At 38.7% G+C, this 72,089-nt stretch overlaps 1 non-coding gene across 1 annotated transcript; it reads right to left on the reverse strand.

Annotated features, from left to right (window-relative positions):
- Window positions 1-29,208: 29,208 nt before the first annotated feature.
- On the reverse strand, window positions 29,209-29,315 carry LOC133827657 (small nucleolar RNA R71). Its single transcript, XR_009890308.1, has one exon. It is a non-coding gene; the product is annotated as a small nucleolar RNA R71 (small nucleolar RNA).
- Between the last annotated feature and the right edge of the window lie 42,774 nt (window positions 29,316-72,089).

A 72,089-nucleotide genomic window follows, 5' to 3' on the forward strand; every position in this document is an offset into this window, starting at 1 on the left:
GGAATTAAACACCGAAACGCAAAGCCTTCGAAGAAAGATTATCACTGCACCAGGGGGGCACAAATATGACGAAGAATTTGACCGTGAGTTGCCTTTCACAAGGAGATTCAAGTTGAGCAACTCCCCACCAGCTTCAAAGAGCCTCGCATGACTCCATACGAGGGAACTACAGACCCAAAATATCACTTAGACACCTTCAATAACCTGATGAAGTTAAGGGGGTCAACAACAAAGAAAGGTGCCATTGATTTGTCGTTACACTCAAAGGAGCGACATACAAGTGGTTTCAGAGGTTAAGGCCATGAACAATCAAGTCATGGCAGCAGTTCTCTAGTGAATTTCTTCAGCAACACCACGCGGTCTGAGACTATGTTATGTCGAGTACCAACCTCGCTAACATAAAACAAGGCAAGAGTGAAAGTTTGATGAGCTATATCCACAGATTCAATATGGAAGCAACTAAGATGGGAAGTACGACTAAAGTAGAGCTCAAGAAGGCAATCACAACTGGAGTTCTTCCTTGAAGTCAGTTATGGGATAAAATGCTCAAGAGGGAGGTTACAAACTTAGATGACTTCTTCGAAAAAGCCCAAAAGTATATACGTGTGGAAGAGGGCCATAAGAACTTACATGTTGAGGGAAGCAAGCCTTCCTCCAATCACCCTTCTACCAATACATATGAAGATTCTGCGTGAAAGAGATCCTTATGATAGATGAGTCGCTGATCAAGTTGAAGATTGGAAGTGGTTTACAATAAGGCTTCAAGGAAAAACCTAGTGGGATTCATCAAGGATAACCTTTGATAAGAATCCCTTTATCTAAGTCACTTAGGAACCAAAGAAGTCATCGCAATTTCCCCCCATAAAGATCCAAAGAGGTCGCCAAGCTGACTCCAAAGATCTGGAATTATCAAAGCATATCAGAGAGAACAAAAAACAAAGTGCTTGGCAAGACAAATCCCACAAACCACTTAGGAGATATTAGACCTGACCTCAAGAGGAACCAAACCATGTGAAAAATAGGTGCTTAGCCTCGCGAGCCTCAATAGGCACCTAGCCATGTGTAAAATAGGTGCTTAGCCTCGCGAGCCTCAACAGGCACCTAGCCATGTGGAAAATAGATGCCTAGCCTCACGAGCCTCAACAGGCACCTAGCCATGTGAAAAATAGGTGCCTAGCCTCGTGAGCCTTAACAGGCACCTAGCCATGTGCAAAATAGGTGCCTAGCCTTGCGAGCCTAAACAAGAACCTAGCCTTGTGCAAAAAAGGTGTCCAACCATGCAAGCCTCAATAGACACCTAGGCATGTGCAAAATAGGTGCCTAGCCTCGCGATCCTTAACAAGCACCAAGCCTTGGGCAAAATAGGTGTCCAACCATTCGAGCTTCAACATGCACCTAGCCATGTGCAAAATAGGTGCCTAGCCTCGCGAGCCTCAATAGGTGTCTAGCCAAGTGCAAAACAAGTGTCTGGCCTTGTGAGATATGTATAAAAGTACTTATAATATATATGTGTGAGTGGTGAACCTTATAAGACAACATTTGAATCTATAAGGACTAGCTACCATTATAGAATCTAAGAAAGTAAAAAAGGTCCCTCAAAAGTAACCTCTTCACAAACACACCCACCCTACAAAGGGACCACGTTGCAGAAGACAAAAAGGGAGCCCAAAGAGATCCTTAAGTCTAGATCAACTGAGTCGCCTTACCAAGGGAAAAAGGGCCTTGAACATAGGTGCTTGCGAGGTTTCACAAGTACCATCTCCCCATAAGGGTCCCAACCCAAGGGGAGATCACCTCAAAGACCAAAAAGGGTCTTCATAACAATCCTAGGTCGGCCAAGGTCACCTAGCCAAAAAAGGTCTCAAAGAAGACGCTTGTGAAAAAGGTCTCAAAGAAGAAGATTGCAAAAAGGGTCTCGAAGAAGACGCTTGCAAAAATAGTACTATGCATAATTACGAGAAGGGCGCTTCTTGTACAAAATAAAACGCATGCAAAAATATATAAAAGGATAGTGAGAACCCAAAGGGTCAACATATCCTTACAAGTAGTCAAGGTGCACCAACAGACACAAATCACACGCAGTAGAGAGGTCCCAAAGGGAACCCTTTCAAAATAAAGCTATTGACACTATGACCATGAGGACTTGCAGAAGTTCCTCACAAAAAAAGAGAGAAAAAAGAGCGGCTTCTCAGAGTCCTGGACTAAGGAAAATAAGGCTTCTCAAAGTCCCATACTCAAGAAAAAAGTGGGCTTATCAAAGTCTCACAACAATGAGAGAAAGATAAAGGGATTTACACATCCCTTATACTTATGTGAACATATAAAATTATCTTGTGAATTGGTACATCTGAAAGAGTTGCGAGATAAGAAGTCCTTGTGTTGTAGGCTCTTGGAAAAATGCCCCCGTAATACGAGGCCGCAATTTAGTAGCCTTCCAATGGAATGCGCTCGCAATGCGAGGTTGCAATTCAGTAGCCTTCAATTGGAATGTGCCCGCAATGCGAGATGTCCTCGCTATGCGAGGCCACAATTCAGTAGACTTCAAATGGAATGCGCCCGAAATGCGAGATGCCCTCGCTATGCAAGATGCTCCCGCAATGCGAGGCCGCAATGCAACGCCCTTGTGTATTCACCTCATAGCTTAGATGCGCCTGCATCATGAGGATGCAATGCAAGTCAACTTATGGATATCTCGATGCTCCCGCAATGCGAGGCCACAATACGATGCCCTTGTGTATTCTCCTCCTAACTTAGATGCGTCCGCATTGCGAGGTCGCAATGCAAGTCCACTTATGGATATCTCTAGTAATATCCATCTCAGAAAACGAGAGGCGTCTTAACTCATACTTTACCAAGTGTGAACGATGGAAATCCTCCCTCGACCTTGGCTCCCAATTGAGTTCCCTTCCTACCTTAGACATTCCTTATAGCATCATCAAATAAAGATGTCCAAACTGAATAACTCAAGTCGACAAAGGGACGAGACAACTCAACACCTTGCGAGAGGGTCTCGCATAGCAAAGGCACCCTCCCTCGGCAAGGTCGCCTTCGACCTTCTAACTCAATTGGGCTCAACTCCTTCATTGGACATTTATCTAAATGCCACCTTGCAGACATAAATGAAGAATGGAGTCAGGGAGACACAAAACGAGGCCTAATGCTTCCAAACATTCTTGTCTAAGTGTTTAATGTGCCCCTAAGCCTCATATAAGCCTTATCCTTGAAAGGAAGGTCGATGAAGGTCCCGGGATGTCAACACATGAAGCACAAAGAGAAGGAGGAAAGCCTCACCATATGAGAGCATCTCGCTATGTGAGAACATCTCGCATAGTGAGGTCTTCATCACCTAATTGTGTTGAATGACATCCTTCATTGCCTTATATGCTTCCAAGCATAATGCAAGAATCACATTCATGAAAAAAGTGACAAGCAAAGGCCTTCACGTGTTGACGGATGGAGGTTGAAGACTCGAAGGCACGAAGAAAGGTCACCGTAGACCCGATGCTCCCAAATGACTTTTTTTGTGGCCCCGCATGTCCATGCTTAGTTCTTTTCACCCAACACTCGATCATACCCTCCAGAGCATGTTCTCGAGTGCCATATGCTTCATCTACGCCTAGTAATCCCGTGAGGTCTCATGAGACAATAACACCATGCCATGATGCTCGACAACTCCCCCATGGAGGTAGTGCATGTCTGAATATCGATTAGCTGTCTTTCCACTCATGTGACCATGATAGCACAGCGTATGCTACCATTGTCACTAGCATCAAGAACTTCGTTGACGAGTTCTCACCGTCTACAACTTGGTTTACAAGAAGGTACACAACACTACCACTGGAGCATAGTAAGTGTAGCATCATAATAAGTATACAAGGACGCTTAAAGACCTCCTCATAGACTGGGGGAAAGTGTGGATGCATGAAATCTGCCAAGGAAAAGAGGTCCGGTCCTTTATTAAAATAAATTGCTAAGGATCACTGAAGGCATCAAGTACATGTAGGAGGCAGAAGGCTTCTATGTGCCACCAAGAGGCCATACACTCGTGAGGCCCCCATGCCTTATGAGGTCATTCCACGCCCACGAGAGTCCCATGTGAGATGCCTCTGCCTCAGGTGCATGCCTCCAAACTGCGCCCCTTGCCTCGCGCCTCCGCGAGGACATCTTGCCCCGTGCCTCTGCAAGGCCATCTCGTCCCATGTCTCCACGGGGTCATTCCACGCCCTTGCGAGATGCCCATACGAGTCCCATGCGAGATTCCCCTGCCTCACGTGCATGCCTCCAAGCTGTGCCCCTTTGCCTCGCGCCTCCGCGGGGCCATCTCGCCTTGTGCCTCCGCGAGGCCATCTCGCCCCATGCCTCCACGAGGCCACCTCACCTTCCACCTCTGCGAGGATTGTTTACCTTACACGACTCCCTCGCACCTAAGGTCTCACGAGGCGCCCCTCGTGCCTGATATCACACCTCGGACGGAGGTTCCAACCACCTGGATCTGCGTGGCACACGCCTGACCAACGCCTCGTGTACCACACGCCCCTCACGCCCAAGATCTTGCGAGGCGCCTCTTGTGCCTCCCATATATATATCCACGAAGGCCACAAGTAGTCTGATACTTAGTAGAATATAAAATGGCTTGTGGCATATACACATCTTGGAAAGGTGAAAACATCTACGGGGCACGTGGAACACGTAAGGGTACAGAACATATTTGTTAACACAAAGAAGACAAAGCACGGATATAGTTTTCATGCTAGACAAGTAGTGGCAATACTAGAATGGTACATAGTAAGGACTCCCCAAGCACGCCTATGACGTTCGTACTCGAAAAGTAGTGGAGGTACGACATGGTACCAATGCAGGAGTACTTTTGTAGACCCTTGACACATACTAGAGTCAACCACCACTTCTCCAACACCACTACCACCTGCAGCCTGGATTTTCAACTCCTTGTCTCTTCGGGACTACAATGTACCAAGAACCATTAGAGCTCTCCTAAAAATAGATCCTCACCCCTCAGGCTAAGGGGTTGGAAAATTCATTGTATACTCAGGATATTAAGAAATAAATGATTTTTTACTCCATTGTTGATATGCACTTATCTTTCCTCAAGTCTATTCTAAGTTCTTACTTAGTAATTCTCTTACTAAGCTTTGAGTTTTCTGACCTAACATAGTTGACGAGTTCTCACCATCAACACTAAGATTCCAGGAACGAGAAGCTTGCTTAATTCTATAAATGGACCTATTCAACTTGCAAACTTTTTCCTTCTTCTCCGGCTACTTAAAATCCTTCCGCTAATCCATATAAATGACTTCGTCAAGCTTCCCATTAAGAAAAGTTGTCTTGACGTCCATTTTCTAGATCTCGTAGTTGAGAGTGGCTGCTATGGATAGGAGGATGCGAATGGACTTAAGCATGGCTACCGAACTAAAAGTTTCCTCATAGTCCATGCCTTCTCTTTGGGTATAACCCCTTGCCACTAATCGAGCTTTATAAGTTTCGATATTTCCATCAACACCTCGTTTCTTCTTGTAGATCCACTTGCACCCAATGGCCCCAAACTCACTAGGTGCTTCCACAAGATACATGGACTCCATTTCCTGTTTCATGGCTTCGAGCCATAGTTCCTTTTTGTTGGGAATTGTGCCCTGAAAGCATATGTAGTAGACATTGTTTTAAAAAATAAATAAATAAATTGACTTTGTTATGCATATATTTTATGGACTATATTATTCTGTGATAATATTATGTAATTATCAGAAAAATTCCTAAGTTCATATATGGATCTAAAACACGTATTGGTACGAGAGGATTGTGTTTGAGATAAATGAACTTGAATAGTTCGTAGTAAAATAAAGTTATGGAATCTTTAGATTAATTACTGCAAGTACGGTCGACTAGTATTATGAATACTTATGATCTAGATTCGGATCACTAGTGTATTAGGACACTTTAGTGGATGTACTTTATATATTAGAAAATATATAAAACTGGACCAGATATGTTTATTAATACTTAGTTAAATACCGTTTCAAAGTATTAATTAAATATATCAATTGATGATCATATACAAATAGATCTTAATCTTGAAGTTACTATGAACTCCTATTTATGTTATATGAGTTCTTTGATTCACTCGTTAGGGTCTGTCAGAATGATCAGGTTAAAACTTTTGTTTTGGGAACTCACTAATGTAAATGGCTGGGGACATAGTATACAGATATGGAATCTATGCCTTCTCGCAAGAGATTGAATAATGGTTCTCTTAAGGTTTGACTTTTAGGACTAAAAGGTTATTGAGCTCAAATTCATAATTTAGTTATGAATTAACTTTCACTAGTAAAGTCAATAGTACTTAAGGAAACAAGGGATAATTAAAAGGGTAAAATAATAATTTTATTCCCGATTAATTATGAACCATTATTAGAGGGTTAATTTGTATGCAATGATTATATCAATGGACGCTTTATCATTATAAAGTACTCAAAAAATGAAATATCTATAATTACAAGAGTGCAGTCTCATATTTATAGTGGAGTAATCATGAGATTAATAAATGAAGATTATTTAATTAAAGAGTTTATTTAATAATCTCAAATTTATTGGAGCTTGGAATTATAGGTCCATAGGTCTCCACAGTGGTTCTATCAACACTATTCAAGGCAAGAGTTGATATAAAGGGAAAAATGGTTAAAAGACATATTTAAGAAGAAATTTGTTTTTCGAGCAAAATATGCAATTATATGATAATAATGATTAATTAATTAATTACAAATTAGTTGTAATTAGAAAAATTAATTAATATTTAATTACAATATAATTTTTGAAATTATATTAAATAATTAAATTAATTTTGAAATTAATTAATTATAATTTTCAAAATTATAATAAATTAAATATCTATTTTTGAAATTATATTGGATTTAACTAATTAGTATAATTAATTAAATATATTTATTTGAGTGGGAGATAATAATCTAATAACTTCAAATTGGATTTGAATTTAAAAGATTGATATTTATTCAAATAATTAATTATATTTGATAATTAGTTAAAAATATATTTAATTTATATTTGAATTAGTTATCAGGTTGTTAGATTTTTATCTGACAAAGTAGTTTGAATAAATGATTAAATAAAAATAGAAAAATAAAATATCTCTAAAAATTAGGGTGGTACACGACCACACACAGTCAATGTACTGTGTGTGGCGTGTACTGCATATTTTCAGGGACATTTTTTTCAATTTTATTTAATTAATTAATTAATGGATAATTCAAAAAATTAGTTTTTGGATATTTTCATTAATAAGATAATTAATTAATTAAAAGATAAATTGTAAGTTGGTTACAATTTTTTTTAAAATTAAATATTTTCTATATTAAGTAAGACTTATCTATAAATAGAAGACAGTCATTCGCACTTTGAAAAATAGAACGATACTTTTCAATCTCTCCCTAAAAAGATAAAGAACCAATTCTCAAGCCTATTATCTTGATCTCATGTGTTGAGTACATAAAGTAGAATCACAAATTAACTATCCTTTATTCTCTAAGTGCCCACACACTTCTTGGGTGTAGAGAATGCTGTGGAAGATCTTGGTGGGAGTACTTGGGAGCAGCTTGGATAGGAAGATCGTTTTTATTATGAAAAGATAGCAAGGACACTTGATAGGCTTCAAGAAGTATGATTTCTATTCCTATCTTGCTTATGTTTAATGTATGCATATTAATTGATCCGCATATTTAAAGGTAGTTTAAATGTGATACAAAATTTTTGTTGTACACTGGGCCAACCCACCACCATTCCGCTACGTATTAGGAAACTCGTTCCTAACACTTTTTAGGGCTAGCCATTGCCTGTTTGAAAGACAACATATCATCGTCAATAGTGTCACCAACAACAATATTGGTTTCATCATCCAAACCATAGCGAACTGGGTTCCTACAAACCCTCCCACTATGTCGAGGCTCCATGACTATTTGATCAGGAACAATGGTACTTTCTTTCTTTATATCGACTTGGGTCGGTTGGACATGAAGAGTGAGAATTTCATCATAAACTTGCGTTGATGAATATGGAACATTAGTTGGAGTAAATTATTCAACCATCTCCTCTAAAACTATTTTGTTGCGCGGTTTGAAGTTTTGGACATAGTCATTTTCCATAAATATAGCAATCTTAGAAGTAAACACTTTCTTTTCTGAATGACTATAGAAAAGTCCACCTCAATTGCCTTTAGGATTGCCAACAAACATGCAAACTCCAGTTTGCGATTCTAGCTTTCCTTCCTTTTCCCCAGGACGTGGGCGGGGCACCCCCAGATTCTAAAATGACGTAAGTTAGGTTCACGACCATTCCATCCTTCTAAAGGTGTTTTGGGGATTGATTTCGATGATATGATATTTGGAATGTCATTTGCAGTTTCAATTGCATGTCCCCAAAACGAATTTGGCAGAGTTGAGTAACTAAGTATGCATCTAACCATTTCCAATAAATTTCTGTTCCGGCGTTCCGCTACATCATTTTGTTGCGGAGTACCCGGGGCAGTAAGTTGTGATAAAATCCCAAGTTCAATTAAATGATCTTGGAACTGTATATCCAAATATTCTCCACCCTTATCAGATCGCAAGATTTGTAACATTTTACCTAATTGGTTCAGAGCCAAAGCTAGGAATTCTTAAAACATTTAAAATGTTTCTGATTTCCTATGCATTAGGTAAAGACACCAGTATCTAGAGTAATCGTTAATGAAAGTGACTAAATACTCAAAACCAACCCTGGCTTGTACATTCAAAGGTCCACAAACATCTGAATGAACAAGTCCAAGTGGTTCTTTAGCCCTATCACCCTTTGCAGAGAATGGACGCTTGGTCAGTTTGTCTTCTAGACAAGATTCATAGACAGGTAATTCACCTAAGGTGAGTTCCCTCAAAGGCCCATCCTTTGTAAGTCTTTGAATTCTATCATAGCCAATGTGACCTAATCTCAAGTGACATAAATACATCATGTTATCGTTATCGGTATTGTGACGTTTATTGGTTCTAGGTTAAGCTACTTCAAATAAATCATTATTAAGTGCAAGGGGTTTGTCAGGTCACAGAATATAAAGCCCATTTTCCAAACATGCAATACACAATTGTGATCTATTGAAAGAAATAGATATATTATAACTTGTGAAATTCATAACAAATCGTTATAATTGCAACATGGAAACTGAAATTAAATTTCTACTAAAACTCAGAATATATAATACATCTTTCAAAATTAAATATTTATTTTCGGACTTCAGATGAGCTCTTCCTCTAGCTTGGACCGTAACGAACATTCTGTTCCCAACTCTAAGCTTTAAGTCGCCTTCGTCCACTTCCTCCCACGATTCAAGAAGCTGTAAAGACTTACAAACATGGTTGGTTGATCCAGAATCAATAATCCAAACAGATTTATTATTCTCTAAAACACATGTTTCTAAGATAAATGAACTATAACCATTACCTTTGTTTTTCACTGCTAGAAACTTCTCATTGCAGTGAAAGAACTTACCTCTACCTTTCTCATTTTTCTTTTCTTCCTCTTAGGCATCTGTGCACTAGGCAGTGCACACATCTTTGCAGCCTTTCAAGGCCTGGGGTTGTTTTTTTGTCCATCTTTCCTCTTATTTCTAGCCTTCGAAGACGAAGCTTGGTAGGCTTCTGCCTTAGCTGGATCAGCAGCAGCAATAGTCTTCTTTTCTCATCCCTTACTTGGTACACGCATGATAGAATCAAAACTCTAAAGCTCATTCATGAGCTTCGTCAGACCATAGTTGAGTTTATTCATCACATAGTTGGGGGCGAACGACAGGAAAGCTAGAGAGAGACTTTTGAGGATTAAGCCGACTTGAGTCTCCTCATCTATAATTGCTCCATGCATTTCAACTTCCTGAAAGTAGTTGGTCATCTTGATTAGGTGATCACGAACATGCTGAGATGATGCCATCCGGGCATTGACATATTGCTTGGTGGCCTCAAAATGAGTCTGCATAGGCTTTGCACTGAACATGTCTTGGAGCTAATCCATGATTTCGTAGGCCGTCTCGACATTCTCCATCTATGTCTTGAGAGTGTCGACCATACTAGTCAACATGTAGTACCGTGCCTTGTTATTATCTGTCTACCAATGCTCATATTTGTCTCTTACAGACTTGGTAGCTCCTTCAGTTGGAACTTCTGAGGATTCCTTAGTCATGACGAACATGGAGTTGTCACCAATCAACACCATGTTGATGTTCTGCTTCGAGTTAATGAAGTTTTCTCCAGTTAGTTTCTCCATCGAAAGTTTAGAAAGGATGGGAGTAGACACAACCATACTTAAAACTACATATTATCAATAAAATAGAAATCAATCACATTTGCTCAATAAAATTTCTATTCACTCTAATTTAAGAAATAACATAACATATACCATAAAATATGTAAGATATGGAAAAAAATAACAAAATAATCATATCTCTATTTCTTTAGGTTTTTAACTATTCTATGATATCGTTGTCCCGGTCAAAATAATCATATCTCTATTTCTTTAGGTTTTTAACTATTCCATGATATCGTTGTCTCGGTAGGCGAGAGTAAAAAAATATCATTAATTAAATAGAGTTGCAAACTCATTTAATAATGGACACCATTATTAACAACCTACAATTCGATCAAAATAAGAAAACAAAATCTCTTATTTTATGAGCCAGACCCACGATTTTGATAATCAATAGATTTAATCCTAGTAGTAATCGTAGGAGTGAGTTTAGTAGAATTTGATCTATAATTATCTATCTTTTGAAATCTAACCTTGTCAAAATAACTAATGAACACCTTCCATAGGGAGACGAATCAAATCGTCTCAAGTCCCCATTAAGCTATTGACCTTGTTAAACCAACGGTGGAGATCGAATATAATTTTAAAAACAAGCTCATTATAAAAATAGTATTTTTATTATTAATTTTCGAAAATTAATGACTAAGGTCCTATAATTTTCTATTAATTCTAAAGTGTCACATTGAAAAAAATTCAATTAAATTATAATTAATTTGTTGCTAATCAATACTTAGGTTTAACTATTATAATGAACCTATACAATTAAGTCCAACTCAGGTAAATGAGCCTTAACAATTGGGCTTGTATGGAAGAGGACTGGGTCCGGTATGTCATTCCCACTACTAAGGCCCCCATACTTCCATACAAGGTCCAAAGACAAGAATTTAAGCCATCATTTTATTAATTGTTATTAACTGATTATGGCCACTATAATCATGTAAAGCAAATGAGTCTTCACAAGTGGAACTACCCACAAGAGAGAAACTTAAACTTTACATTCTCTAATGGGCCCAAATAAAGCCTATCATTTTATGAATATTTTATTTAGCAAAATCCATATATTTAGCAAACATATGGGCCACTATATGCATCTAAGCCCAATTGCAAAAATACCACATATAGTGAAAATAGACATGTTATAATTGGATGGGCCTAATCATGTTACTATATGAGCAAGTTTATGAATTTATGCAAAAATACCACAATTAATTTTCTAGAATTTATCCGAAATTCGAATTAATTAAATTTTTGCAAAAAATAAATAAGTCAATTTAAATGAAATTTCTCAACAATTAACCAAAGTTAATTTATATTTCATTTATCAATAATCAACTTAATTTAGGTCATTTTGAAAAATATTAATTTAATTTAAATAGGATTTATCAACAATTAATCAAAGTTAATTTAAATCCATTTATTAAAAAAATATTTTATTAATTGGTTTGAAAAACTTGATATTTTTTTTTTAAATTTAACCAGTTATAAATTTTTAAAACAAATATAATTCGCTGTTTTTGAAAAAAATAATCTTAAAGAGTTAAACAAATTCAAATATCTATAAATATATCTAGTCAACAAATTTTCAAATTTTAAATTATTTAAATATTAAAATCCATAGAATAATCAGATATTATTATTTTCAAATAAAATATTTCAAAAATATCTTTAATATCTGATAACTTGATTATAATAGTTTAATATATTAAAATATTTAAAATTAATTAGTATTTAAAATATTTAAAATTAATTAATATATTAAAATATTTAAAATATTTAATATCTATTTTTATAAAAGATAAATCAACAAAAATATCGTATTTCAAAAAAGATATTTTTAAATAATAGAAAAAATATGATATTTTTGTATTAACCCATTAAAAAATACATTCAAAATTCTAATTTAAGAAAAAATTTATCACAGGCCGGGCTAGAGCCCAAAAAGTTGAGAAAAAGTTTATTGCAGGCTGCAGCCAAATCCCGAAAAAAAATTCAATAAAATTTTGTGTAATTTTTCAATCCAAAGACGTTTTCTAAATAATTTTTACCATATTTTATATCAAATAAAGAATTTATAAAAATTAATTGCATATAAAACACAACAAAATAACCCAAATATGCTAATAATCACATATGAATCAATATGATTCATAAAAAACATGAATACATCCAATAATTCAACACATCAAATAATTCAATTATCATGTTCATGCATGAAAATAAAGATTACCAAAGGCTCTGATATCAGTTGTTGGGAAAACTTATTCACGATCGTAATTATTTTCATGTAAATTATATATGAAACACATTAATATAAGACAACCTAAAACATGTTTCTACAATTGAATTTAAACATAGAAAATGATAAGAACACTTACATTATATGCAGCGAAATGTCTTAGTCCTTCCTTCAGTTTCTCTAACCCTTGAATCCTTTCTATCGCAGGGTATCACCAAGAAACTGAACTGATCTTTAAATTTCTTCACAGTCTTCCAAAGTGTCCTTAGAATCACCTAGAATAGAGTGGACAATTCTCAACGCATGAGATAGATACAAAGAGAATAAGAATAGAAGAGAATATTGAGGCTTAGGAAATGACGTATGCTATAGAGAGAATCTAAAACCTAGGGTATAAAGAATAAATCTTCTGATTTTTTGTCAAATAGTCTAATCATTTGTTTTCAACTCTCACTTTTCATTCCATTTATAGGCTCAATTAGGTCATTTATTTTAATTAAAAAATCAATAAAATACTAGATAATATCATCCATTAGGTCGAAATTATCATGGGCTTTAGGCCTGTGAAAATTCTCATTTAATTATAAGCCCATTGGACGTAAAATCAAGATCTATATTATTTTCTATTGATTTACTTAATTAAATAATTATTTAAATCCTTTATAAAATTAATTATTTATAAGTTGATCACTGATTTAAACTTATTTATTAATTGAGACACCAATTTGTCTTAATTAATAAATCAGGCCTAAAATCTCTTTTCTTCTCTAAATTGTATAACTCTGTGAAACTATCCAAAATTGACCTGGTTAACTTTGATAATTCTCATTGATAATTAAATCAATTAATTGAGACCATCCAAATGATTTTATCCAAGGTACAGTGAGACCATGGGCCTATGAAATCAAGATCCAATAAGTTATCATAAATCTAACAAACAAATTTACTAACTTATTAATTCCTTGTGACTCCACTATAGACTCGGAATTGCACTCTTGAATTCATAGAACGTTCTATAAGCAATATAGATATGTTATTAATTATCCATTGTTACAACCATAAAATTCACTCAATCCTCTATAGACGATCTACAATGGGATGGGACTAAAATACTGTTTTACCCCTCATTGTATTTTATCCTTAAAATACTTAGTTCCTTATAAATGATATTTCAGTAAACTAATATTAGTTACTGAAATGAGATCTCTATCATTTAGCACCTTGAACCAAACTAAAAGGAAACCATCGTTTTACTTCTTCATTAGAAGCTATAGATGTTCATATCTATGATTAACATTTCCACTCAATTATTCTACCGAGTTCTCAATATATAAGTATGGGCTAGTCCGTAGGGTAAGTTGGTAATGAACAAGTCAAAGAACTCAAATAATACAATCAGTTAGAATACTAACCACTCATAATTGAGATTGAATTGACCTATGGTCAACTATATGATATGACTAGGATAGATAATAATTGTATGTTTAATTCTTGTCCGATGGTGACACTTTTCCGATAAATAAAAGTGCAACTGGACGCAGGTCATTACCAACTCTAGGGACCGAACCACTATAAAATTCTTTGTGTCGTTTACTTGATTCTAAATCGTTTAATTCTTATTCTATCGTATACATTTACTCAGTGTCATTGAACATAACGCTGGTAAACATTTTGATGCTTTCATTGAGAGGTGAACTCAAGATCTTATTCTATTAAATCCACCTGAAACAATGGATATCACTACTAGAAGAAATTTAGTTTTAATTAGGGCATAAAACCCCAACAGTTTATTCAATCATTAACCCTTAGTGAAAAGAGCTAGATATCTTATTTGTAAGCACTCTACATACAAAGCCCTTCGAATTGTATTTTTTTGTGAGCTTAAGAAACTCAGTTGAACCCTATTTCTTCTTGATCTTAAGATTGATGGTTTTCCGATAAATAAAAGTGCAAGTGGATGCAGGTCATTACCAACTCTAGGGACCGAACCACTATAAAATTCTTTGTGTCGTTTACTTGATTCTAATTCGTTTAATTCTTATTCTGTTGTATAAATTGACTCAGTGTCGTTGACCAAAATGGTGGTCAAAATTTTGGTGCTTTCATTGAGAGTTGAACTAAAGATCTTATTATATTAGATCCACCTGAAACAATGGTTATCACTACTAGAAGACAAGGTCAAGAGCCGCAAGGGGGATTCTAACACTGCCTAACCTGACCGCCCCTCGAGTAGTCAGATTCCTCCTTTGGGCCCTACTCATCCATCTCATCATCTTGGAAACCTACCTCCACCAGCCACATTTAGGCATGATGAGCCCCATGTGGACTTAGGAGAAGAACTGAACCTCAACCTTGAACATACGAAAGGGGTCGTGGGGTAGATGCAAGTGCAATTCATTGCTATGCATGAAAGTCAGGCAGCTACTCAAGAGGCTATATCTGAAGCCCTCAACAAACAATGACAATATTTTCAAGTCAGGATGGATCGGAGACAGTGAACACTCAAAGCTCTCCAAGAAGAACAAACTGTCATAATGCTGAGGCAGCAAGGTTGCTAGAGGTCGTCTTGTCACAGAATCAAGCAGCTAGAGCCTGAACAGTAAATTCTCAGCCTTAGAATATTAGTCAAGTGAATCTTGAAACCCAACGATGTGTTGATCAAACCCCAGAACCTACCCAACGATCGCGGTCTCGTTATCAAGTGGTCCCTCTAAGATCTGCTAGGAGTCAATACTCCCATAGGGTAACTCAGCAAAAGGTGCAACGACTGCTCCACCAAGATGAACAGGTGCTTCCTAATATGGAGCATGGTTAAGCCAGTCAAGTGTCTGGATCTGGAAGACTTGCTAATGAGTACCCTAGGCAATTAGACTTAAGAGGAAGACAACCTCTAAATTCTGAAGCCGATCCTTAGTACCGACAGCCAAGGGATGAGAGACCCACTAACCAAAATCGAGGCCACCCACCTCACTGTGCCAGACACAATTGTGGTCATAATCATAGAAGAAATGACCAAGATGCTAGTAGTAGTTATCAAATAACATACAAACATGGTTATAGTGATGATGAAGGGGACAGTCTGTACTACCAACCCTGTGACCATCAACAATATAATGACCACCGATAGGAGGAAAATATAAGAGGACAGTTTGTTCCGCCAAGGCCACTTGGGCCTCAAGATATTCCACCCAGGGGCAATGTGCAGTATGCAGGACCGTTTGTCCCACCAAGGAAGTAAGAGCCAACGAGCTATCCTGCAAGATCACCTCATTGTCCTCCTCGTGCAGACAGTCAAAATGTTGGGGGTAGCCAAGGGGGGGGGGGGTAATTTTCTTTAATAGACTGGGAAACATAGAAACTGATCTCTGCAATTTCCTTAATAATCTTAGAGAGGGCAACACATCAAATATTATTAGACCCGTCACATTGATATTCCCACATACACCACAGGCAGGGGATACTGCAATCCCATTTGCAGCACCAGCTACTGTACCACTAGTTGCTTCTGCAATCTAGTCGCAATTGGATGCTCTTACTTAGATGGTACGAGAACTAACAACCTCGAAGCGTACAGAAATTGACCTGGATAGAAAGAAAGGGTCTCCTTTATCAGATTGGTTCAATGCCTTAATAGTACCACCCAAGTTCAAGATGCTAACTTGGAAGATGTACACTGGAAGGGAATGTACTGTCTCACATGTTAACAATTTTGAGATACAGACGGATCTCCAAGGGGTTAGAGACGATGTTCGTTGTAGGATATTTCTTTCCACTTTATCCGATATTGCTCAACAATGGTTCTTCAAACTGGAGTCCAGAACCATTACATCTTATGATACATTTGTGAGGTTCTTTTATTCACAATTCTTCGCTGCTCATATCCGACCTACTGAACTCAACGACCTTGTTGACGTTAAGCAAGGAATGAATGAGCCCCTAAAGGACTACGTGCAGAGGTTCATGCAAGTGGCTGCCCGATCAAAGACGGTCAGCGACGAGGGGAAATTGATGGCCATCATGGCTGGAATCCAAATATGGGGTCCCCTATGGACTGACTTAAGGAGGACTGACTTATTGATAGAGTGATGTACATAAGAGGATATTCTATGTCTTTACTCCGATGTGTTACTAAAACAGAAGCTGAACTACTAATGGTAAAAATGCATGAGGGATTCTGTGGCAACCATGTAGGGGGGCAAAGTCTAGCCATGAAGATACCGTGACAAGGATATTTTTTGCCTACGATTAATGAAGATTCCATGGAGTACATCCGAAAATGTGATATGTGTCAAAGATTCTCCAAAATCCCTCGAGCATCGCCTAATGAACTCAACCAAATGCAGAGCCCATGGCTCTTCGCAGTATGGGGCATTGATTCAAGCGGGCAACTCCCAACAGGAAAAGGTTGAGTAAAATTTGCGGTGGTCATGGTGGACTACTTTACAAAGTTGATCGAAGTCGAACCACAAGCTATGATTACTTCCAAAAAGGTGCTCGATTTCGTAGTCAACAACATCATATGCAAGTATGAGTTACAAAAGAACATCATTTTAGATAATGGCACTTAGTTTGATAGCAGTACATTCACAAAATTTTGTATAAGGCATGGTATCACAAAAAGCTTTTCTGCAGTTGCTCATCCCCAAGAAAATAGACAAGTAGAAGATATCAAAAAAACCTTAAAGGACACAATAAAAAAGCATCTCGAGTAAGCCAAAGGCAATTGCTTGAATATTTTGCCAGAATTCATATGGTCATATCAGACTACTGCTCAAACCTCAACTAGGCATACTCCATTTTCCCTAGCTTATGGATATGAAGCAATGATACCAGTTGAGTTAACCCCCCCCCCCCCCCCCCCCCGCCAACCCAAAAAAAAAATTGCATCAGGGAAGTACGTATGACCAAGATCAAAACTACCAATTATTAGCTGAAAGCCTCGACATGATCAAGGGGCAAAGAGAAAAATCACAATTGTGAGTGGCTGCTTACCATCAAAAAGTAGCGCGATACTTCAATTCTCGAGTCAAGAATAGATAGTTTTCCCAGGAGATCTAGTATTGCGACAAGTGTTCCAAAACATTAGGGATCCTGTAGCAGGAGTTTTGGGACCAAATTTGGAAGGGCCATATCAGATCGTAGAAGTACTAGAACTAGGAACATACAAACTTGCTCGACTAAATGATGAACCAATAGACACATTTTTCCCTTAATAAAGGACCAATAACCTAGTTCAATTCAATTCTTTATGTTTTTTCTTAAAAAACATGCATTACTCGTAGAATTTTTAAATTCAATAGGCACGTTTTGTCAATTTTGTTATGAGATATATACAAGAGAGTGTGCTTGACACATTCATTGTTGCCAATTTTGTTATTAAACAAGTATTACTTAACATGTGTGATTCTTAAACAAAAAATCCAAGCATACTGCTATATGATACAATAATCGAGCAACTGTGTTAGCTCGAGCAAGTCTGGTTATTTGGCAAGTAACCTAGGAATGAACTCCTCGATCTCTTGGGGGGCATATAGGGTATACATTGTCGCACATAAGTAAATAAGTTAAAATAACACAACTGAGTAATACTTAGAAAATTTTCAAAAATTTATAAAGTATTGTGATTTGTCCAGTGAGGACATAAAAAAAAACCAAGATGTTATAAATATTTGAAATAACCAATATAGTAAATCGTATATAGCAAAGCAATTGTTATATCAAAATAAAATCATCTGAAAAGTATAAAATACATATTATCCGAGATTAAAAAATGTTCGGCCAACCATAGTTTTGCACCAAGGACCCTAAGATCCAAGTTGAAATAATAAAAAAAAGAATAATAATAAGATGCCCTCCTCAAGGCTCCACTTCCTTGGCATCTTCCCCTTCAGGCTCCTCTTGCTCGACTTGAGGAGTAGCAGGGACTTCTTCAGCAGCAGCAACAAGTTCCTCCTCTTCATGAGCAACACACTTGGCAATTTCTTTGTCGTGAAGATGAGCTGAGATGTAGTGAAAGATGGCATCCTTATTTTTTTTCCAGAACATGAAAAACAATTGAAGGCCACACTCTTGATCTTGGACAAGTTCAAGGAGTGAGTCTCATTTTCATGCCAAAGCTCTTCCTCAAGAAGCTTCTTCTCCTCTACTGACTGAGCTGTTGCACCTCAAGTTCTTTAACACGAACGTCGGGACTATTCCTTTTCTCCTCAAGCTCCTCCAGCTGGTGCTTGAGTTTTGCCCTTGACTCCTTGAGCACCTTGATCACTTTTCTTTTATTATCGATATTAGTGTTTTTGCTATCAAGGTCCTTCTGAAATTCCTGAGCAGCTTGAAACTGGAGAGTGTGGCTTTCCTTAAAGTGTTTCACGACATCCCACGATTTTCTCAAGGCCTCCTCGAGTTTGACTACTTTTGCGCGGGTGTTGGTGAGAGTAATAACACCCTACAGAAACAAAGAAAGGTGGGATGAAGCACATGAAAGGAATAAACAAGTATACGACTTCGGAGAAAAAACTGATAAGAAAATAGAGAACAACTCACCAAAAGGATCTCAGACAGTGCTCGTTCAAGGCTGGAGTCCACCGATGCGTTTCGATGCTTGAAAACATCATCCACGCTCAGTGAATGTTGAACAAGGATTTGGACCCAGGAAGAGATGGAGAAAGCAGTTGCCTTCAGTTTCTTCTTTACTCGTTCCCTCTTGTCCGCGAGAGGATCCATTCCACGGGCAAGGGATGGAGTGTCCTGCTGCTCAGGAGAAACAATAGGAAGAGTGTTTGACGGTTGGCTGGAAGGCACCGCTGGAGGAGCAGTAAAAGATCTGAGAGTAGGAGTGATGAGGACACCAAGACTAAAGATCCAAGTCTAGTTCCAGTTGGTCTGGTGACGAGGGTGCGAGCCAAAATACTCAGTTTAGGAGCTTGATGAGTCTTATTGTATTTTGTCATCTTGTATTTTTTTTATTTAGTCTTTGTTTTTTTTGTGAAAAGTCAAACACTTGACTTGTGTGAGTCCAAGAGTCCTTTTGTCCTTAATATTCAGTTTTCATTAGAAAGACAAAGGGTTGTCTTTAAATTTCAGTTTTCATTAGGAAGACAAAAGGTTGTCTTTATTTTTTTCGGTTTTTTAGGAAGACCAAGGGGTTTGTGTGTGTGGAATTTTCGTCCTTATTAGGACTGCCAAAACAATGGAAAAAGCAGATTATGTTGAATGAAATTGTGAGTTTATTTCTTCTTGAGTTCTTGAAGAAACTTTTGAACTTATCAAGGAGATTCCTTATGGCGTTCATCCTGACTTATCAAACGGATTCCATCCCCGTTTGTGGCGTCTTCCTCATACCAAGGTTCGTGCTTGGCTAAGCATTGGGTCGCGGTTCCATTCCAATCTCGTGTGTTCTTGGTGGCTGTTCCATATTTGGTGTCGGGTTTCGTCACACTTGTTGGCGTGGTTCGTATCAGTTGGTATCAGAGATTAGGATCATCCGGTTTGGCCTATCCTTTTTCATTTGTGTTTTCTATTCAATTCGTTTTTCAATATTAGGGTTTCTGAAATCAAAAAAAAAAAAAAAAAAAAATCAATTCGTGTTCCTATATTCAATTCGTGTTCATCTAGTTGTGTTTTTCTATTCTAGAGCTTGTTAATTTCCTTGTTTCAATTATTTCCTTGTGTCAATTGTGTTTCTTGTTTCCCTTATTTGTTGTGAAATCCGAAACCATCCTAGAGCTTGTTGAAATCGTGAATTAGGGTTCTTAACGTGAATTAGGGCTTTGAGTTTTTCTCTTGTTCTAATTGTGGAATCTGAATTGTCATTGAGTTTCTCTTGTGTTTTGTTTTGAAATCCGAATTTTGCCTTGGGTTTCTCTTGTTTTGTTATGAAATCCGAATGTGCTTTGGGTTTTTCTTGTTCTAATTGTGGAATCTGAATTTTCATTGGTCTTTTTCTAGTTCTTATTGTGAAATCTGAAACTACTATAGTTATTGTTTCCTTGTTCAATCATTTCCTTATTTCCAAAGTTTCCATTATTTCTTTGTGAAATCCCTTGAAATCCGAAACTAGTCTACACAAAGTTTCATTTGATTTTTTTTGGTGAAACCCGAAAGTACTCTAGAGCCACAAATTGGTATTATTAATTCCTTTGTTTCAATTTTGTCCCTGGTTTCAATTGCTGCTTTAGTTGTGGTGAAATCTGAGATTGTTTTGGTGCCACAGATTGATTGGTTCTCTATTATTGGTTTTGGGGAATATTGTTTCTATGTTATTGGGCGTGTACCACAGATTGTTATTGGGTTTTCACAGATGGGTTTTCATGTTATTGGGAGTGTTCTTGAATCACATAATAGTTTGTTCTTGAATCTGTTTTGGTAACACAGGTTGTTTGGGTTTCGGGTTGGCTATTGGTACTCATTTTTTTTTCCTTTACAAATTGGTATCTGGTTTCTCAAATTTGAGAGGTAGAAAACAACAAAAAAAAAAAGGCAAAGGAAAGGGAAGGAAAAAAGGGAAGGGATACGAGAGCAAAAAAAAAAAATTTTGTTCTATTCTTGTTCCCCATAGTCTAGAGGCCCTTTTTACCAAAATCCCACACAAGTGTTCCAAAAATCACCATTTTCGCCACTTTTTTCATCGGTTTTCGTTTGATTTGTTTGGTAGAATTGGCTGCCTGAACCTCCATATCACCGTTTCATTAGTTTTCAAAGAGCTTAAAGAAGGAAATAGAGTGGAAAAAGGCAGAGGTGTGAGCTTATTTGAGGGTAAAAGCCATCATTGAGTGCAAACACGAGTGTACTTGAGTGACCATTTTCTTTGAGTGAAACACGTGAGGGAGTGCAGTGAGGTCCTTTCTATAATTGTCTAACCTTATTGTTTTGCAGATTCTCCATCATGTCACAAAATACAGAAAGAAATGCAGGCAATGACGCTCCACCACCTACAGTTCCAAATCTACAAATTGAAGCTTTAATGGGGGAGATGAGGAGGATGTTGAGGGAGGAGTGTGAGCAAATACATGAGCGGTTGGATAGGGTAGAAGAGGGGGCACAACGGAGACCAAAGAGGGGTAGGGTACACCAAAGGGAGGAAGAGAATGAGGGGGATTTAGAAGGGGTAGTTTCTGATGATGAGTTTGATAGGATGTCGGCGGGTAACCATAGGAGGTATGGTGGGAATAGAGAAGATAGGAACCAGGTAGATAATTATTTGGGGAATATCAAAATGAGAATACCAGCATTTCAGGGGAAGAGTGATCCTGAAGCATACCTTGAGTGGGAGAAGAAAATGGAGCTAGTTTTTGATTGTCACAACTACTCCGACATGAAGAAGGTAAAACTTGCTGCCATTGAGTTTACTGATTATGCTATTGTTTGGTGGGATCAGTTGTGCATCAACAGGAGGCGGAGTGGAGATCGCCCTATTGACACATGGGAGGCCATGAAGAGGGTGATGAGGCGACGGTTTGTACCACCTCATTATTATCGAGATCTGTACCTTAAGTTGCAGGGTCTTCGTCAGGGCTACAGAAGTGTTGATGAGTATTACAAGGAGATGGAGATGGCTATGATTAGAGCCAATGTTGAAGAGGATCGGGAGGCAACAATGGCAAGGTTTTTGAATGGGTTGAACCGAGAGATTGCTAATCCAATTGAGCTACACCATTATGTGGAATTGGAAGATTTGGTGCATATGGCAATCAAAGTTGAGAGGCAGCTCAAGAGGGGTAGTACAAGTGCAACACCTTGGCAGTCGAACTATCCAAAGAAGGAAGAAGACCAACCTACTTCATCCTTTACACCAAAACCATCCACGACCCCTCAAGGTAAAACAGCCCCTACTTCGTCCCGTTCTAGTGAGATAAAGTGTTTCAAATGTCAGGGGCGAGGACACATAGCTAGCCAATGTCCAAACAAGAGAGTTATGGTGATTCGAGAAAGTGGCGAGCTCGATTCTAAAGATGAAGATCTTGCTGACATGCCACCGTTGGAAGATGTTTCTATCGATGATGAGGAGTTTGGGGCAGAATCTGGTGAGATGCTTGCACTAGTCACACGACGAGCCTTAAATTTGCAAGCAAAAGAAGAGGAAGAAGAGGTGCAGCGAGAGAACATCTTTCACACTCGTTGTCATGTGAAAGGCAAGGTATGTAGTGTGATTATTGATGGAGGTAGTTGTACTAACGTTGCTAGTTCTTCCATGGTTGAGAAGCTAGGGCTCTCAACGCTTAGACATCCTTGTCCATACAAGTTGTAGTGGTTGAATGATAGTGGTGAAGTGAGGGTTACAAAACAGGTGCTGGTATCATTTCGAATTGGCAAGTATGAGGATGAGGTATTGTGCGATGTGGTTCCCATGCAAGCTGGACACCTCCTTCTAGGAAGGCCTTGGCTATTTGATCGGCGAGTCCGGCATGATGGCTTCACCAACAAGTACTCATTCACGTTCCATCAACGAACAATCACTCTAGCTCCATTGACGCCAAAGCAAGTATATGAAGACCAAGTGAGGTTGCAAAAATTGAGTGATAAAAAAAAATTGAGTGAGCAAAAGCAGGAGAGTGAAAAGATGAATGAGAGTGAGAAAAAAGAGAGACAAAGAGAGAAAAGGGTCGAATCAAGTGAGAGAGAAAAGAAAGAGAAGAGTTCGATCAATGAGGGAAAATTAGAGAGAAAACAAAATAATTTTTATGCAAAAAAAAAAAAGTGAGGTGAAGGAGGCTCTTTTAAACACTAACCAACTTGATGCTAACAAGGGTCGTCACAAGCAGGTTTTTGACCCCGGTGATTGGGTATGGGTACACATGAGGAAAGAGCGATTCCCAGCACAAAGACGTTCCAAATTGCTACCTCGAGGAGATGGTCCATTTCAAGTGCTAGAAAGGATCAATGACAATGCCTACAGACTCGATTTACCAGGTGAGTATACTGTTAGTGCTACTTTTAATGTTTCTGATTTGAGTCCTTTTGATGCAGGTGCAGATTTGAGGACAAATCCTTCTCAAGAGGGGGGGAATGATGAGGACACCAAGACTAAAGATCCAAGTCTAGTTCCAGTTGGTCTGGTGACGAGGGTGCGAGCCAAAATACTCAGTTTAGGAGCTTGATGAGTCTTATTGTATTTTGTCATCTTGTATTTTTTTTATTTAGTCTTTGTTTTTTTTGTGAAAAGTCAAACACTTGACTTGTGTGAGTCCAAGAGTCCTTTTGTCCTTAATATTCGGTTTTCATTAGAAAGACAAAGGGTTGTCTTTAAATTTCAGTTTTCATTAGGAAGACAAAAGGTTGTCTTTATTTTTTTCGGTTTTTTAGGAAGACCAAGGGGTTTGTGTGTGTGGAATTTTCGTCCTTATTAGGACTGCCAAAACAATGGAAAAAGCAGATTATGTTGAATGAAATTGTGAGTTTATTTCTTCTTGAGTTCTTGAAGAAACTTTTGAACTTATCAAGGAGATTCCTTGTGGCGTTCATCCTGACTTATCAAACGGATTCCATCCCCGTTTGTGGCGTCTTCCTCATACCAAGGTTCGTGCTTGGCTAAGCATTGGGTCGCGGTTCCATTCCAATCTCGTGTGTTCTTGGTGGCTGTTCCATATTTGGTGTCGGGTTTCGTCACACTTGTTGGCGTGGTTCGTATCAAGGAGGATCGCTCCTTTGCTGTTTTTCTGTCGGCTCTTTGCTCGAGCCAGCTCCTAGAGTCACCTTTCTCCTGGTGCTCTTTTTGGCCGGAGTTGGAGGGGAAGCATAGAGATTGAACATCTCTGAATCAGGCATGGAGTAGTTAAAAAATGCAAGTGTATTAGATTATGGAAATATATAAATAAGTAGTAAACTTATATAAAATGTTATATCACTCAGAAAACTTTTCAAAATAGCCTATGACCGAGCATACACACAACAAAAGGGAATACTATATTACATGGAATCCCCTCCTCGTCATCAAAATACATGGGCTCATCCTCCTCCACTTCAAGCACTTTTTTGCCTTTTCCCTTCTCAATAGAAGGTGATGAGGCTCGAGGGCGAGGAACATCACCTTGTTCCCTTATGTTGATCCCTATTGTCCTCCTCTGTGGGATAAGGATTGCTTGAGACTGGTCAGAAGGCCTTAGTCCTTCCTCAACTACTTCCTCAGTATATCCTCCACTAGCAATGCCTTTTTCAATGGCATGGTGGGTATCGAGCAAACCAACTTTCCTCAGGTTTTCATTGGTTACAAGTAGTCTACAGTTCTTTGCTTTAAAGGAAAGCTAATTTAAGATCACTTCTCACCTGGACATCTCCACAGTAGGAATGGGTCTATCCCATGGCCCTAAATGCAAGAAAACATGAGGCCAAAGAATGAAAGGGAAAACAAAGAATGTAACCTCGTAGACTAAAATAACTACATGCTTGTTGGAAAGCATGATTGTTTGTGAATAGGGAAGTTGTTAGAAAATACTCCTTATTATAACTGCCCACATTGCTCCTAAACGTGGGCTCAATTAGGAACTCCTTGGTCTTGTCCCGGTGATAGAAGTAGCAGAACTTAGGGCCTTTATGGCCTAGATTTGATTTCAAATTAAATATGTAATGGACCTCATGAAGAGTAGGAGCGGCCCATCCTTGATTGTGATAAATGATAAATAATGTTGAGAGCATTGCGTATCTATTTGGGGTTATTTGAAAAGGAACGACATTGAAGTAATTTGCGACACTCTTAAAATAAAGATGGATGGGGACACTAGCCCTTGCCTGAATATTATATCTCGACCATGAACTATACGCACCACTAGGATTATGTGCTCGCTGGTCAGGTTGAGGAAGAACTAAATCTACCCCCAAACTCCACATCTTTGGGGATACTCCCCATGTAACTGGCTCGATAGGGTACTGGCTAGAGCCACATACCACTTAACCTGCCTCCTCGAGTGGGCTTTTCTCTTCGAGACGAGTCTTATGATATCGATTAGCTGCTCGTCATTAAAGTGGATTTCATCAAAAGCAACATTTTCAGGTTGTGCTTGCGGTTGTGGTTGTGGTTGTTGCTCGGGTTGTTCGCTTTCTAGCTGTTTGGGTTATTGTTGTATTGGTTGCTCAACATTTTACCCATTGGTTGCATACCTAGTAACCTAAGGATCTATAACAGATTTGTGTTTGGTCGTTTGCTTAATCCTAGCCATATCTGAAGAACAGAAAGCAACAATTATGGCATCTTCAACAAATGAAGACATGCTTGTTTCCCTCCATCTGGTCAGAATTCTAATAGGGAGTGAATCAATAAAGTCAGGATGCACAATAAAATTCCAATTATTTGGAAGGAATTTCCTTATTCAAATTCTAATTCCTCAATCATTCGTCGATATTCTTGATTAGGAACAAAATGAAAATCATAATGAGAATGCTCACTAGATTCATTAGATGGTTCCAGAATATCATGATTGAGGTCAATATCTGGTCGACTCCATTCCACTTCATCGACTAGAGTCTGTAGCAGGACCGGGTCAATAGAATAATCACTCCCTCAGTGATCTCTTGCATTGTAGTGTCTCATAATTTTACTTAGCTAGATAGTAGTAGCTTGTGCTGTAGTATTTTAGTTTTCGTTGTTGTTGGTTCATGCCGGGATTTAGTTGGAAACTCATTGAGATAGTTATGGAATTTAAAAGTTTAGCCTATAGTTTAGAAATATTAATTTTAACATAAGGTTTGATTAATATAGCTGGTCATAGAAATGATATTAATTATAACCTAAGGTTTAGATAGAATAATTAAGAACGTGACACATGTCACATGTATGTTTATTAAGGATTTAAGCATTTTAGATGAATAAATTAATCAAGGATAAATTTAGGAAGTCTAGAACCTTCCCTCATCTGTTAGGATCACGTTTTACTCAGTCAAAGTGGTTTAAACAAATTTAAGTGTGCTAAAAGTGTGCAAAACGTGTTTGATATATCAACGTATGCCGATATATCACATGTATAGGGGTCGATATATCGCCTATGATTGATACGGAAAATACGTCGACTTCGCACGAACGAAACCACAGAGGCTCAGGATTATGGGGCAGGCGATATATCGCTTATAAGGGGAGATATATCGGCTCCCTTTGGCATTTTTCAAAATCCATGGAATCCGATCTAGAAACAGCCTTCAACAACTTGGACTTGCTCTTGAACGTTTTTGACCGAGTTTTGGGCATCTGTTGAGAAGAAAATTCAAAATTTTATTCATTTTAAAAGCACTTAGTTTCACTCCTGGAACTCTATAAATAGGACCCTTCACTCAGGCATTTGCATCATCATTCAAGCACTTCTTAGAGCGTCCAAGCTGCTAAGCTTGTTCTAGAGAGAAACACTAGGGTTTTGGGGTTAAAAGCTTTAAAATCCAAGATTTTCTAAACACTTGGGAAGTAAGATAGAGTGATATGTCGGTATTGAGGTGTAGATCGAAGTTCTAATCTATCTATGGTATTCTTTATCCTTAGGTTTAGTTCATTATAGTTCATCTTATTCTTTTCATTTTCTTCAAATCCTAACTTGTTATGATGATTTTTGGTTAGATGTTTGATTTCCTTTGAAACTTAAGGTTTTCGGTAAGTTCTTATCTTGATGGTTTAGATCTTCTTTTCATCTTCATTTCTTTAGAAAACTTATGGATCTTATTGTTTGGTTTTAGGAGTTTCCAATCCCGTTCTTGTCTCCAATATCCCAGTTTTTGGTAAGGAAAATAGGTTAGAAATTTATGTGTTATGATTATGTTTGTATGTATGTATGTATGTATGTATGTATGTATGTATGTATGTATGTATGTATGTATGTATGTATGTATGTGTGTGTGTGTGTGTGTATGTATGTATGTATGTACGTATGTATGTATGTATGTATGTATGTATGTATATGTTTTATGTTTGTAGCCGCTTGGGAAATATGGTTGCTTAGACAGCAAATAAGAAAATCCCAAGATTTTTTGTATCATTATCGTAGACTTTAGTTATGTTTAAACTTACCTCTAAATAGTAGCAAGAGGACCTAGATGATTTATCATATACTATATTTGTGTTTAAACCTACCTCAAAATAGTAGCAAGAGGACCTATATGATTTCTATCACATACCACGACAATGAGTTAGTGGCCATTAATTTGTAGTCTTATGTTTTATGATTTACATTTTTACGTCATAAGTTTTATGATTTATGTTTTTTTACATTTTATGATTTATGATATGTTTTAGAAGTTTTTGTTTACTGGGCATTAGTGCTAAATCTATATTTTAGAGTAATTAATTGAGCTTTTGGACCTAAAATGTTAGGTAAAATAGAGTGTTTGTGCTATTATTGTGTGGTTTTAGTCACTTTGTCTCTTAACTTTGTTTGTGTAATTTGTTTTAATTAATGATAACTCTTGTGGAAAATAATGGAATTATGTTCTTGAAATTAAATTTAGCATAGGAATATGTGAATCTAATTGATGGAATTTTAACATGAGCATTTGGAAAAATGGCATGTGCATTAAATTGGAAATCCTAGTTACAAGAGAACTTTGCTATGAACTTTGTTGCAACATCAGGGGCAAAACTACAAATTAGGGGGATTTGATATGCCTAACTTTTATCATCATAGTAATCGCAATTTTCCATTTTCCAGCTTTATTGTTAAACGCCTAAATTAATTATCTTGTTTAGTTCTTTTTGTCCTTTAGTTAATTTGATTAGTCATAAAAAAAAAGGGATAGTTAATTGCACCCCAAATTATTTGATGATGATTTTTACAATATTTGTTTGGCAATCCTTGAGGAGACGATAAAAATTACTTTCATTATATTACTTGTTCAACGATTGTGTACACTTACACACACTTCGGAAAATCCGCAACAAGTTTTTGGCGCCGTTGCCGGGGATTGGTTAAAGTCAATTATTGTAAAGTTGATTATCTTGCAATTTGGTTTAAGTTTTCTTTCTTTTGTGCTAACTTGGGTGATTCTCGTGCATTTTCAAGTTTATACAGTGTATGAACGAGAATCAAGACCCTGAAATACTTCCCATTGTCCTAGAAATCGAGCGCACTTTTAGAAGAAGGCGAAGAATACAAAAGTCAAAAAGGGAAGTAGTAGTGATGGATACTGAGTAAGGGGCTCAACAGGGAGCCGCCCAGACGGCAGCTCCTCTACCAGGAGTCGCTCATGATCCACCAGTAAATACAGCAGGAGTTTCTCAAGGGGGAGTAACTCAAGGGGGAGTAGCTGCCAACAATGGGCAAAATGTAGTTATTTTGGCTGATGACAGAGATCGTGCTATCAGGCAATATGCTCTCCCCCTCTTCAATGAGCTCAATCCAGGCATCGTCAGACCAAGAATTCAGGCAGCCCAGTTTGAATTGAAGCCAGTCATGTTCCAGATGCTTCAAAATGTGGGTCAGTTTAGTGGGATGCCAACAGAGGATCCTCACCTTCACCTTCGCTTGCTCATTGAAGTAAGTGACTCTTTCAAGCTACCCGGAGTGACAGAGGATGCATTGAGACTAAAGTTGTTCCCATACTCCTTGAGAGACATAGCCAGAGCTTGGTTGAACTCTTTGCCTTCTGATTCTGTGAGTACTTGGCAAGAGTTGGCTGAACGGTTTTTGATGAAGTATTTTCCTCCCACTAAGAATGCCAAGCTCCGCAATGAGATTACTTCATTTCAGCAACTTGATGAAGAATCTTTATATGAGGCATGGGAGCGGTTTAAGGAGTTGTTGCGCAAATGCCCTCATCATGGCATTCCTCATTGCATCCAGATGGAGACATTTTATAATGGTCTGAATGCCCACACTAGAATGGTGGTTGATGCTTCAGCGAATGGGGCTCTTCTTGCTAAGTCCTATAATGAGGCATATGAAATGCTTGAGAGGATATCCAACAACAACTATCAGTGGCCCACTTCTAGATTGTCTACAAGTAGAAAGGTGGCTGGTATTCATGATGTAGATGCCATCACTTCTTTGGCAGCCCAAGTCTCCTCTATTTCTAATATGCTCAAGACAATGAATATGGGAATGAATCAGTCAATGGGGTAGCCCATGGGGACACAAATGGGGCATATGGAGAACATTTCTTGTGTTTGTTGTGGTGAGGGTCATACTTTTGATAACTTCCCTTCCAATCCAGCAGCTGTGTGTTACATGGGGAACCAAAATAGGAATAGCCCTTATTCTAATTCCTACAAACCATCATGGAGGCAACATCCCAACTTCTCGTGGAGTAATCAAGGGGCTGGTGCTAGCAATTCTTCTATGCCTACAAGACCAAATTTCCCACCGGGGTATCCCCCACAAGCACCACAACAACAAGCAATGCAATCTAGCTCTCTTGAGAACATGTTGAAGGAGTATATAGTGAAGAATGAAGCCATGATCCAAAGCCAAGCTGCATCATTGAGAAACTTAGAAAACCAAGTTGGGCAGCTAGCTAATGAGCTTAGAAATAGACCCCATGGTACATTACCAAGTGACACCGAGAATCCAAGAAATGGGAGCAAAGAACATTGTAAAGTCGTCACTTTGAGAAGTGGGAAGCAGTTGGAGAATTCCAAGGCAAATTCTGGCCATGAGGGTGAGCCCTCTTCAATCCAAATAAATGAGGAAATTAAAAAAGACACTAAAATTCCTAGTGTAGAAAAATCTGCCTCTGCCTAGAATGCTGCAGGAATGCCACAACATCAGTTCCCAGACAGTTCGAGTACAAGGCAGCCACCTCCATTTCCCCAGCGTTTTCAAAAGCAAAAGTTGGACTCTCAATTTAAAAAGTTCCTAGACATTTTGAGGCAGCTACATATTAACATTCCCCTTGTGGAAGCCCTTGAGCAAATGCCCAACTATGTAAAGTTCATGAAAGACATCCTTACAAAGAAGAGAAGATTGGGGGAATTTGAGACAGTGGATCTTACTAATGAATGTAGCTCATTTTTGCAAACACAAGCTACCACCGAAGATGAAAGATCCTGGGAGTTTCACCATTCCATGCACCATTGGTAATTCTTATTGTGACATGGCTTTATGCGATTTAGGTGCAAGCATTAACTTAATGTCGATGTCTATTTTCAAGCAATTGGGGATTGGAGAAGTTAGGCCTACTACAGTTACTCTTCAGTTAGCAGATAGATCCCTTGCTCATCCAGATGGGAAGATTGAAGATGTATTGGTAAGGGTAGACAAGTTCATACTCCCTGCTGATTTTATTGTGTTAGACTATGAGGCAGATAGAGAGGTGCCCATTATTTTGGGGAGGCCTTTCCTTGTGACAGGAAGAACTTTAATAGATGTGCAAAAGGGGGAGCTGACTATGAGGGTCCAAGATGAAAAGGTGACTTTCAATGTTTTTAAAGCTATGATATTTCCTAAAGAGGTGGAAGAATGCTCAGTGGTTTCAGTGGTAGATTCTTTGGCATCAAGGCAATTGGAGACGAGTAATGTTGGTGATCCATTAGAGAGGTTATTGTTGTTTGATTCACACAGTGAGGAAGATGAAGAGGAGTACTTAGCTTGGTTAGAGGCTAATTCTCAAGGGTTGAGAACAAGAAACCGATTTGATTCATTGGAGTTGTCGTCTAGGGAGTTAAAGGCTCCTAAACCATCCATTGAAGAGCCACCTGAGTTGGAGCTGAAAGATTTTCCATCACATTTGCGATATGCCTACTTGGGTCCATCATCCACTTTATCTGTTATTATTTCAGCGGAGTTGAACCATGATCAAGAAGAAAAGTTGCTTGAAGTATTGAGAAAGTTCAAAAAGGCCATTTGGTGGACTATTGCAGATATTCGAGGTATTAGTCCTTCTTTGTGTATGCATAAGATCTTGCTTGAAGATAGTGAAAAAAGTTCGGTTGAGGGGCAAAGAAGGCTAAATCCTATAATGAAGAAAGTAGTGAAGAAAGAAATCATCAAGTGGCTGGATGCCGGTATTATTTATCCTATCTCAGACAGTTCATGGGTGAGTCCTGTGCAGTGTGTACCTAAGAAGGGTGGGATCACAGTGGTGAAGAATGAAGACAATGAGTTGATTCCTACTAGAACAGTGACTGGATGGAGAATTTGCATGGATTACAGGAAGTTAAACAAGGCCACTAGGAAGGATCATTTCCCTCTTCCTTTCATTGATCAGATGCTAGATAGACTTTCTGGGAGAGAGTACTATTGCATCCTTGATGGGTACTCTGGTTACAATCAGATAGCAGTGGCCCCAGAAGATCAGCACAAGACTACATTCACTTGCCCCTATGGTACCTTTGCATTTAGAAGAATGCCCTTTGGTTTATGCAATGCTCCTGCGACATTTCAGCGATGTATGATGGCGATCTTTACTGATATGGTTGAGCAATTTCTAGAGGTGTTCATGGATGATTTTTCAGTCTTCGGTGATTCTTATGATGATTTTCTGAGTAACTTGTCTAAGGTGTTGAAGAGATGTGAAGAGACAAACCTAGTCCTTAACTAGGAAAAGTGTCACTTCATGGTTAAGGAAGGTATTGTTTTGGGGCATAAGGTATCTAAGCAAGGGATTGAAGTTGATAAGGCGAAAATTGAAGTTATTGAGAAGCTACCACCTCCTAATTCAGTGAAGAACATTAGGAGTTTCCTTGGGCATGCCGGTTTCTACAGAAGGTTCGTCAAAGACTTCTCCAAGATCTCCAAACCACTTTGCAATCTTTTAGAGAAGGATACACCTTTCCACTTTGATGGAGCATGTTTGAAGGCGTTTCAAGATTTGAAAAAGAGATTAATTTTAGCCCCTATCATTATTGCACCGGATTGGAGTTTGCCCTTTGAATTGATCTGTGACGCTAGCGATTATGCCGTTGGGGTTATGATGGGGCAGCAAAGGAACAAGGTGTTTCACTCTATTTATTATACCAGCTGCTCCTTGACAGGAGCTCAATTGAATTACACTGTAACTAAGAAGGAGCTACTAGCCATTGTCTTTGCTTTCGACAAGTTTCACTCCTATCTTGTGGGAACTAAAGTGATTGTCTACATTGATCACTCAGCCATAAAGTATTTGATTTCCAAGAAGGATGCAAAGCCAAGATTGATTCGGTGGGTGCTTTTACTTGAAGAGTTTGATGTTTAGATTCAAGATAGAAAAGGGGTAGAAAACCAAGTGGCTGACCATTTATCAAGAATGGAGCAGGAAGAAGACTCTAACTCTCTTGTCCCCATCAAAGAAACATTTCCAGATGAACAAGTGTTTGGGGTTAACCATTCTCATGAGCTCCCTTGGTTTGCTGATTTTGCTAACTATTTGGCTAGTGGGTTGATGCCACCAGAGATGACTAGCCAAAAAAGGAAGAAATTCTTGCATGATGTGAAGTCTTATTTTTGGGAGGAGCCCTTTCTATATAAGCAATGTGCGGATCAGATGATTAGAAGATGTGTAGCAGAACATGAGTTTGAGGGTATTCTGTTCCATTGTCATGCATCTCCTTGTGGTGGTCATTTTGGGGGAGCGCGCACTGCTGCCAAGGTTCTCCAATCAGGTTTCTTTTGGCCCTCTTTGTTTAAAGACTCTTATGCTTATGTGGTAAGATGCGATCGTTGTCAAAGGGTCAGAAATATCTCAAGGAGAAACGAGATGCCTCTTACTAGTATCCTTGAGGTTGAGTTGTTTGACGTGTGGGGTATTGATTTCATGGGGCCCTTCCCACCTTCATATGGAAACTTGCATATTTTGGTGGCTGTTGATTATGTTTCTAAGTGGGTTGAAGCCGCTGCCTATCCGATTAATGATTCCAAGGTGGTCATGAAGTTCATACACAAGCATATTTTCACCAGATTTGGCACTCCGAGGACTATCATAAGTGATGAGGGAACCCATTTCGTGAACAAGGTGTTGGCTAGTTTATTGGCTAAGTATAGTGTGAAGCACAAGGTGGCTACGGCATACCATCCTCAAACCAATGGCCAAGCGGAATTGTCTAATAGAGAAATCAAGGGTGTGCTTGAGAAGGTGGTGAATCCGAATCGCAAGGATTGGTCTAAGAGATTGGATGATGCTTTATGGGCTTATAGAACAGCTTTCAAGACACCATTTGGGATGTCACCATATCGGTTGGTATTTGGAAAAGCATGTCACCTGCCAGTGGAACTTGAGCACCGTGCTTATTGGGCTATTCAAACACTCAACATGGACTTGCAACTTGCAGGAGAAAAGAGAATGTTGCAGTTAAATGAATTGGAAGAGATGCGATTATTCTCTTATGAAAATGCCAAACTTTACAAGGAGAAAACAAAAAGGTGGCATGACAAGCATATTCAGCCAAGGGTGTTCAAAGAAGGTCAGCGAGTTTTGTTGTTTAACTCGCGTTTGAAACTATTCCCAGGAAAGCTGAAGTCAAGATGATCGGGCCCATTCTTGGTGGTTAAGGTGCATCCTTATGGAGCAGTGGAATTGCGTGAAGAAGGCTCCGAAAGGGAATTCAAGGTTAATGGCCAAAGGATCAAGCATTATTGGGGAGGTGAGGTTGAGCGAAACAAGTGCTCAATCTCCTTGGAGGATCCTTGAAGAATATGTAAAAACTCGGGTTTCTGTGGAACTTTGAGATTTAATTGGAGAGCAACCCAAGTTTATATAGATGTATATTATATATATATATATAAATAAATAAATAAAAAGAAGAGGAGAAGACAAGAAATATATGAAAAATATATATATGTATGTATATAATATATTTCTTTGGAACATCGGATTTTGATGGTTTAATGTGCTTATGGTTGTAGAAAAATGGAATTAAAAAGGGGTTGAAAAGTTGGAGTGATGTAGCATCATATTTGGCTTGCTCTCTGACTTGGCTTTTGCTGCAGCAAAGTTCCATGATGTTGCAACATCAAAATTCAAGTTGCTCTCTGACTTGCCGTTGCTGCAGGAAAGTTCCATGATGTTGCAACATCAAAATTCAGCATGCTCTCTGACTTGGCTGTTGCTGCAGCAAAGTTCCATGATGTTGCAACATCAGCATTAAAACAAAGCACATTTTTGGTCTTGCTCTTTGACTTAACTTTGTTGCAGCAAAGTTCTACGATGATGCAACAAAGTTGTTAAAAGACACATAGAGTAAAAATTTGACCCATTCCATTTTTGAAACCCTAAACCCATCATCTTCATCATCCCCATTTCTTTGAAACACACCCAGCCGCCACCCACCACCACCAGCTCATGATCCCCGACCCCACGGCCATCACCACCCAGTGACACCCCACCTCACGGACCCAAACGACCCCCGACCCCACGGCCATCACTACCCAGCGACAACCCAGCCCACGGCCATCACCACCCAGCAGCACACCTATTGGGACTATGTGCGCCAGCGTGACGATGTTTTGCGTCAATCTTTCCGGCCCACCGAACTTTTTCCATCGTTTCCTGAGGCCATAATGGAGCGATGGCATGCACCTGAACCATCCGCTGCGCCTGCCTCTTCCGACGAGCAGGAGGATAGCGAGTAGAGGGAGTTTCCTTATTTTCCACAATCTTTTCTTTTTCTGCTCTGTTTATGTTATTTGTTTTTTTTTTGTTTCCTATTCTTTTTGCTCTATTGATTTTGTGCACTGAGGACAACGCTCTCCCTTAAGTTTGGGGGGGTGTTGTTGATAACTGCTGTCGTGTTTTAATCTCCTTTATGTTTATTATGTTTTAGGCATTGTTAGGCGTGTTTTGTTTGAAGTCTTGAGTCTAGTTATAATGGAATCAATTTGGTTGTGTTTAAATGTGGAATAGCTCGATGATAACATGTCAGAAAACAAAAATTGCAACCCTTGTGTATGAGCGAGCCTTTAATACTTAAAGTTTTTTATGCTAATTCAACCATAATGAGAATGTGTCCCAATTTTGTGTGCATAGCTCGACCAATAATTTCTTAAACCCTTAAAGTAGCTAGATTTTTGGGAGAGCTTAAGTTTCTAGAATTGGTTAGTGGTTCCTTGAGGCGAAATCCTAGACAACACCAAACCAAGGACATGATTTAGGCCATCTTTGGACCGTTTGAGCCTTTCTAGCCAACCATTATATACTATTTTATCCTTAGTCACCCCATTGAGCTTATTAGACTCCCTTTCTTTCTTCACCACATGCTAGCCCAACTATATACATATCCAGTCACCATACCTTTTGAGCACCTTGATTTTTCTTGAATATATGTTGAGTGTTGCATCATGAGAGAGGGTGAGAGGAGTGTGCCTTTATGAGTGGTATTTTAGTGTGGATTTCATTTTAAGTTTGGGGGGAGTGGATCTCATGTTGTGTCACTGCCATTGTTTTATTTAAATTTAGATATTTATATATATAAAAAAAAAGAAGTGTGTTTGTAAAGAAAGAGTGCATCCCTTATCCATAAGGTCGAAAGTAATTTTGGGGGTGTAGCATCTTGTTAAAAAAAATAAATAAATAAATAAAATAATAATAAAAAAAAAAGAAAGTATTGTCTCATTTCCTTTCTTTCTTTCTTTGTTTCTGTCCATGTTAGCAATAAAGAATAATGGCAAGAGTGACTTTGATTTTTGGGGGGTAATCTTTTGGGGAAGTGATTGTGAGCTCTTACTTGGTCTTAGGAAAATTAAGGTGTTTTTAAAGTGAAATTGAGCCTAAAATGACTTATCTTAACCACCCACACCTAAGCCTTACACTACAAGCTTGATAAAGACCTTTTGATCCTTGGTTAGTGTTTGTCTACATTAGTGGAGAGGGAATTATTAAGTCAACTTATGGAGACAATAATTAGGCTTTAGGATCAAGATCTAATTTACTTTAGGGAGAATTGAGAATGTTTGGGAAGAGCTATGTATACACTTTAAGGGTAAACACTTGATTTTTGGTTTGATAGCATCTTAATACTTGAGGAACTTGGCTTGCATATACACTTGAGTTATCTTTTTAATCACTGATTTGAGAGTTCTATTCCCACTTGATATGACCATGTCCAAATTGATTCCTAGTGTTGTTTTATTTTGAGTCTTTGTGTTGTGGGTTGTGTCTGTTATAGTTGTGTGGTGTGTTATGTCGTCTTAAGTTGTTATTTTGCGTGTGTGTCTTGTGTTAAGTTAGATTTCTTTGTTTCTTTTCTTGTCTTTTATTTTTAAAGTCATCACTCGAGGCGAGCAATGGATTAAGTTTGGGGGTGTGATAACTCTATATTTTAGAGTTATTAAATGAGCTTTTGGACTTAAAATGTTAGGTGAAATAGAGTGTTTGTGCTGTTATTGTGTGGTTTTAGTCACTTTGTCTCTTAACTTTGTTTGTGTAATTTGTTTTAATTAATGATAACTCTTGTGGAAAATAATGGAATTATGTTCTAAAAAGGTGGTATCTATTTTGAAGGCATTGGAAGAGGGTGCTTGGAAAGCTTAGTGAAGCATGTGTAAGGAAATCATATTAGAGCTGAAATTCTGGCAATTGTTGCAACATCAGTCAACTTTGCTGCAGCAAAGTGTGGACAGTCAGCAACATAAAGTCTGCACACTTGGCATGTACTTAGATGAGGTGGAAAGGAGCTGCAAAAGTTCTGAAAAGGAGCAGAATGTTGTCCCCCACGTGTAGAGAGAGAAGGAGAGGGTTTATACCCTTTGTGAGCCCAAAAAGAGATTATCTTCTTCACCCAAGAAAATAGGGAGAGAGGAAGAGAACCAGCCGTCCAAGCTCCATTAAAGGGTTTTTCTCTGAATTTCTTTGAGCTGAATCATTAAGAAGAGAATAGGAAGGAGAAGGAAGCTAGAAGAAGAAGAGGATTAAGAGTTAGAAGACAAGAAGAGAATATCTCTATCAATTTGGCTTGTTTTTCTAAACTCAACTTTCAAATAATTTTGTCTTCTTTTTCTTTCTTCCTTGAACTCTTGAGATAATGCTAAATATTTATTGTGGTGACTTGGGTATTTTTACTATGACTTAAATTATTTGTGTTAGGGATATTGATGAACCCTAATTTCCAATTGCCCCCAAATTGTTGACTGTTTTATGAAATTTTTCTCTTGTTCAATTGAGCTAATTTTTATTGTGCAAATCTCTTGCTTGAGAATGATCAACTTATGTGAGAGACAAGCTAGTTTTAATTCCGGAAGGGTAAAAATTAGTGGAAATGCTTGATTGATGCATGTTGATACTTTTGTATTGATTAGTGAATAACTTAGGAATATTTTATTCACCTTGCAAACTTGAAGGATTGATGCTGGGAATTATGTTCTTGAAATTAAATTTAGCATAGGAATATGTGAATCTAATTGATGGAATTTTAACATGAGCATTTGGAAAAATGGCATGTGCATTAAATTGGAAATCCTAGTTACAAGAGAACTTTGCTATGAACTTTGTTGCAACATCAGGGGCAAAACTACAAATTAGGGGGATTTGATATGCCTAACTTTTATCATCATAGTAATCGCAATTTGTCATTTTCCAGCTTTATTGTTAAACGCCTAAATTAATTATCATGTTTAGTTCTTTTTGTCCTTTAGTTAATTTGATTAGTCATAAAAAAAAAGGGATAGTTAATTGCACCCCAAGTTGTTTAATGATGATTTTTACAATATTTGTTTGGCAATCCTTGAGGAGACGATAAAAATTACTTTCATTATATTACTTGTTCAACGATTGTGTACACTTGCACACACTTAGGAAAATCCGGAACAATTAGGCTAATTCCTTTGTATTTTAGATGGTGCAGGATAATGAGCTTGGAAGGAGGGACAGATTCCTGGCAGCTTTAGCATGTGTATTGGGCGAGAACTGAATGAATGGATTGATGGGAAAAATCGAGGATGACATTTTGTTTCAAGTCTTTTTAATTATGCATTTATGTTTTTCTGCATTTAGTATTTGAACAATTAATTAAAGGTTTTGTTTTCCTTATGATTTTATGTAATAACAATGGGATCCCATATTTTGGATTTTTATAATAAAGTTCTATTATTTTATGTATGTATTCCAAAATAGTAGTTATGCTTAGTAGTTTTTAATGGTCCGAGGTCTTTAAGTTAGTCGAGTTATTACAGTTGGTACCAGAGCCACGGTTCATATGCATACAGTTCTCCTTGATATACACGCAAAATCTCCGGATCTAACTGCCAATGTAAGTGTTTATGTTATGAATATTATGTTTATGTTAATAGCTAACGTTTTAGTCATTATGTTTTTGGTCAAAATGAATGGAGCTTTGACTTATCATGATATCCGAGCCCCATTAGGGCATTGAAAAGGGTTAGAGAGCCAAGGGATACAATAGGAGTGCGAGAAAGAATCTCTCAAAGATGGGTCAAATTTCACAAGGAGATAGTTCACCTTCAAATCACTAGGTAAATTATGATGAGAGCCATGGACCAATATGTCCTAGTAAGTAGGCTTTTTAAGGATTTTCCTTCTCTAGTTTCAAAATTGGAAGAATTATGGGAGACTATGGATGATGAAGACGATTTATCGGTAGCCATGAGATATTATTTTCTTATACTTAGGTTTACCTATAGGTTTGAGTTTCAATTCACCAATGAAAAAAAGCATAATATCCTAATGAGTATTCCCCGAGGTACTTTCGAGGCTCATGATAATGATGATTGTGAGGAAATAAATGATGATATGTTAGATGAAGGTTCAGATGTTGAAGATTCTAATTTTTAGAAATTTTATCCTAGTAATTATTAGTATAATTTCTTTATTTATTTTGAATTTATGATTGTAATAAGTGAAGATATTTTTCCAAATGAATAAAGTTGTTATTTTTAATGGCATGTATGAGTTTGATATTTTTTTTACAATCATAATAAATTTAGAATAAATTCAATAAATAATGACTGCGTTCAGTGAGGGTGGATACAAATCAATGTTCCAGGTTCTGTATTGAGAGTTTGGGGGGCCATAGTAGTGGGAACAATTTTACTAATCCCAACCCTCCCTTAATATGGTTAACTTTGGAACAGCAACGAGTTTTGAGCCTGAGAATTAAGTCATATAGGGTGATTAGAAACAGACTTAGAAAATAATAAAGGTGGCTTAATAGTCTAAGTATAGAAACACACCCTAATTTAAAAGATGACTTACATAGTTTTTTTTAATAAGAAATCATAACTGATAGGTCCGAGTTATGTTTTCTTAGAATAAGTTTTGCTATAGAAACTAATAGAGGAAGTTCTAAGGTATTTTTCTCAACTGTTAGAACTTTGCTGAAGATGTTGCTCCAAAGGTCTGCACGGACAAGCACCACCAATGAGACTCACGAAGCCCCTCCATTCTGAAGAAGGGGAACACATGCTACTACTGCTGCTACCAATAGAAATGCACCACCGGGTGACAACATCGTTGAGATTATCCGATTACGGCAACAACTAGAAGAACTACTACAACAACGACTACAGCCTCAACTGCAGCCTCAGCCGCAACCTCAGCCAACGACTTAAGCACCCCAGCAAGGGCAAAATGTAGGATATCCATATGGGGGATGGATGATAGAAAACTATGTGCCTTATCTAGCTCAGTACATAAAGCCAGTGTACGAGCGTTTCCGTAAGCAGAACGCTCCAAACTTTGAAGGGACAACCTACCCCTTTAAGGTTGAAGAGTGGCTCAGAAATGTAGAGCCTATTCTAGCATACATGAACCTCGGCAATGTGAATCACATATCTTGCATTTACTCTCTACTAAAAAAGGATGCCAGAATCTATTGGGATTTGGTACAACAGACTCATGATATCACCCCCATGACTTGGGCCAGATTTGTGGAGCTGTTTCACAAAAAATACTACAACTCGGCAGTCATCGCTACAAGGGTGGAAGAGTTTGTCAGTCTAAAGTAGTGCAATTTGACGGTAGTCGAGTACACTCGATAATTTGATCGTCTAGCCAAGTTTGCACTAGAGCTAGTCCCAACCGACTACTTGAGGGTTACCAAGTTCACTAGGGGACTCAGACCCAAGATTGAGTTAGGAGTCAAGCTTGCAAACCCTTGAACCACTTCTTACACTGATGTTCTGGAAACAGCTATCGAGGTGGAAAGGCTCCAAGCAAATGTTAGTAAGGAGGAGGCCAGCAAGTTTGAACCCAAGCAGCAGAATCAGACTTAGAATGGTCAAAACCACAAATACAACCAGCATAACAATAATGGGCAGAAAAGAAAGCATCCTGATAATAAGCAAGCCGACGCTGACAAAAGGGCATGGACCAATAACAGTAATAATAGGTCAGGTTATGTGGAATACCCTCAGTGCTCCAAGTGCCAGAAAAGACATCCTGGGGAGTGTCGTGCAATCACCAAGGGTTGTTACAATTGTGGCCAGGAAGGTCATCGAAAAAGGAATGTCTGCACTTTAAACAAGAAGAAAAGAAGGACAATAAGATGGTTCAAGCCAGAGTCTTCGCCTTGACCCAACAAGAAGCCGAAGCTAGTAATAAGGTGGTCACAGGTAAGCTTCCTATCCTCGATAATATATGTTCAGTATTATTTGATTTGGGAGCAAGATAATCCTATATCTCGTTAGGAATGATAGAGAAATTAGACAAACCTTGTGAAAGATTTAGAACTAAGTTTGTTACGGAATTGCCTTCGGGAAAAGTAGTTCTATCATCACAAATAGTATGAGGTGTACCGATCAAAATTGAGGACATGGAGCTAGAAGGAGACCTGATAGAGCTAGAGATCAAGGACTTCGACGTAATATTGGGCATGGACTGGCTAGCGAGAACGGTGCAACCACCGAATGCACATGCAAGCAAGTGATGTTCGAAATCCCTAAGGGTCAAAAACTATGTTCTATGGGAAAGGTTTCAAGACTACGGACACCACTTATCTCATCTCTCAAATCCCAGAGGATGATAGAGAAAGGATATCATGCAGTCTTAGCAAGCGTCATGGATGTGGCACAGAAAACACCATTAAAGGTTGGAGACATCCGCATTATAAAGGAATTTCCAGAGATATTTCCTGATAACTTACTAGGGTTACCCCCTACTCGGTAAATTGACTTCGCAATCGAACTAGTATTGGGAACCGAGCCTATCTCAAAGGAACCATACCAGATGGCACCTACTGAACTCAAGGAGTTGAAAACATAGTTACAAGAGCTCTTAGACTTGGGTTTCATCAGATCGGGCCATTCCCCATGGGGAGCACTGGTTCTATTTGTGAAGAAGAAGGATGGAAGCATGCAGAAGTGTATCGATTAGTACGAGCTGAACAAGGTGACAATTAAGAACAAATACCCGCTAGCCCGGATCAATGACTTATTTGATCAACTCCGAGGAGCGACTGTTTTCAAAGATTGATCTACGGTTTGGGTATCACCAGCTCAAGGTAAGGGAGGAGGATATACCAAAGATAGCTTTTAGGACACGATACAGACACTACGAGTTCCAAGTTATGTCTTTTGGTTTTACCAACACTCTAGCCGCATTTATGGACTTAATGAATTAGGTCTTCAAGGATCACTTGAACAAATTCATCGTAGTATTGATTGACGATATTTTGGTGTACTCCAAGGATGAAGTCGAGCACGAGGAACATTTAAGACTGACCATGCTGTGACTAAAGAAGCATCAAATTTATGCCAAGTTCAAGAATTGCGAATTTTGGCTATCACAAGCAACGATCCTCAGACATATAGTGTAATGACCCAAATTACCTAATAAGCTTTAGGACCTTGATTAGGAGGCCAGGAGGGCCATAATTGATTTATTATGCCATTAAATGATTATATGCATGATTATGTGAATTATATTATTATATGATGATAAATGCATGCATATGGGTTTATTTTTCATTATAAGGGCATTTTGGTAATTTGGCCCGTTGAGGGCACATTTGTATATTTTCATGCATGTTGGTGAATTTTGAATAAGGCCACATCATAATGTGGATTTGTTCTAGCCATTCGACATGAGACGATCTTTGAATGCAAGCTATCAGTTTGGTCATAACGTGGTTGATTTCGGGGCTAGGGGTGAGTCTCGGGGTAATTTGGTGATTAGAACATTACCAGGAATTAAAGGTTAATGGGGTATGATTTATTATCATTTGAGAATAATGAGAATAATGGGAATTGGAGGGTGTTAATTATGTTTAACGAGATAGATGGGAAAGGATGATTTTGCCCTTGGTGGTTGTTAAGGGTTTTAAATAGGCTTGGGGGAATTTTGGTCTTTTGACCTAAGGGATATATATGAACTAAGAAGGCTATAGAACTGAACCAAAATAGAGCATAGCTCCTTCTTCATCCATTCATCTTTTTCTCTTCCTTTTCCTTTGAATTTTTGAGCTCCATTTGAGGAACCAAGCTAGGGAGTTGAGCCTTGATGATCTACGGTTATGTTCTACCATGGAAGAGGGTGTGATTCTGAGCTTGAGGTAAGTTTCTAGCCATTAGAACTTTGGTTTTGCTGTGTTTTTCTTATTGAGTTTCAGTTGGGATTTTGATTTGAAAGTTGAGAATTCAATGGGGGGTTTTTGGCAAAGTTTGTTTGGGTTATGATGCCTAGAACATGTAGAGTACATATTTGGGTTCATTTGGGGGTTTGGATAAGGTTTGGGATTAAGTTTTTAAGGTTGGAAATGGAGAAGTCGAAGGAGGAAGAACCAGGGTTGTTTTAGCCTGGTCCTAGCGCTATAGCGCCCAAGGAAGGGTGCTACAGCACTGTCCAGGGCCAGGCTGCTCTGGTTGTAGCGCTGGGGCGCTAGGGGGGCAGCGCTGTGTGGCTACCCTGCTTTTCCTGATTCACATTTTGGGCACTTTTGAGGGTTTTTGGCTCAAGGTTTCAATTCCTAAGGTTCAGGATTGAATCTACTAACTGTTTGAGTAAGATTCGAGGTCTCGGGAGTGAGGTTTAGGTCAAGAACCTTTTATTGTTGATTTCATTAATTGGGTTCCATATTTGGTTATGACTAGGTGGCCACTAAGGGATCAAAGGATTGATCATTCTCAAGGGTCATTCATTTGCTATTTCTTGCTGGAACCAGAGGTAAGAAAACTGCACCCAGTATGTGATGCATGAGAAACATGTGATTAGGGCATGACATGAATATTGAATATGAGATTGATCAGAGCTTGAATCTCTGTATTTGTGCATGATCATAATTATGCTAGTGATTATTAAGTAAGCATGCTGAATGCCCTACATTTGGATATTTGACATATGATATATGCCTGGTTGCATTGCTTACTTATGTGTGGCACTGATCCATGAGTCAGAAATCGGCACGAGCCGTATGGTATTGGCTTAAGAGTCAAGAACGACATTGTTGTGTTCAACACAAGAAGAAAATATTAGATCTAATTGACATAAGCATTGAATGAATCATCATGAGCATCAATGCCTAACTGACCTCAAGTTCGATGAAAACTAAAAGTGCTTGTCTAGCCTAATGGCTAGTCACTTAGAGCCAGGGCCAGAAAGCCCAGGTGACTGCATCGTCACATGGCTAAGGGTGCGGAGCCCATGTTCGTGACTCATTCATCAGTCACTCATCTCGTTTAAGTTAGTGACTTACTCATCAGTTACTCATCTGATTAGGGCTACACGCCCCAGTATGATTATCAGAATCTCAAGTGTTAATTCACTCATCTGATTAGGGCTACATGCCCCAGCATGGTTATCAGGACCTCAAAGTGTTAAGCACTCATCTGATTTGGGCTATAAACCCTAGCATGGTTATCAGAACCTCAAAGTGTTAATCACTCATTTGATTAGGATTGACTTGATAGTCATTTACACAGGAGGGCATGATCCACCATCATTATCTGAACTTATTTGCATGCATGAATATGGCTTTTATTGCTAGGCATGCACATTATGTTTTAGTAACATGTTATTACTGTTCATGAGCATATTGAGTTATCTTGCTGAGCTTCGGCTCACGGGTGCTATGTGGTGTAGGTAAAGGCAAAAGAAAGTTGGACCATCCTCGACTTGGAGAGCTTAGGTGACAATGTGTACATTTGCGGCTGCTTGACCGCCACGGCTGAGGGTTTAAAGAGGAACTAGGGTTAAACCATATTTTGCTGCTTAGGTCGACTGGCTGTAAATCTTTTGTTGTAATTTACCTTTAAATTATATTTTTGGGTTCAGTGAAATGTTGTATCTTAACAAAAAATTTAACCCTGAACATCTAATCATACTTCGTTACACGTTTATGGCCAAATGACTCGATTAGCGAGTTTAGCACTATTTAAAATGCACACGGTAATGGTACCTGGAGTTTAGGGCATTACATATAGTATCCAAGGATGGAGTCCTAGTAGACCCAACTAAGGTAAAGGCTATGAAGGATTGGCCTAGACCTAAAATTGCTTTAGAGTTTAGAAGTTTTCTTGAGCTAGTAGGCTATTAATGGAGATTTGTAGAAGACTTTTCTATGATAGCCACTCCGCTTACCAACCTGACCTGGAAACAACAAAAGTTCAACTGAATGGATAAATATCAAGAAAGCTTCCAGTTTCTCAAAGATAAATTGTGCTCAACACCAATACTTTGCGTACCAACACCCAATGACAAGTTTGTAGTATAGTTTGATGCATCTAAGCAACATTTAGGCTGTGTGCTGATGCAAAATGACAAAGTGATAGCCTACACCTCAAGGCAGCTGAAGGTGTACGAGCAACACTATCCAACACACGATATGGAGTTGGCAGCAATGGTCTTCGCATTGAAAATCTGGCACCACTATCTTTATGGTGAACGGTGTGAGATTTATACGGACCACAAAAGCTTAAAATATTTGTTCACGCAAAAGGAGCTCAACATGAGGCAACGCATATGGTTGGACCTAGTAAATGACTATGACTGTGAAATCCTATACCATCCAGGAAAGGAAAATGTCGTTGCAGATGTGTTAAGCCGGAAGAGTTACGGAAATCTGGTAGCATTATCCGGAATTGAAAAGCCGCTTCAGCAAGAGCTGATTAACGTCGGGATAGAACTAGTCATGGGTAAACTAGCTAACTTTTCCATCCAGTCAAGTTTACTAAATGATATACGGAGCGGGCAAGGGCATGATGACACGTTAGTATCACATATGGATGTAGTCAAAAAAGACAAGACTACATGTTTCTCTATATCAAGATAGGGATTCTTGAGATATAAAGGCCAGGTGTGTGTGCCGAATGACCATGAGATTAAGATGAAGATATTAGAAGAGGCACACACTACCCCATACTCAGTTCACTTGGAAACTACCAAGATGACTCACGACCTTAAGGCAATATATTGGTGGCAAGGAATGAAGAAGATGTAACAGAGTATGTGTCCAAATGCCTATTATGCCAACAAGTAAAGAAAGAACATCAGCGACCCATAGGCTTATTGCAACCGCTTAGTATTCCGGAATGGAAGTGGGAAGACATAGCAATGGACTTCGTGACAGGATTACCACGAACAAATAAGAAATACGACTCGGCTTGGGTTGTGGTAGATAGACTCACCAAGTCAGCTCACTTCCTGCCTGTCAAGACTACGTACACTGTGGACCAGTACGCAGAAATTTATGTTCGAGAAATTGTACGACTGCATGGAATCCCTAAGATCATAGTATCTGATAGAGGATCGATGTTTACATTGAGATTTTGGGGAAGCTTGTAGCAAGCCACGGGTACCAAGCTAAGTCTCAGTACGACATTTCATTCTCAGATCGACGGTCAGTCCCAGCGTACCATACAGATTTTAAAAGATATGTTTCTCGCTTGTGTACTAGACTTCGGAGGATCCTGGTGTAAGTATTTGCCACTTATAGAGTTCTCCTACAATAATAGCTACCAAGCAACGATCGGTATGGCACCCTATGAGCTACTTTATGGAAGGAAGTGTCGATCGCCATTACATTGGGATGAGGTAGGAGAAAGACAACTTCTTGGACCTAAAGCTGTTAGAGAGGCTCAAGACCCAGTAAAGCTGATTAGAAAACGTATGCTCACTGCTCAGAGTCGACAAAAGAGTTATGCGGATGCCAAGCAACGAGATGTGGAATTCAAAGTCAGAGATTATGTCTTTTGAAGAATATCTCCTATGAAAGGAGTGAAGCATTTTGGGAAGAAAAGGCAAACTTAGACCCCGGTTTATAGGTCCTTTTGAGATATTGGAAAAGGTGGGACCAGTAGCATATAGATTACCCCTACCGCCAACCCTAGCAGATAGCCACAATGTGTTTCACATCTCGATGCTGCATAGATATGTGTCAGACCCATCCCACGTTCTCAAGTACAATACGTTAGCACTTTCGAAAGACCTGAGTTATGAGGAATGATCAGTTAGCATCCTAGAGAAAGGGATGAAAAAATTACGGTCTAAGAGTATTCCAATAGTCAAGGTCTTATGGAGTAATAGTACAGAACGAGAGGCAACACGGGAATTGTAGGGAGACATCTGAGCACGGTATCCTGAATTGTTTGGTAGTAAATTTCAGGGATGAAATTCTTTTAATTCTGGGAGAATTGTAGCATCTTAGAATTTTACTTAGCTAGATAGTAGTAGCTTGTGCTGTAGCATTTTAGTTTTTGTGGTTGTTGGTTCAAGCCAAGATTTAGTTGGAAACTCATAGAGATAGTTATGGATTTTATAAGTTTATCCTATAGTTTAGAAATATTAATTTTAACATAAGGTTTGATTAATATAGCTGGTCCTAGAAATGATATTTATTATAACCTAAGGTTTAGATAGAATAATTAAGAACGTGACACTTATCACATGTACGTTTATTAAGGATTTAAGGATTTTAGATGAATAAATTAATCAAAGATAAATTAAGGAAGTCTAGAACCTTCCCTCAACTGTTAGGATCACATTTTACTCAGTCAAAGTGGTTTAAACAAATTTAAGTGTGTTGAAAGTGTGCAAAAATGTGTTTTATATATCAATGCATGCCGATATATCGCAGCTATAAGGGCCAATATATCACCTATGATTGATACGGAAAGTACGTCGACTTCGAACAAACGAAACCACGGAGGCTCGGGATCATGGGGTAGGCGATATATAGCGTATAGGGGGCGATATATCGGCTCCCTTTGGAATTTTTATAAATCCATGGAATCCGAGCTAGAAACAGCCCTCAACAGCTTGGACTTGCTCTTGAACGTTTTTGACCGAGTTCTGAGAATCTGTTGAGTAGAAAATTCAAATTTTTATTCATTTTAAAAGGATTTCGTTTAACTCCTTGAACTCTATAAATAGGTCCCTTCACTCAGCCATTTGCATCATCATTCAAGCACTTCTCAGAGCCTCCAAGCTACTAAGTTTGTTCTAGAGAGAAACACTAGGGGGTTTTGGGGTTAAAAGCTTTCAAATCCAAGCTTTTCTAAACACTTGGGTAGTAAGATAGAGTGATATTTTGGTATTGAGGTGTAGATCGAAGTTCTAATCTATCTAAGGTATTCTTTATCCTCAGGTTTAGTTCATTATAGTTCATTTTATTCTTTTCATTTTCTTCAAATCCTAACTTGTTATAATGGTTTTTGGTTAGGTGTTTGATTTCCTTTGAAACTTTAGGTTTTCGGTAAGTTCTTATCTTGATGGTTTATATCTTCTCTTCATCTTCATTTCTTTAAAAAAACTTATGGATCTTACTGTTTGGTTTTAGGAGTTTCCAATCTCGTTCTTGTCTCCAATATCCTGATTTTGGTAAGGAAAATATGTTAGATTTTATGTGTTATGAGTAGGTCTATATGCTACGTGTATGTATGTATGCATGTATGTAGATATTTTATGTTTGTAGTCGCTTGGGAAATATGGTTGTGTAGATAGAAAATAAGCAAATCCCAATATTTTTTGTATCATTATTGTATACTTTAGTTATGTTTAACTAGCCTCTAAATAGTAGAAAGAGGACCTAGATGGTTTATCATATACTATATTTGTGTTTAAACCTATTTCTAAATAGTAGCAAGAGGACCTAGATGGTTTCTATCACATACTACGGTAATGAGTTAATGGCCATTAATTTGTAGTCTTATGTTTTATTATTTACGTTTTTACGTCATATGTTTTATAATTTATGTTTTTTTTACGTTTTCTGATTTATGATAAGTTTTAGTAGTTTTTCCTTATTGGGCATTAGGATCATTCATTCCTTTTTATATTAGATGGTGTAGGAAAATAAGTTTGGAAGGTAGGACGAATTCGTGGTTGCTTTGGCATGTGTATTGGGCGAGAACTGAATGAATGGACTGATGGGAATGATCGAGGATGACATTTAGTTTCAAGTCTTTTTAATTATGTATTTATGTTTTTCCGCATTTAGTATTTGAACAATTAATTAAAGGTTTTGTTTTCCCTATGAATTTATGTAATAACAATGGGATCCCATATTTTGGATTTTTATAATAAAGTTCTATTATTATATGTATGTATTCCAAAATAGTAGTCATGCTTAGTAGTTTTTAATGGTCTGAGGTCTTTAAGTTAGCCGGGTCATTACATGTATACATCCGGTGAAAAGTAGAGAGGAGATGAGTTATTCAACCGACCTATGTGTGTGCCTAACTAAGTTTGAGTTGTTCGAAAAACACCATTCTACTTTGAAGCCAAAACTAGTGTGGATTTAAAAAGGCAAGTAGTGCTTCTTTGAGTTTTCAAATAAAGAAAATATCCTCTTGAAGCCAACAACAAGATCAAGGGTAATCCAAGACCTAAAATCATTTTACTACTCGCTAAACATACATATTCCTAAAAAATCAATGATTTTTTGCAAAAAACAGACTAGATTTTATGTAAAAACTCAAGGACATACAGATATGAAATCTCCAAAAGATGCATGGAAGTTATTGGACAAGTAACAAAAGTCATGAAAATGCAAAAAATGAAGTTGGAAACTTACTGTTATGAGAATTTGGTTGATGGATGGGAGAAAGGGGGGATTTTTGGTAAAGGAAATAAATATCAAGGTCACGATATGAGAGGGTTTAAGAGAAAAAGAAAGCTTGGAAAATTTTAAAAAGTAAAGAAGGAAAGGTTGTGAGAAGACCTATTTATAGGTAACGACATGGAAGAAAGCAGGAGATGTCATCCTAAAAAAAATCATCATGAGTTTTTGAGGTGATGTGATGTCATGCGCGTGAGTTGGTGAAAATATGCATCATTTTTCGCTCAAAAGGTGCTATGATGATCGAGTGGGAAAGTGTGACAAACGCTTAGGAAACCCAAAAGTTGTCAGTTGCGTGTTCGAGGAGGTGTGGACATTGCGTATAAAAGCAAAGCTTGAGCTGTAAAGTGATAAACTGAAGGTGAATAGATGTTTACCTGGTCGAAGATTGGAAGTTTATCCAGTGTTGGTCGCCCTAGGATAAACTTGGGGGGAAAATGTTTGGGAGGCAAATGTTTAACCCAATTTTGACTAGATGACGTGGCTGCTACAAAGAAGATACGTGGCATCATACCACATTCAATTCAGAATGGTAGTCATAATAGCTACTCGAGGAGGCTATGTCAGAATTGGAAAGGTTGTTTTGCAAAGAGCTAATAACCTACTCGATCATGGAGCATACTAGTGCCATCTCATGAAGCTGCTTAGAGTACAAGACTTGTTCGTTAAGCAGTACGCTTTACCCAAAGATTCGGGTTTCACGAGACACTATCAAATATTCCAAGATATTTATGAAACTAATATTTAAATTGTATTATTCCTATATTATTTGAATATGTAACTGAATGTATTGATTCGATACCAACACATGTTGGACCTAGATTTGATTGTAAGGGCCCATAACCCATTAAGACTCTCTATAAGTAAGGGGTTTATTCAATCAATAACCCTAAGTGAAAAAGAGGAGAAAAAGAGCAAGATATGTCTTTTGTAAGCACTTTACGTACAAAACCCTTCGAATTGTATTCTTTCGTTAGCTTAAGAAACTCAGTTGAACCCTGTTTCTTCTTTATCTTAAGAGTGATGCTTTTCCAATAAATAAAAGTGCAAGGGAACGTAGGTCACTACCAACTTTTGGGTTCGAACCACTATACAATTATATGTGTCCTTTACATGATTCTAATTTGTTTAATTCTTATTCTGCATATAAATTGACTAAGTGTCGTTGTCCAAAATGCTTGTCAACACATGGAGTTTAGCCCAACTATCCAGTCAGTTGACTTTAGTGCCATGCCTCCTGCTGGCTTCATTGTCGCTCTGACGGGATATGGAGTCGCGCCTAGTGGATACAGTTCTTTTCAGCCTACATTTAGTGCTGGAACTGTGGCTCCAACCCAGTCGGTTGCACCAAGCAGGTGTTGGGAATAGTGCCCTTAATGCAATTGTAGTTGACTAATGTTTTAAATGAAATAAATAATTGAATTGAATTATTATATATAGAATATGTCTGATATTATATGATAATATTAAGTGAATATCAGAAAATTCCAAAGTTTATCTATGTGGTCTTAATCTCATATTGGTATGGGAGGATCGAGATTAAGATAGTAAACTTAAATAGTTCGCAATAAAATAAAGTTACGGAATCTTTAGATTAATTACTGCTAGTATGGTCCACTAGTATTATGAATACATGTGACCTAGATCCGGATTACTAGTGTAGTAGGACACTTTAGTGGAGGTACTTTTCATGCTGAGAGTATGTAGAACTGGACCAGATGTGATTTGTTAATACTTGTTTAAACACCATTTCATAGTATTAATCAAACACATCAAACGATGATCATATACATGATGATCTTAATCATGAGGTTACTATGACCTCTTATATATGTTATATGATCATTTGATTCTTGCGTTGACGTTTGTCAGAATGATCAGGCTAGGAACAATTGTTTTGGGGATGTAGTTTATCAAATACAGAATCTATACCTTCTAATAGATTGAATAATGGTTCCCTATTGGGTTGACTTTTGGAACTGAAAAGGTTATGAGCGCTCACATCGCAAACTTGTTGGTACACAACCTTCACTAGTAAAGTCAATGGTACTCTAGGAACAAGATATAGCTAAAGCGGTAAAACGGTAATTTTATTCCCTTTTAATTGTGAACCATTAATAGAGGATTAATGATGTATGCAATGATTATATCAATGGACACTTTATTCTTAATAAACTACTCAGTAAATATATGTCTATAATAATCAAGACTTCAATCTCATATTTTTAGTGGAGTAATCATGAGATTAATAATTATGATTATTTAATCAAAGAGCTTTGATTAGTGATATAATATTTATTGGAGCTTGATATTATAGGTCCATAGGTCGCCTGGGTGGCTCTATCAACACCATAACAAGATAAGAGTTGATACAAGGGTATAAGTGTAATTTGGGAATTTGAGAAGAATTTTATTCTTCGGGTCAAGTATACAATTATATGATAATTGAGGTTGAATAATTAATTTAGAATTAATTATTAAATTTAAAAAATGTAATTGTTAATTTAAAATTTAAATTTAAATTTCATATATATATAAATATATAAATAAATATTTGAAATTAATTATTTTATTTGAGTGGGATAAAATAAAATTGGTAAGTAAAAAAAATAGTTTTTGATTTATTGAATTTTAAAAGATGTGATAATGATGATCATCAATTTGAATTTTGAATCTAGAATTTAAATTTTAAAATATGGTTGTCATCTTTTCCTTAAAAAGATAAATATCTTATTTTATGGGGGATTGATTTAGTTAAATAATTAAATAAAAGAAAAATAAACAATCCCTGAAAAGGGAATAGCAGTACACGCCTGACACAGTCCAAGGACTGTGCGATGCGTGTACCATTTGTACTGATATTGTATAAGTGTAGTTTTATTTTATTTTATTTAATTATTTAATAATTGGAAAATAGTTTTTTCAAATATGGTAAGTTAAACATTAACCTAAAATAAAATCCTATCATCATTATTATATTATTATTATTTAGAATAATAAGGTAATATAAATATCTATATATATATATATGCTATAGAAGAAGAAGAGAAAAACACAACAACAAACATCAGATACAACAATATACATTTCAGAATAGTTCTCAGAGGTTTTTGTTAGACAAAAACTCTCTCTATTTCTTCTTCTTTATTCTAGCCATTCTCAAACCATAATCCAAGTTCTCATGTGTTGAGAAATACTTGTGATTCCTAAAATACAAACCCATGTTCTCTATGTACCCACACACATCTTGAGGTGTAGAGAACACTCTAGAAGATCATGGTTTGAGTGCTCAAAGCGTTGGATAGGAAGATCGATAAAAATATGAAAAGACTCAAGGACACTTGATAGGCTTCAAGAGGTAAAAGGTTATGTTCTTGATTTTTTTTGTGTGTTTATATATTATATATATAAATATATGAATATATTGTTTATTTATTTATATATATATTTGTTGGATGATTAATAATATTGTATGATAATGTTTCTGGATTGTTTTCTTGGTCATATAAATTGTTTATATGATTATTGAAAATTTGTGTATGTCGTTTTGTTGTTTCATAATAAGAATAAAACAACAACACGCCCACCACGCATAAGTTTTTGCTACGTACTCTGATTGGTTTTCCAACAATTTGTACCAGAGTAGGTCATTAATCTATACATATTATTAATTGTTGTGTGGGATCATATGCATTTTAATATTATATGTGATATATCTTTGAATGGATGGATGTTTATTTTCATGATGATAGATTCTTAAGGGTTGTTTATTATGGTGCTTTTGGGGTTAGAAATTGTTCTTAAATTTTCTAGATAAAATGTGTAAGCCATTTTTGCGCATAGGATTTTTGTAATTTTTTTTGTAAAAATTCTGGGTTATAAAATTCTATCCCGAGCCCCGAGCCCGAGCCCAAGCTAATGACTGCGCTCCAGCCGCACGCCTAGCCAAACGCACCCCTGTGGCCCTACAATCGCGCCCATGCGACCAACAGCTATGCCCGTGAGCCCCGTCGCCTCCCTGCACCCCTGCCGTGACCCTTGCACATGCCTCCCTGCTGCCCAGCCACTGCGCCTCCTGCGCACCTCAGCCGCAAGCCGTCCCACTCCCACGCCGAACAACCCTTGACCACTGCCCTTTGGTACAACACCTAATGTTTTGTTACCATAAACATATTTTTTAATTATTCATTTAATTAAAAATCAGAAATTGAATTAAAATGGTTTTAATTTGGTAATTTCATTAATTGAAATAGTGGTGATTATTTACTCTAATTAAAAATGTTTTAATTGCTATCTTCCATAATTAGAGTTGTTTTAATTAAAATATCCAAAATTTAAATTATCTTGAATTTTAATTTAATAAAATTAATTTTTTTAATTTTATCTTTTGAATTAAATCACCCAAATTCAAATTGGGCCTTAGAAACTTTTGAGTGTTAAAACCCAAAGTTTAATTATTTTAAAAGTTTGTTTAAAATAATTAAAAAGTTGTATAATTAAAAATTGATATGGAAAAATGGGTGGCATTGGCTCAAAAGACTACATCTCAAGGTTGAAGATCAAAGTGCTCTTCATCAAGCCTTAGTTAGTCTAGGTTACATTTTTTCATGTATATTTGTACAAGTGTTGTAATTTTTTTTTCTAGAAATACCCAAAAGTTACCATACCCGCTTTTATTTTATTTATTTATTATAAATAATTGAATGTGATTAAAAAATTTAATATTTTGTCATGCATTATAACATGTCATTCATATACCCACACAGTATGGAACTAGCATGCATTACATTCGCATAGAAACATGCTATTAGGAGTGTCCTATATTTTTTGTTATATGTTTATATGTGATAATTCATATAATAATAAATTTAGTCTTAATTAGTAAAGATGGTAAATCAAAATTAAAGATGTTTAATTTATTATTTTAATGAAAATGTTTTATTAAAATAAAAATGGTATTCTCTTAATTAAAGAAAAATTAGAATTAGAATTAAGGGCACAATTTTAATTTTTTACTTAATTGGATTAGTGATTAATAGAATATCTTTTGGTAAAAATAATTAAATTTATTTTTATAACTAAATAAAAAAATATTGATTTTGTGAAAAACACAATTTTCCAAAATAATTAGTGGGAGAGGGAGTTATGACAATAAGTCCCATGGTCTCCATTATTGGTTGAACACCGAGAGGCATAGGAAGGGCCTCGTGTCACCTCCGTTTGCGGCCTCCCTAAGGAAAGGCTTCTGAATATGTTTATTTTATCTCAAGGTTTACTTCTCTTATGATAATATAATTAGTGATGTATTTCAAGTATGACTGACCCTAAGGCACACTCTTGAAATATGTCATTAATTGAAAATAATGGGTTACACTCTAAAGGTGTATCTAGGCTTTCGAGCACGACTAGTACATCTTGACCAAACTAGCGGTAGTTCATAAGTCAAAAGAGAAAAAGACGTTTTTAAGTTTTCATTTATGAAATTAAGATTTGGCTCAAAATTAATTTGGGGTTAATCTGACCTACCCTAAGGCGGTCCATTAACTTTTCAAATTAGTTTATCGTAGATTAGTATTTTTTTATGTGTTTTTATATGTTTCATTCATGCATCATATTTACTTTTCCAAATAAAATCTAATATTTATTATATATTTTAATTCATTATAATTTATTTATTTATTTCGAGCAACAATGGTTAATCCTCTTAATTCTGATCTTGTACTTGAAAACTTGGGAAATCAAACATACCTCATTGACTCTTGAAAAGGATTCCATTTAATCTTAACCACATGAGAAGTTGGTACGATGGGATTCACATTGTATTCATAACACAAAACTTGTATGCAGCAATCTATGATCTACCACCAGAGGAACCAAGTTTTTCATCTAGCTTTGATGAACATGAAAAATATGGTGAATGGATGAGATCAAATCACCTGGCACGTCTTTGCATGTTATCGACCATGCATGGTGACATTAAAGAAATATATATGGTTATTGAAACTACATACGAGATGTGGGCCATGATAAAGGATGATGTTATAGCACATGCTCAATTTTTGAAATACGGGGTAAATTCGATTTACTCGAGAACTCTTCTTTAATATTTTTTGAATGCTTGATTCAAAATTATGCCACTGATAATATTTTTCATATGTTCGTGTTTTTAGGGATGCAAAAATCTTTTGAGAAAAAGAGTAGTTGCATTGAAACCAAAGCGAAGAAGAAATGATGAAGACAATTGAATAAAGAAAAGATTAGTTTAGAAATTTATTTTGTTCAGTTTAAAACAATTTAAATTTTTTTCATTTTGAAATAGTTGATTTTCATTATGAAAGAAATTAATAAGTTATTTTTCTAGAAACTATGTTTTTTAGATTCCTTTATTTTATGAATGAACAAGTTTAATATTTTGAATAATAAATTCAGTTGTTATTTTTTTTTTAAATATACTTGTTCCACCTATTTCATCAATGAGTATAAATGATAATTATGAATTATTCATTATTGTGCAAAACATAGATTTAATAAGACATTTTATTGCAACCCCAATTAAGTGAAACATATATGTGAATTATTTTTTATTGGTTTGTAATTAATTAGACACATAAAATAAATAAAAGACAGTCTTTTATTTCAGTCATTCAATGGTTCTCTCCCCGTTTATATAGTCTGTTAATTTTAACACTTGTTATACTCTGTACATGTTTGATTGTACAACATCGAAGACTTAGAAGTTGGGCTTCACAAGTGGTTGTGTGAATGAAAAATTGAAAATTTTCCATGAAGTCATTTAGTGAAACAATTTAATAATCATAAAAGATTACAAAAGAGTTTGTATCTCTTTAAATGCTACTTTAATGAACATGATTATTATAATCACTATATTTTATAGTTAAGTTGTACTAGAAATAATGACTGCAAGTCAAGTAAGGGAGTTATTGATAATTAGCAATGATAAAACCAAAGAATATCACAAATTTTGTAAAGCATTTTTGTAGTGGGAGTGTTAGTTAGTATCTATTTCATTACAAATGTAAAGATAGTTAAATTGAGTGTAGCACAATCTAATTATACTTCATTTACATACTAGTATATGAAATGAAGAGTTTTTACAGAAAACAATGGTTGAAACACCATGAATCAAGAAATATAATTTGGAATTTTATAACATCTGGACTCTTGAACATCCAACTAAAATTCATTGAACTTCAGTTTGAAACATGATATTCAAGTTGAAGAAGAGAACAAAGGAAAGTATAGACTTTTCAAATTTAGGTTAATAGCCAAAGGCTATTAACAGAAAGAAGAATTTATTACTTGAATAAATGTTTTCTACTGTAATCAAACTTGAATATGTTTACATACTCTTGTCCACTGCTTTATGCATGGATTATCGAATTAATTTAAATGAATGTCTAAGTAGTCTTTAATGGAATGGCTAACATGACAAAATTATTTGAAGATCTCGACCAGAAAGATTCTGTTGTGATTCTTAATCTTGATATTGACAACATTCTAATCATTAGGAATGATGTAGAGAAATCGTCAATATAAAATAAATGGTTAGTTGAACATTTCTAAATACTAGATTTAGAAAAGACAAGAATGTTCTGTACATTCAATCCTGTAGAGATTGAAAGAATAATCTTTAGGCTCTATCTCAAGAAACTTATATAGATAAGAAACTTAAATACTTTAGTTTACAAAATCCAAGAAAAGATTTTTATCTTCCTGGTAAGAAGGATGTATTATCTAAATAATAAATGTCAATTTATTCCTTTACTAGAAAAGAGGACATGAGACAGTTATTCCTACAACTCAGTGATAGACTGTTTAATGTATCGAATGTTATATTTTCAAATTGACATTTGTTAAACAGTGGGAATAGTCAACATTTATCAATCCATTAAGGATTGAGTCATTGAATATATATTTATCTATATATATATATATTTGTTGCATGATTAATAGTATTGTATGATAATGTTTTTGGATTGTTTTCTTGGTCATATAAATTGTTTATATGATTATTGAATTGTTTTTTGTTGTTGTTCTATTGTTTCATAATAAGAATAAAACAACAACGGGCCCACCACGCACAAGTTTTTGTTGTGTGCTCTGATTGGTTTTCCAACAGCAGGACCCCTAGCGGGAGTAAGCGCGGGGCCAGGGTAGAAGGCCCAGGGGAACTGCGGCAGCATTGGCAGGACAAGGAGCAGCCCCTGAGGATAAATATGTCTCACCATACTCTAAATACACAGACCTAGTGGAATCTGGAGAGAACATCTTCTTTCCCACGGAGCAACACGTCCATTACCGGAAGCCACAACCCATCTTGAGGGACAGGGAGAGGAGAGATCCTAACAAATTATGTCGGTTCCATAATGACATGGGGAACCACACCAATGAGTGCCGACAACTCAAGGATGAGATTGAGAACCTCATCAAGTTAGGGCATCTGCTCCAATGTGCTTGGTGTGGGGTATGACCAGTTTAGGCCCCAACCGAGGGAGCACCTCCACAGTAGGCAACTCCACAGGCTCCGAGAATAGTACCCACATCCCCACAACAACAAATAGTCCACGCGCCTCCCCCAGTGATTGGGAGAGTGGGAACTATCTATAGAGGACCACACTTGGGGGCACCTCCAAAGGTTTGCAGAATAGATATGCGCGAGCCTTGAATCACGATGATGAAGTGCTAGCATTATCTCAGCTGCCAGCATAGATACCCAAGACGACTGACCAAGTAATCACATTTTCTGAGGATGATGATCGGAGGGTCCATTTTCCCCACCATAATCCTTTGGTGGTAAAGAGCCAGATTTCCAATAAGATGGTGGCTCGGATCCTGGTGGACAATGAGAGTTCGGTAAACATCATGTTTAGGTTAGCCTACGAGAAGATTGGGCTAACCACAAGCGACCTGTCCCCGTGCACATCAAATCTATACAAGTCTCAGGGGAAGGGATCATTTCAATGGGGAAAATCAAGCTATTTGTGACACTCGGAGAAGTACCTCATCAGGCCTTCAAGTACTGCACCTTCGTTGTAGTGGACTGCTCCTCGGTGAACAACTCCATCTTGGGGCATCCGACCTTGGTAGAATTTGGAGTGGTCATTTCAATTCACCGCCTGTGTATGAAGTTCCCCACGGAGGTAGGAATTGGCACAGTCCGTGGAGACCAGAAGTAGGCTAGGAAATGCTACAATGTATCCCTCAAGCAACCAATATTGGTGATCGAGGTAGCAGCCCCAGAGCAGCATCCTCCCAAGGAGATGGATGTATAGGCCATTCAAGGCGTGGAGTCCGATCAATTGGACCCTAGGGTTCAAGAAGAGAGTGTTGTTGAGCCCATGGAGGAGGCGAAGGAGGTAACTCTGGACGCATCCCTCCTCAATATAATAACCAAGGTTTGGAAGAACCTTAAGGCGGAGGTCCAATAAGCGTTGTCGAGCTTTCTCCGGGACAACCAAGATATTTTTTCTTGGTCTCACTTTGACATGACAGGCATTGACCCGAGTATCATATGCCACACCTTGAACATCGATCCCAACGTCGCTCCAATCCAGCAAAAGAGTAAGACTATCAACCCACCCCGGGCACTGGCTTTGAAGGCTGAGGTGGACAAGCTTCTCGCGAATGGGTTCATCCGAGAGGCTCATTATCCGAAATGGGTATCTGATTCGGTCTTAGTGCCCAAGCCAAATGGCACTTAGAGGACCTGTATAGACTTCTTCGACCTCAACAAGGCTTGCCCGAATGATTTTTTTCCATTACCAAAGATAGATCAGTTGGTCAAGACCACCTCTGTATACGAACTCTTGTCCTTAATGGATGCCTACTCGAGGTACAACAAGATTTCCATGCATGTCGCGGACCAAGAGCACACCAGCTTCTAAATTGACAAAGGAGTGTACTGCTACAAACTGATGCCTTTGGGCTCAAGAATGATGGTGCCACCTATCAAAGTCTAGTAAACCATATGTTCAAAAACCAATTAGGTTGGAACATGGACGTTTACGTGGATGACATACTAGTTAAATCCAGAACGATCCCTGTTCACGTAAAAGTCCTGGTGGAAGTGTTCTCGGTACTCTACAGGTTTGGAATGAAGTTGAATCCCCAAAAGTGCACTTTTGGATTTGGCTCCGGGATATTCTTGGGTTTCATTGTCAGCGCTCTAGGAATAGAGGCATACCTCGAGAAGATCAAGGATTTGGTCGATATGTCGTCCCCCCGCAAGCATAAAGATGTGTAGAGTCTCACCGGGAAGATAACAGCTCTAAGTCGCTTTGTCTCCAAGGAAACTGATAAGTGCATACTGTTCTTAAACATACTCTAAGGGGGTCAGAGGTTCGAATGGACGTAGGAGTACAAACAAGTGTTCCAGTAGTTAAAAGCGCACATGGACAACCCACAGATCCTCTTGAAGCCCGTAGATGGAGAACTCTTCTTCCTCTATGTGGCTGTGTCGAATAGTGCTATCAATGTCGCCCTAGTGCACGAGGAAGGCTAGGTCCAGCACCCCGTGTACTATACAAGTAAGAGACTCCTCGGGGTGGAATCCAGAAACCCACTTTTGGAGAAGGTAACTTTTTTTCTATTGGTGGCCTCTAAAAAATTTCAGCCCTATTTCCAAGCGCATCCCATCAAGGTCCTCACTGACCATCACTTAAGGCAGATCCTTTAGAAGTCAGAGTCATCAGGGAGACTCCTTAAATGGGCAGTTGAACTGAGTCTATTTGACATAACCTATCACCCGAGGACAACCATCAAGGGGCAAGCGCTGGCAGATTTCATCACCGAGTGCACTGGAAATCATGAAAGACCTGCGTGGAAACTATATGTGGACATGTGTTCAAATGAGAACAGAGCCAGAGCAGGACTGATCTCGATCTCCTCTGAGGGACACAGGGTCCACAACACCCTGAGGAATAGGTTTGATGCTTCAAACAACGATGCTGAATACGAAGCACTCATTGCTTGACTCCGAGTGGCCTTCAAGCTTAAGGTGGAGGGTCTCAAAATCTTCAGTGACTCACAATTGGTAGTCAATCAGGTGCTTGGAGAGTACCAAGCTCAGGGGACAAAGATGGCTGCAAATTCCAAGAAATGCTACACAATTTCAAGAAAATCACCATACGACAAGTACCACGGGAACATAATTCTAATGCTGGTGCCTTAGCTAAGATTGCTACCAACTGGGATGCCGAGTTAATCAATGTACTCCCTATTGACTACTTGGCTACTCCGAGCATCTCATTCTCTAAGGAGGTAGAAGTCATCCAGCCCCAGGGTGGCTAGATGGAGACCATCGTGAGGTGTCTTGTGTTCGAGGAGTTGTCGCATGATAGAATAGCAGCTTGGAAATTGCTTTACCAGGCACCTCAGTACCTCATCACGGACAATATGTTGTATAGGCGAGGATATTCATTGTCTTTGCTCTGATGTGTGTCCAAGAGGGAAGTCAGTCTTATACTCCGAGAAGTACATGAGGGCTTTTGCAGGGACCACGCTGGGGTGGTGGGGGGGGGGGGGGGGGGGGCAGAGCCTCGCCAAGAAAGTTTTGAGACAAGGGTACTTCTGGCCCACTATGAATGGTGATGCGATGGATTATGTCAAGAAGTGTGACAAGTTCCAACACTTTTCCAACATACCTCGAGCTCCTCCAATTGATCTCACTCAGATGACTAGTCCATGGCCCTCCGCAGTTTGGGGCATCAACCTTATCGGTTCATTACCCATGGGGAAGGGAGGAGTGAAATATGAAATTGTGGCAATCAAATACTTTACAAAATTGGATGAGGCTGAACCCCTTGCTACCATCACCTCCAAGAAGGCACTAGAATTTTTCACCAAGAATATCGTTTGCCGCTACGGGCTCCCGAGGAAGATAGTCTCCAACAATGGCCTACAATTTGAAAGTGAGTTGTTCACGAATTTCTATCATAGGCATGGGGCGGGTGGAAGCGGTCAACAAGATTCTCAAAGACACCTTGAGGAAAAGATTGGAGTACGCAAAGGGAGCTTGGCCAAAGGAACTGCCTAGAGCATTGTGGAGTTACAGCACCACTACCAGAACCTCCACTAACCACTCACCCTTCTCCATGGCCTACGGGTATGAGGTCATGATCCCAGTTTAGGCAGCTTTCTCCACACACTGAAGATATACATATGATCCGACCACAAATCACACTTTACTCCGGGAGTCTCTGGCCTCGGTGGAGGAGCTTCACGAAGCTTCTTACCAACACAAAGTAGCCTTATATTTTAACTCCAAAGTGAAGGATAGGACATTTGGGGTCAGAGATTTGGTGTTTTGAAGAGTTTTCTTAGCCATCCGAGACCCTGGTGTTGGGGTGCTGGGCCGTAACTGGAAAGGTCTGTACCAAGTTGAGAGCGTTGTACGTCCCGAGACTTACAAGCTTGTCACGAAGCGGAATAAGCCTAGTGTCATTACCCAGGGAATAGAAAAATCTAGGGAACTAAGCAAAGTCTGGGGAAGTCCACGACTTTAAGATCCTAGTAGCGTGAGAGCGAACTTGGGTTGCCTCCTGAGGACATTGATCCCGAGGAGCCATGACCAAGTTCTTAGATCTCGAGATGTGAATGGAATCTCAATTCATCTATACTTGGGCCAAAAGACCTAGGAAACTAAGATTGTCATGAGCATAGTAGGCCTAGGTTACCTCACGAGGACATTGAGCCCAAGGAGTTATGACCAAGTTCCTAAAACTTGAGACACGAACGGAGGCCCGAGTCATTCACATTCGGGCCCAGAGCCTTGATTTGCTAAAAACTGAGCAGCGTAAGGTTAATCCTAGCACTGGGAGTCAATGATCTGGGAAGCTAATCTAGTTGACGAGTGAAGCAACCTAAGTGTCATGGGACCCCTAAGCTAAGATCTGAGAGAAATCCCAGCATCTAGCTAAATCCAAGTAATGCGAGGATAGATCTAAGGTATTCTCCCAAGGACAATGAGCACCTGAGTAATGAAAACCAAGTCCCAATCCTCGAGATGTGAACAGAATCCCGAGTCATCTGTACTCGGGAATAACCCAAAAATAATCACCCGAGTGATTAGAAATCCAAGTAATGCGAGTGCTGACCCGAGATGTGAACTGAAATCTAACATCGCGAGGCCCTACCCAAGGACGTGAAACTCGGTTGCATGCTCCGTGGACTTAGAGCCCACGAACAATGAGTTCACGACTTCCACATTGAGGAGGACCGAGTAGCTGTACTCGGGGGGTAGGGTGGAATGCTAAAAATAGCATCCCATGGACAATGCACCCCAGGGCACAATTATCTCCATACATTTGACCTCCCAGAGCCAGAGTGATTGGCACTCGAGGATACCGGATGCCGTTAAAGTTACCCCGGAGGACAATGAGCTTAGGAAGAAATACTAAATGCCCAAAGTGTCAATTATGAGATAAGAAATCTAGAACCTTATTGTGCAAGACTTCCTAAGGCTTGAGTTGTTGGGACTCGAAAGCACAGGATTGTCAAGTGCTCCATTTGACAAGGCGTTAAAGTTAATCCCAAAGACTACGTGCCTGGGAGACAACACTAAATGCCCGAAATATCTAAAAACTAAAAGGAAGATCTTCAAGCTCTAAGTATAATGGATGGCATAAAACCCGAGTTATTGGGACTCAGGGACATAGGACTGAGTTAAGTGTTCCCAAGGACAATGAGCCTGGGTGCAAAAACTAAGTGCCTAAGCCTATCCAAATACTAAGAAAAGTTCATAAAGACTCAAGCAACTAAGAACCGAGCACAAGACCGAAGTCTAAGACTCAAGGCCCACAAAATGTGGACGTGTTGAGGTTTCAGACTCTTGTGGTGTTATGTTACGTTGAGTGGCGTGAAAACCCAGTTAAACTAATGAGACCGAATTGCATAATTATTATATGTTAGCATGTTAATAAAAAAGAAATAATGGTAAGAAAATTAGTGCAAGTTGCAGAGGTTAAAAGGTATTTACAATTAAGCTCAAGGGCTCGAGCATTTAATTGTTTGTACCCCAGTAAACAAAGAAAGGGAAATAAAATCACTTCAGGCCCTCGCTCGGAGGAACTTCTACCACCACCTCGATGACAGGATCCACCTCGGAAGTACGGCCGGTCACCGTGGTTTTCTTTTCCTTAGCTGCCTTAGCCTCCTCGAGCATCATCTGCATGTTGGGCTCCTCAGTGAATGACAAGTCCATGCCCTGTTGCTTTGCCACGCCACAAACAGGGTGTCATCTGCCATCACATTGAGATCCCTCTCTAACTCCTCTACACGGAGCCTAAGGTTCTCGACACGAGATGCGGCATGTGCAGCTTCTTCTTTGGCCTTAATAGCCTCCTCATGGACTCTGGCCAACTCAGAAAAATGAGTCGAGGACTCCTCGCGACTTAGGCAGAGTTCCTCTTGAACCGCTGTGAGCTCTGCCAAAAACTTGTCTTTGGCCTCCTCCACGGACTGGGTTTGGCTCGCCACATCTTCCAGCAGCATCACAGAAGTGTCCTTGAGAGATGACAGATTCTACTGCTTCGTGGCCAGCCGAGTCTCCAACTTTAAGGCACGGGCCTTGAGATCCTTAATGGCCTTCTGGAGCAGCGAGTGCTCTGCCAGTGGAACCGCAGTCTCCTTGAGTTGAGCCATATCCTCCTAAAGTTTTTTCAGTTGTAATGACCTCATGGTCACGATGTCCCCGAGTCATTGGTTGAAGGTCGCGTTCTGGACCAGAACAATACTTGATAGCTTAATAAAAAAACTAAGACAAAGAGAGGGGGAATTGAAGGTTTTGGGCCATACCCTCAGAGGGATGAGGCGGACAACAACTATCAACAAGATCTCATTGTCACTGCCACATTAAGGGCATGTCGCACAAGGACCCCACCAATCCTTGGAGCAGCTCCACAGCGAATGGGGCTGTCTTCGCACCAACTTTCCCCTCGAGTAGAGCCTCCAACTCCTCGCGACTAGGGTGAGGAACCGGCCCCTGCGGTCTGTCTTCACGTAGGTACTCTGCAAGGACTTTGAAATCCTTGTTGCCTTCATCGAGAAGGGCATTGAAGTATTCAACTACCTTCATGTGCTTTTGTAGGTCTCCTCCCTCGAAGTATTTGAGAAAGACCACTAGGCGAGGTTTCATGACCGAAGGATGGTCAGACACCCTAGAAAGGATTTCTTTTCCCTTTTGAGAAGGCCCCTCATCTCAAGGGGGGAGACCTCGAGGTCAATGACCTTTTCTGTAATTGTTGTCCCTGGAGGAGTGGCCAATACGACAACTTTCGGGAATGCGGGAGCCACATGAGTTGGAGGACTGACCATCGAGGCTAAGGGGATGAGCGCTGAGGGCAGGGGCACCACAGCCGACACCTCCGGGGTTTCTATTAGAGAGGGCTCAGTCACTCTTTGTCACTTCTGTCTGACTAAGTCGGACAGGCCCATGTTTTCTGTGCAAAGAAATAGAAAAGGTTAGTCATCATAAGAAAAGAAAGGAAGTTATCTATAAAAACAAGCATGCATGCAAGGCACAAAATAAATCTCATCAGGAGCCCCACCTTGACGAGGCTCCTTCAGGTGAAGAATGGAATGGAAAAACTTATGGATGAGTCGGCCCATTTCCTATGTTGTGTTTGTGTTGTATTGAACCATATTGCGTGCATGGATGCAACCTCATCCAGAGGCATGAACCCTTGGCAGTGTTTCCTCCTCTTCGGATGGCAGAGAAAATGTCGATAAGGTGGTAGTCCTAGCACTCTTCGTTGATTCAAGGATGCTCCGAAACTTGCCCACACTCGAAGAGTGATAGTGAGAATAAGGAGTGATCAGGGCTAATTCCCTCCCCTATGTGATGGGCGTAGTAAAAAACTATTGGGGATTTACCATGAGGCACGAAGGACAATTCGATCCTAGCCTCGAGCTCCTCGTCTTCTTTCACATCTGTGGCGGCTTGGATAGCGAGTACGCTCTCTATACGCTACTCGTGGAGACGCTGTTCATACTCATATTGGGCCTTCGCCACCATATACTACATGTGGAGCCTTGCCTCTTTAATTGATTTCTATGAATCATTAAATCAAATAAGGGCCACGACACTTATCCTTTGATCCTCCCAAAGTAGGTTTAATTGTCGAAGATTGCCTCGATGATGAGAAGGCTGAGATTCATCTCCTCCTCAGGTAGTGTGTTCGATTTCTTCAACCTTTCATTGTAGGCATCAACTTGCCCAGAAGAAGTGGTCCTTGTAATCCCTCGGATGGTTCTCATTACCACACAGGACCTTGTACTTCATCCCCGAGTACGTATGCTTCATCAGCGTGTAGTACATGGTCGGAAGCTGTAGATGTACAATATCTCAGCTGGGGAGGGAACAGGCTAGCTCTTCGTCTTGTACATAACATATAGCCCATCCAACACCCAATATTTGTTCGGGGATTACTAGAACGGAGCTATGCCGATGAACTTCAAAAAGTCGACATACTACAGGTGCAGTGGAAACACTGCACCAACTTGTTAATGAGACGCGCTCCAGGCCTCGAAGCCATGGCTGCTCTCATGCGCCCTCTCGTCCTCCCAAGCCAGGTGCACCAACATCGCAGTGGTGTCCATCCTATGTTGGGTTACAATCTTGTCCAGAGCTCCTCACTGTCTAAGCTTGATGGGGGTCACCTCTGCCTCGAAACCCGTGACAACGACATCTTTTGTCCAATAGTAGAGGGCTGGAGTTCGCCTCTTCCTCCAAGATTCTGTGTCGGAGAGGCCTTTTCGTTTTCGAGGGATTATCTTCCCTCGCCACGAGAGCCTGACTGTTCTCCAACTATTTTCTCTTCTCGGGGAGTCTTCCAGCCTCTTGGGCATCTCAAGTGCCTTGGCGTCGAATACGTAGAATGCCTGCTTGTGTAGTTTTTGAAGCTCCTTGGACATCTAAAACAAGAAACCAAGCAGTTAGTGTCCCAACCCGAAGAAAGATAGGAAAAAAATGAACCCCTAAAACTGCTGCTCGGGAGATGAGAAAGAAAATTTCTAAGGGATTGGGGTGTCTTTGGGGACGAAAGGTGGTCACCGGAGAGCACCACTAGAAACTATGAACATCATCGGAATCTAGGAATTTTCCAGATTCTGGTAAGATGTCCAGAAATGGGAAAAGTCACGTATAGAGCGTATGGGACCATTTAGATCATTTTTAACGTCAAAATGTGCCCAAAAAGTCCTAAAAGAGGTCAAAATGACATCTAGAGTGCCAGTAATTCACAATCCTAAGCATGCAACTAAAACCCTCAACAGAATTCAAAAGTAAACACAAAACCAAACAGGAGAGAGAAGTAAAACTTTCTCGAGATGAAGTGCTTGTACGTGCTAAAGCGAGTTCTGACTCTGAAAAATTGCTTGCCACTTGACTAGAAGTACGATGATTCTTGCCAACCGTCCAGAACATTGAGGACTCAGAGAATGGTGGAAATTTTTGAAGCAGGGAGGTGAAGAAGAAAATAGGGTTTGAGAGTTCTAGGGGTTTTGAATTTCAAATGCTAAAAGTGATTTTTGAAAGGCGGTTGTCAAGGTTTTATACTCGAACAGCTTGGGGTGGAAGCAACTCTACCCCGACCGTTGAATACCTACGACATAGGCACTCGAGAGTGATCCAACGGTCAGATTCCAAGAGGCATGGATCATGGGAAAAGGACGCTTCAAATATGGAGCGAAAGGACACCTAGGGAACAAATTTGATGTTTTGGGTAGTGGAGTGGACTCCTCATTAATGGCACATATTGATGGGCCCAGCAATAGGGAGTCAAGAAGGGTCACTACCTTTTGCACGAGTGATACCATGAAGAGCCCAAGCGTCTCCTCCCGAAGACCTTTCAAAAATACTCTTCTCAAAGTAAGTCTCCACTGTCCGAAGAAAAGTGAAGACTTGGGGGGCAAATGTTGTCTGTGTTTTCACCAGAGGACGTGTGGCATTCGCTAGAGGAGTAATTAAGCTCCTCGAGCGCTAATAAAGTTTCGTACTTTGACCTGACCGGTCGCAGATGTCTCAAAGTAAGGCCACGCCCCGAGGTATATCCTTGAGGAGTGGATGTCTCAAGGCAACGCCACTTCTGGTGATCCATCCCCAAGGAATGGATACTTCAAACTGAGGCCATGCCCCGAGGTCTGTCCTTGGGGCATGGATGTCTCAATGCGAGACCACACCTGGTGACCCATCTCCATGCTATGGATGTCTCCATTTGAGGCCATGCCCCGAGGACCATTCAGATGGTTATCGCCCTCTTAATTCACCATTCTTCCAAGAATAGCATTCTTGTCCTTAAACCTAGAGTTGTTGCGAGGTGTCGGTCGCTGCATCTATGGCCCACCAGATTATTTGACAAATTTTGGTGAGCCTCGATTAGTGGAGTCAAGTTCGTACCCTCAAAAATTGATAATTCTCACAACGCCGCCTGACATGGGAAAATGTGCACCGTATCATGATGCAGTCAGATGCCTATTTCCCATGAAGTTGGTGGGCAGCTTTCTGCAAATAGGCCCTGTGCAATCTGCTTGGGGCCATGGTCTTTGTTAGTGCATCCATATGTAATTAATTAGCAGTTTAGTCCCCAAATGATGAGGAACAATGATCTAATCTTCACAAACACAGAACTTACAAACACAGAACAAGAAAATACCAGAAAACACCAAGAAGTGATTAACTCAAAAAGATAGCAATCTGTTATATTGAAATCATCTATTGTTTTTTTACATTGAGTCTATTACACTGAAGTCTATTTATAGACTAAACAAAAAGAAGGTATTAGTTATTAACAATAACTAATGACCTGTACAAACAGTAAAGAAAAATTACTAACGGTAATTAACGGTCACTTAACATAACAATTCTCCACCTTGACCGTTAATTCCCTCAAAAATAAATAAAACTGACTGCCAAAAACAATTTAGGTCTGCAAGATCACTTATCAGTGATCATAAGTAGATCAAGACAATGTTTGAATTTAGCTGATGGTAGAGACTTTGTAAGCATGTCAGCTGGGTTTTCTGCAGTTGGCACCTTGTTTAAGCAAACTCTTCCTTCAGCTATAATGTCTCTAATGAAATGCAGCCTAACATCAATATGCTTTGTTCTTTCATGGAACACTTGGTTCTTACTAAGATGCAAAGCACTTTGGCTGTCGCAAAACACTGTGATAGCCCTTTGGTCTAGTCCCAGCTCCTTAGTTAGACCCTTCAGCCACAAAGCCTCCTTTATAGCCTCTGTACATGCCATGTATTCAGCTTCTGTTGTAGACAAAGCTACTGTTGATTGAAGATTGGCCTTCCAGATTATAATACACTCATTAATCTGAAAAACATACCCTGTTTGTGACCTCCTGGTATCCAAGTCTCCAGCATAGTCTGAGTCGACAAATCCCATGACTGTTGGATCCTTCCCATTTGAGCTATATACCAGACCTGCCTTTGATGTTCCTTTTATGTACCTCATTAACCACTTTACAGCCTCCCAGTGCTCAAGTCCTGGGTTCCCCATATATCGACTGACAACACTTACACCATGAAAAAGATCTGGTCTAGTGCAGATCATTAGGTACATAAGACTTCCAACAACACTTGTGTAGGGTGTTTTCTGCATTAGCTCCTTGTCAGCTTCAGTGGCAGGTGCTTGAGTTGAAGACAGTTTGAAATGTTGTGCAATAGGGGTCACAACTGGTTTTACATCATTAAAACCAAATTTCTTCAATACATTTGAGATATAGCTACTCTGAGATATCAAAAGCCTCCTTGACTTTCTATCTCTAAGTATCTCCATTCCTAGAATCTTCTTAGCCGGACCAAGATTCTTCATCTCAAATTCATTGCTCAACATTTCTTTGACCTTGTTTACTTCTGAAATTAGCTTACTAGCAATTAACATATCATCTACGTATAATAATAGATACACCACTGACTTCACATTTCCTGTCTTAACATAAACACAGCAGTCATATGAGCTTCTTTTGAAACCAGATTTGATGACAAACTCATCAAATCGTTTGTACCATTGACGGGGTGACTGCTTCAGTCCGTAGAGTGATCTTTTTAGCAAGCAAACATAGTCTTCCTTCCCCTTCTCCTCAAAACCTTGTGGCTGTCTCATGAGAATTTCTTCACTTAACTCTCCATGAAGAAACGCAGTTTTTACATCCATCTGCTCGAGTTCTAGGTCTTCTATGGCTGTCAAAGCTAATAACACCCGAATTGAGGTATGTTTCACAACTGGTGAAAATATCTCATTCTACTCGATTCCTTCTCGCTGTGTGAATCCCTTTGCCACTAGCCTTGCCTTGAACCGAGCTCTTTCAACTCCAGGTATCTCATCCTTGTATCTGAATACCCATTTGCTTTCTACTATTTTCTTACCAGTTGGTTTCTTAACCAATATCCATGTTTCATTCTTGTGTAGGGAACTGATTTCCTCTCTCATAGCCTCCTCCCAATCCTTTCCATTACCGCAGCTTATAGCTTCAGCATAGGTTCTTGGTTCTTCCTCATTGAACTCAAAAACACTTAGTGTGTAATGAATCAGATCTGCAAAACCAAAACGATCTGGGGCTTTGGTGGTCCTCCTATCCCTGTCCCTTGCTAGCTGTTAGTCTCTCAATACTTCATCTTCATCATGCTCCTCTTCTTTAATGGCCTCATTATTGTCATCAATATTCTGAAATTGCTCCTGCTGTTCTGGTCTATTTTCAGCTTGGTTCTCCACCTCAAAATGCATACTAATCTCTTGGTTTGTGCCAGAATTTTCACTTTGAGGTTTCAGTGTATCTTTGTAGAGCTTGTCCTCTTCAAATACCACATCTCTGCTGATAAAATATCTGTTTTGGTTACCAGGTTATATACTCCATAACTTGTAACCTTTGGTCCCTGTTGGATAGCCAATAAACACACCTTTAATAGCTCTTGCTTCCAACTTATCCTGCTTGACATGAGCATATGCAACACAGCCGAATGTCTTCAAGTGTTCATAGCTCCCAGGATGTCCTGACCAGACTTCTAATGGGGTCATAAAATTAATTGCTGAAGAAGGGCACCGATTGATTAGGTAGCAAGCTGTCACTACTGCCTCTGCCCAGAAATTCTTGGGTAGTTCTGAGTATATCAGCATACACCTTACCCGTTCAAGGATGGTTCTGTTCATCCTCTCAGCAAGGCCATTTTGTTGTGGAGTATGCCTCACTGTGAGATGTCTAGCAATCCCAACCTGTTTACAGAACTTGGTAAAAAAAATTAGAGCAAAACTCTAAGCCATTATCAGTCCTGAACCTTTTTATCTTCTTTCCTGTTTGGGTTTCAACCAGAGCTTTCCATTCTTTGAAAGTGTCAAATACATCACTTTTGTTCTTTAAAATATACACCCAGAAAAATCTTGAAAAGTCATCAATGAGTGTAAGAAAATACCTGGCTCCACCTCGAGATATGACTCTTGAAGCCCCCCATAAGTCCGAATGGATATAATCGAGTGTACCCTTTGTGTTGTGAGTTCCAACTCCAAACTTGACCCTTGTAGATTTTCCCAACACACATTGCTCACAAAAATCCAGATCATGAATTGTATTTTTACCCAGCAGCCCTTGTTTGTCCAATATTTCAAGACCCCTTTGACTGACATGTCCGAGTCTCCTGTGCCATAGTAACGTAGAATTTACCATGACCTTTGAGGCTACTGAGACCTGGTTTTTCTTGGTGTTTCCTTGCAGTACATAAACCCCATTAATCATGGACCCCTTCATCACAGTTAGAGCTCCTTTTAGAACTTTCATGACACCCTTTTCAACTTTCAGTAAATAACCTTCTTTATCCAGCATAGCAACTGATATAAGGTTTCTCTTTATATCAGGAACATGTCTAACTTGTTTAAGTTCCACCATGGTGCCCCCAACCAATTCGAGCTTGATTGAACCTATTCCAATCACTGAGCATGCTCTATTGTCTCCTAGCTTTACAGTCCCTTCTTCATTCCTTTTGTAGTTACTGAACTGAGATTGATCTGGACAAATATGAAATGAGCACCCTGAGTCCATTACCCAATCGATTCCAGAATAGCATTTTGACACAACCATGACTCCAGAACTTTCATACCCATCACTGTTGTCTCCATCTGATGCAATATCAACATTTCCAAATCTCTTGTCTTCTCCAGACTTCTTCAATTCGGGACAATTTTTCTTCAAGTGAGTGGTTTTATGACAGATGAAGCATTTCTTAATTTTCTTTGAGCTCATCTTACCTTTCTTGTAGTTTTCTTGATACTTTCCATCCCTCCTTTGTGTTCTTTCTCGGATCAGCAAACCTTCCCCAGCAAGTTCTTCTCTTAGTTCTGATTTCCTCTTCAATTCTTTAGACATCAAAGCTCTCTGTACTTCTTCCAATGTCAGAGAATCCCTCCCATATAACATAGTATCCACGAAATTCTCATAGCTATCCATGGGCAGTGAGTTCAAAACTATTATTGCTTGATCCTGATCTTCGACCTTTATGTCGATATTCTCAAGATCTAGTATAATCTTATTGAAATCATCTAAATGATCTTCAATAGATCTTCCACTCTGCATCTTGAAAGAATATAGTTTCTGTTTCAAGAATAACCTGTTAGCTAGAGATTTGGTCATGTAAAGACTCTCCAACTTTGTCCATAATCCAGCAGCAGTT

The sequence above is a fragment of the Humulus lupulus genome, chromosome 3 (genome assembly GCF_963169125.1).
Source record: "Humulus lupulus chromosome 3, drHumLupu1.1, whole genome shotgun sequence".
In the NCBI taxonomy this organism is placed as follows: domain Eukaryota; kingdom Viridiplantae; phylum Streptophyta; class Magnoliopsida; order Rosales; family Cannabaceae; genus Humulus; species Humulus lupulus.